This window comes from Lytechinus pictus, chromosome 13 (assembly GCF_037042905.1).
Source record: "Lytechinus pictus isolate F3 Inbred chromosome 13, Lp3.0, whole genome shotgun sequence".
Taxonomy (NCBI): Eukaryota; Metazoa; Echinodermata; class Echinoidea; order Temnopleuroida; family Toxopneustidae; genus Lytechinus; species Lytechinus pictus.
The window spans coordinates 20,506,123-20,573,836 of NC_087257.1; the positions used below are offsets into that span (position 1 = coordinate 20,506,123).

General features: G+C 35.8%; 1 protein-coding gene across 1 annotated transcript; it reads left to right on the top strand.

Moving 5' to 3' along the window:
- Positions 1 to 21,713: 21,713 nt before the first annotated feature.
- LOC129275132 (polypeptide N-acetylgalactosaminyltransferase 1-like) lies at positions 21,714 to 46,066 on the top strand. Its single transcript, XM_064108720.1, has 4 exons — positions 21,714 to 23,196; positions 26,455 to 26,659; positions 42,106 to 42,278; positions 44,905 to 46,066. The coding sequence occupies exons 1-4, from the start codon at positions 23,040 to 23,042 to the stop codon at positions 45,114 to 45,116; spliced, it is 747 nt and encodes a 248-aa protein (XP_063964790.1). The 5' UTR covers positions 21,714 to 23,039; the 3' UTR covers positions 45,117 to 46,066.
- The last annotated feature ends 21,648 nt before the right edge of the window (positions 46,067 to 67,714 follow it).

Genomic DNA, 67,714 nt, shown 5'->3' on the forward strand with positions numbered 1-67,714 from the left:
AAAAGGGGAGGGGTGACTTTCACAGCCCCCCCCCCCCCCAAGAGGGATAGGCTTCGATGTGCTACTTCTTTAGATGTAGCTGGTAGAACAAAGCCTACTCTTTTCTTCTCCAAGTGGTTTTAAAGTAATTAAAGTGGATGTACTGTATAACAGAAATGCCTTTTGCCTCAATGGGTGCTCCAAAAAACAGTTATTTTTCTAACAAATAGGCAATATACAACAATATGATATAGCAACGGGGGGGGGGGGGGACTTCGACACCCCACCCCCTGAAAATGTTAGGCTTCGATGTGCCAACATTTTGTTTTATGTAGCTGATAGAGAAAAGCCTACTCTTAAGTCTACAAGTGATTAACTACCCAGGACCAAAATCCAGTTAAAACCAATTAGGGCAAAACCAATTGAAACCAGTTGGCCAACTGGTTTCAATAGGGAAATTGGAACAACTGGTTCCAATTGAAAACCAGTTGCCAATTGGTTCCAGTTAAAACCAATTGGGCAACTGGAACCAGTTGGCAATTGGTGTCAATTGGTTCCAGTTGTTCCAATTTCCCTATTAAAACCAATTGGAGGCAACTGGTTTCAATTGGTTCCAGTTGAAACCAATTGGAGGCAACTGGTTTCAACTGGAACCAGTTGAAACCAATTGGTTTCCAACTGGATCCAATTGGAACTTCCAGTTGGAATGAACTTAATTAGTTACAAATTAATTAGCATTTGCACTAACTATTGCTCATGCCAACATAGAAGCAGTGTTATAATTCTATTAATACCAATGTAAAGGGCATTGATAAAATACAGACTTTCATATGTATATATTTATATGGAAGATCTTCAAATATATGTATTTTTATTTGATGTAATTTGGTAACAGTTAGTGGTGTACTCATTATCCTTTAATCTGTTTTAATTATAATCTATAACATTTATGAACATGGTTTTCACTGCTAAGTATTCTAAATACTTATCTTTAAAAAGTGTGGTACTTGAAATTGAAAAAAATTAAATAGATACATTGTTAATGATGATGAATCTCATAAAACATTAATCTGTGCACACTGGCAGATAATATGCAAATTAACTGGTTTCAATTGGATCCAGTTGGGTAACTGGAAAATTTCCAATTGGAAACCAATTGGAAATCATTTCCAGTTACCCAACTGGTTCCAATTAGAATTCATTTCCAGTTACCCATCTTTCCAGTTAGAAGTCATCTCCAGTTACCCAATTGGTACCAGTTAGGATTTCCAGTTACACAACTGCATGGTTCAAGTTAGGATTTCCAGTTACCCAACTGGTTCCAGTTAGAAATAATTTCCAGTTGGAAGTCATTTCCAGTTACCCAACTGGTTCCAGTTAGGATTTCAAGTTGCCCAACTGGTTCCAGTTGGGATTTCCAGTTGCCCAACTGGTTCCAGTTGGGATTTCCAGTTACTCAACTGGTTCCAGTTAGAAATTATTTCCAATTGGAAGTCATTTCCAGTTACCCAACTGGTTCCAGTTAGGATTTCCAGTTGCCCAACTGGTTTCAATTGGTTTCAACTGGAAATTGTTAAATTCCAGTTAAAACCAATTGAAACCAGTTAAAACCAATTGAAACCAATTGGAAATCCAACTGGTTTCAATTGGATTTTGGTCCTGGGTAGTGGAGATAAAAAATAGCATTTAAGTTTTAACTATACATTATACATACATGTATTATACATGTTATACGTATTAATCTATGGAAATGCATACAAAAAGCGACATTTCTGAAATTGAAGTATTCAAGTTTGATACCTTATAAATTTGCTAAAAAGAATGATACAGAGTTGGAATTTCATCCACATGATAATAATATATTAATAAAGTTTTCAGGAACATTTCAAGGTAATTGATTAATTTTTAATTGAATTATGTAAAATCATGTATTTGTAAAATTTTTAATTTTTGGGAAAAAATTACAAAAAATGCAGTTTTCTACTTAAAATCTCAGTCAAATAACCTACTTATCCCCTATAAATAGTACCAAATTGTAGGGAATTTATTTGGCTTTCATATGACACTAATTTTATGGCAATTATATGCTTATGTCAAAATCTATGTACGAAAATTCAAATTCTCGGAAAATATGGCGGCCATTTTGAAAAAAGCGCCCTCACAGGTTAATTTTCAGGATACAGCCTGTTTACCTCATATATTCATATTCAGCGTAAAAAACTGATCTAGAGGCACTATATGAAAATTTCTCCTTCTCCAAGTGGCACCTTGCTCAGTTATAACCCGGACTAATATATAAGTTGTTCAAACAGATAGCATGTCACAAAAATCCTCTGCCTTCTCGATATTTTGCTTTGAAAGTCTATGAAATTAGCCACCTGTCAGAGCCCGAGAGACGAGTGTACAGAAAAGTCACTCGGAGTGTGACGTCACCGGGGGGAATTTAGTATAAGAGGTGCCTGAATGTCATACAGAAATGCTATGCAGAGAGAGAAAGATATTTTACAATTTTTTTTCAAAGCAACTCAAATCAAACAAATAGGACTGATATGTACAAATCTTTACTTTCCCTGTATAAAAAACAGTATGAATAACCACCATGAACTCTTCAATCATGATGTAAGATAGCAAACAGTGAGTTATTGAATGATATTTTCACTATTTCTCATTTATTTTATCACGATGTTCAATCAAGTGAGTAGCTGGAAAGTAATTCCGGCGGCTAGCTCAGCGCGCGCTGTACGCATAATACTATAGTACACACAACACCCAGGCATTGAGTGTACTGTTATGGTCTGGTATGTCGACTTAGTTCATGGCCGTGCAGCTATCCCCTGGCGTTTTTTCTTCTTTTCTTTTGTCTTTGACTCCACTTTTATATCCTCTGGATCATTTCCACTCATAGCTCATTCCACAGAACAATCTTGAACCAAACGTATAGTATTCTTTCTCGGCCTTCTGAGTTGTTTTCTATATTTAATTACGCTAGGGGTCACCGTCACACATACAAACGCAATTGGCAAGTGAGTTGAAGACAGAAAGATATATAGTAATATATACATCTCTATGGTTGAATACAACAAGAACGGTACGGTAGCTCGACAGCTAGCTGCGCCGGAGCGGGCGGCCGGTCGGCACAAAGCAATTCCGCAACCAACTGTGTTTTTTTGCAAGAGCCGCGTCACACGCGGATAAATATGTCATAATAACACGTCTGCTACGTTATCGACTGGTGAGAAGATCTCGATCAAATTTCATATTATTCACCTTGAAATTATTCCTTTAGGGTCTATGGTATCATTCTGAGGGAATTCACATATTTGGAATAATAGTACGGCCACAAATATTTTAATCATTTCCTCTTTGCAAGTTCTATGGCTCGCAGATACAACTTCAACTGCAGTTATTCCATATGAAGGAGTACGTGCATAGTACACAAAACGGCACTGCCTTGTTTACTACACCGGGACCGAATACCCCCCGGTGACGTCACACTCAAAGAACACCCGTCTCGGTAGGCATTGCAGGAGCGAACTCAGGGAAAATGGGTAGGGATAAATCGTTCAAATTCACTATTTTGAAAAAAGAAAATGGGGGGTCGAATCACCTATTAGTGTTTGGGGGGTTGTAAGGTTGCTATTAATGTAAATATCTCAATATTTGGAATCGTCTTCTTAATTCAACTTTAAGACTCCTCGAAGCAGACGGCTACCAGGGGTGGTATTCTGAAAACGTTCTTATCTTTGTTCTTATCTCATTGAGATAAGAAGACGCTAAAATCATTGCAAATCGGTATTCTGAAAATCTTCTTAACGCGTTCTTATCTCTGTAAGGACTGCCTCCTTCTTATCTTCAACACGCCCATTTTTAGGATATAACCAATCAAAATGCGCTTTATATTGTCAGTTTAACCAATAGAAGCGTTACTTATGTCAAGAGAATATCATGGACACTGCGCGTACACTGATTCTGGCGCATTGCGCGAAATAGGCATTTTATACGCAACAACGACTGATTATTATTTCGAGACACGTGCACAAAATAAAGAAAGAAAGTAAAGAAAAAGGTAAAGAAAGCAATTACGAATAAAGAATAAAACAGGAAGAAAGACAGTAAGTAGGTAAGTAAGAAGACAGAAAAGGGTCAGAATGAAGCAGAAATTAAAAAAATAAAAGGAACAAAGCGGAAAAATAAAGAAGGAAAAGGAAAGAAACTTGAAGAATAAAGAAAAAGATTTTTAAAACTTAATAGAAAAAAGAGTAAAGAACAAACGAAATAAGAATGAGCGAAAAATAGAATAAAGAAAGAAATAAAGAAAAAAGAAAGTACGCCTAAATGAGGCACACATTTAGTGTGATAAAGCAGAAATTAAAAAAAAAATGAAAGAAAGAGCAAACGAACGAGCGAATAAAAAGAACCAAAAAATAAAATGAAAGAAATTAGAAGAGAAAGAAAACAGAAAAGAATGAGTGTAAAATTAAAAAAAATTGAGTGAAAGAGGAAAGAAAGAAAAAAAGGAACAAAGAAAATGAACAAAAAATATATAAAAACGAAAGAATGAAAGAAAGAAAAAGAATGAAGAAATAAAAAGATTGCAAAAAATAAAGTGAAGGGAGAAAGGAAAAGAAAGAAAGAGAGAAAAGGAAAAGAAAGAAAGAGAGAAAAGGGGAAAGAAAAAAAAAAAGGAAAAAATCTAAAAGGGAAAATAAAAAAGGAAGAAAAGTAAAGAATAAATAAAATAACGCAAAAAATAAGGAAGAAGTTAAAAGATTTAAATGAAGAATGAAAGAAAGGAAGAAAGACAAACAGATAAAAATAAAGAAAAAGAGAAAATAAATAAATGAAATAAAGAAAGACAGAACGAAAGGAAGAATGAAGAAAGAAACAAAGAAACAAAGAAACAAAGAAAGAAAGAAAGAAAGAAAGAAAGAAAGAAAGAAAGAAAGAAAGAAAGACAAAAAAGAAAGAAAGAAAAAAGGGATAGAAAAAAGAGATGGGCAAAATAAAGGGTGAATGAAAGAAAGGGTGGGAGGAATACTTGTTACTACCAGTGGCCATCGATTTTTAGCAAGAAAGAATGCGGACATCGTAAGATGTGATAACCCTCTAGCTATCTTAAATATTATCATAAATATCGTAAAAAGATAAGAAAGATAAAAGATAAGAACGTTTTCAGAATACCACTTATCTTTATTTTGTTCTTATCTTTTAGCGCGCTTTTGTATCATATGCGCGAATTATAAATTTACGCGCTCAGCATCGATGGAAAGCAAGATAAGAAAAAGATAAGAACAAAAGATAAGAAAAAGATAAGAACGTATTCTTCTGAATACCAATTTGAGAACGTGACGTAGATAAGAACAAAATTAAGATAAGAACGTTTTCAGAATACCGCCCCAGCTGTCTAGATTGGCAGGTACTACACCAATTTTAGCTCCTCCTTCTCTTCCTACTGTTTCTCTCACTTCTCCTGAAAAATCCGTCTCTCAGTCTCAGACTCAGACGCGCAGCATCTGATCTATGCAGACTAGCTCGCTTCGCATATCTGCGCCGCGCCTTCGCATTACACGTAGGGACTTTTTATACACGAACGCTAACGGGTGGGGCTAAAATAAACAACTTTACACAGACGACGGGCAAGTCGCCTACAAAAATCGACACAGTTTCCCTCTACCCTCATCTGAAAATTTGCAATACCTATAACCTAATTGCTTCTACGTCATAATTACTTGCTTGCTTGCAGAAATCATATTCTTTAATTCCTTCGGATTTCGTGTTCCTGAGGCTGTCATTTCGGATCAATTCTGAATACTTCTCAGAAATTGTTTACATTCAACCATGGCACCCAGCTAGGCTGTTTTCCAGACGCTAGATCGAAGTGCGCGGATTTTTTTTTCTTTCTTTTCTTTCTTTTAATTTCTTTTCATTTCTTTTCGTTTCGTTTCTTTTCTTTCTTTCTTTCTTTCTTTTCTTTCTTTCTTTCTTTCTTTCTTTCTTTATTTATTTCTTTTCTTCCTTCTTTCTTTCAGCTATCTGTCTTTCTTCCTTCCTTTCTTTAATTCTTTCTTTCATTCTCTTTAATAAACAAAAGTTTTTAAATAAAACAAAAGTAGTCAGGGGCGGATCCATGATTTTCCAAAGGGGGGGGGGGGGCAAATTTTTGGGAGGAAAATTTTGACAAGCCAAAAAAAAATTCAACCACAAATTAAGGATATTCGTACCCGAAAAAATTTGACAAGCAAAAAAAAAAAAAGTCTTCAATTTCAAAAGAGTGGGCACACCTCGGTTTTAATGGCATTTTTCATTACAAATTTTAATTTTGCTTCTCAAAAGGGGGGCATGTGCCCCCTCTGCCCCCCCCCCCCTGAATCCGCGCCTGAAAGTAGTCAATGTTCGCTGGTGATAATTGAATATTCGAATTTTATTGCTGTATACTAGGAATAAAAACACCAGATGTAAAGGAGTTGGGGCCCGGTCTCTATAACTTGAAACAGAATAATGTTGATTATAAGCAGTATAAGCAATACTGACCAAAACTGGGTAGCAGTTTAAATTAATTCTGATAGTATTACATGCGTCATCTTAGGTCAAATCCAGCCCGGGATCCAGCCCAACACCTGCAGGTTGATTTTAAAAAAAATTTTAATGAAGTAAGGATGTCAAAACTGAACCAGAATTTAAACTTGTATCTTATATAAATATCATAAGAAACTTTCTGAAATGTTACAATTACTTATACCAATCAACTTTTTTCATATTAGGATGCTCCTTTCAGCTTTTAAAGGTAACTTTCATAATTTCATTTGAAAAATACATCTTACGTTTACTTTGGGGACAATCTAATGACTGAAAAGTATAGCCTTTGATTGTTCAACCATAATAATGTTATTATATAGCTGCTGGTTGATATTTCTTTTTTATCTAAAGGTGAAATTAAGGCATTTTTTCGGGGGAATACGGTGCACCAACCCCGTCATAGGGTCTGACTCAATCATCACCGATATCTCTATGAACATCATCATCTCCATAGCCTTAATTTTCACCAATGTCGCCATTATCCCCATCCTTATCATCTTCGTCTTTATTATCATGGACCTATTTTTTTTAATTAAAAGTATACCCATTCTGATTTATAGATGTAGGCCTATTATATAATAAACTGTAATAAGCTTGGATCTGGCATTGCCATTTTTTCAAGCAGTCTGCTTATAATGATAATTCTTTCCCTGCAAATTGTGAGAAAAAAATGATAGTAATTAATTTTTGTTTTGAATTTTGTCTTGATAAACTTTATCTTTGATATATATCAAAAACAGTAATCAATTATTATGTTTGTTAAAAAATGCATTTTACAAATGATAATGAATGCATGCAAAGAGAACAATAAAATCAATCAATCAATATCAACCAATCAATAATATTAATCAAAATATTCTATCTTGAATTTGCACTATTGTGTGTGGGTGTGTGTGTATTTGAGTTTCGTCAGACGTGTATCAATCAAATATGATTATTTACGTCTGGGACCGACCTTTAACGTCACCATCCGAAAGACGTGACCAGGGCTCGAACCTCTGCATCAATTTGTAACTTCCCCACAGCTTGGATTACAGGCGCACGCCACAACGCCCAGTTGGAATCCTGTAATGTTGTTTATAAAAGAGGGCAGCAAACAGTATATCGCAAGGCCCTATCATATCGCAAGATATTTGACCACTGATATTGTATTAATGATAAGTCCAGTGAATTTTTTGTGATAATCCCCTGATTGTTATATCTCTGTGGTCAATATACAGAACAGTACGGTTTTAGATGGGGGGGGGGTGTAGTTTGAGGCTCCTTTAAAAGTTCCACGACCAAGAAAAAGTGGAAAGGAGGAGAAAAAGAAAGAAGAAGAAAGGAAATGTAAAAATATATTACAAAATTAGATTTTTTAATTAAAAAAAAGAATCACTCGATCGTGACATTTTAGTGATTTTCCACCCAATGAACGAGTATTTTGTAATGTTAATATAGCAGCTTGAAAATTTGTGAAAAAATTAGGAATATAAGGAAACAAATAACCTCTATAAAGGGCTGCAGCTGGACCAACGGACTATCATTAAAAAGAAGAAGAATAGGCCTATATAAATGTACAAAAATAATGAATGGATAGCATAAAAAATGTAAATGTTAACATTTGATATAGATACTCATTATAAGATCGCAGGAAATCATCTGATAAGAACACGAATCATAATTTCATTATTTTACAGATCGAGGAAATTCAATTAAATCAATGAAAAGATATGAACAATGGAAATTGATATGTTAATACATCACAAAAAACTAACAAACAAAACAAAACACGGGGGTGGGTGGGGGAAGCCTCTCCAACCATGGAGTTATGACTAACTTGGAATTATATGATTCTATATGGGCAGGATCGGGGGGGGGGCTACAGGGGCACCCCATAAAATGGCGTATCACTTAAAATTGATTAAATTTTTTTTTTTTTAAACAAAAATAAAATTTTGTGATAGATTTTTACACAATTTTCAGAAAATAGTATCATATTTCACCCTTTTCTCTTTTTTTCTCGGTCGTGAAAAATGGGGGGGGGGGGGGGGAGGCCCCCTATCTGTAAGCCAGTGCCTTATTTATTAATTTTTCCCTAAGCACTTTGCTTATAATATTCTTATACATTTATTTGGCAACTTTTTAAATATTGAATAATGCAGGATGCAGGAAACATTAGAAAATAGTGTTTTTTAACTTGCAGAAACTACTAACTGCATAATCCTTGCCTCTGGTCAGATTGGCTGAGAAAACAAACTGGTCAGTGAAAATCACTGACAAAACTTTTTCAAGCCCCCACTGCCCCCCCCCCCCCCCCGTTGTACGATTTAAACAAAAAAGTGATTCATGAAAAAAATACAAACTAAACAAGGAAGGTCTGTCTGTCTACCTATCAGATATTGTTATTAGCTAAAATAGGGTAAGGATTCTGTAGTGGGGGATCCAATATGGGGCTCAGCTCACCGCTCCTAATGAAGACTAGGGCCCTTATATATCCTTTTTTTTTTTGGGGGGGGGGGGAGGAAGATGTCGACTGATTCTGGAGTCGCTTTTTTTTTTGGGGGGGGGGCTTGTATGGTTTACCGTTTCTTATCATTTTTTATGAGCCCTAGCTTTCAAAGATAGGCTGTGGAGCTGGCAGCTGGAGATGGAGTTTCTGTTTTTACTCCACACTTATGGTGTTCCATAGAAAAATGCGGAAACTATTTCGTGCACGCGCGCGCGCACATCATCATCATATCATTGATCATCATCACCGAATGATCCGACAATATTCACAGCCAGAGCCAAAGCAAAGCCGGAGCCTTTTTACTCTTGAAACAGGTGAGTTCCTATGAGTATTCGGTTGAAACTGAAGTTGAGTAGCATGAGTCTTTATTTTAGGTTAATTTGGAAAGTGTGGTAAGGTAACAAGTTTCGAATATCCTACGACAATCGACTATAGTTGCGACTGACTCGCTGCGTGTGCTGCTGCGGTCGCTCTGCAGCTCTGATTACACCGTGTACATGTACACGGTACGGGTACGGAACAGAAACTCAAGCCAAGGGAACTCCGCCCCGTGGTCCCCTCCTCGTTGCGGCCTAATTCGCCACACGAACTCGGTTCTACTTCTAAAAGTTCTAGGCCTAACTAGTTTAATTTAGTTAGTAAAAAACTAGCACTGCCGTACCTCATTCGTGCAGGCTCCACTCACTCCACTTCACTACCGCTACACTACGCTCCACCTACCCGAACATCAAGGTCAAGGACAAGGTCCAATACTCGCTCTGATCAGCTGATAGTGGCAAAGGTGGGGAAAAAATGCATATTTATTCATTGTATTATAAATATAAATTATGAATATGATTATAATAATATAAGTACGGTATGTCGAAACAGCATAAAAAAAGAATCAAAGCTTAATTTCTTACTTTTTTACACCCTAATTTCATTTTCACTCCATATCCATCATCCGGTTTGGGTTAGCGGTTAGCCTCAGAATTGGTGATTTCGAGGCAACATCAAGTTCCTCACGCGTATAGATAATTTGCTGCCGATTTAACCACATCGGTCATCGCATGCGTGGGTGAGGGTCTGAGCTCGTGCGCATGCGGCAGCAAATTATTTATACACGTGTGAGGAACTCGATGTTGGCTCTAATTTATTGAATTACCATCATAACTCTGAATTGTATTGGTCTAGTTCATATAACTTGGACAGATACATTTGTAAGTGTAATCAAGTATCACTTAACATCCTGTGCGATTTTCAGGTCACATGACGAAAATCAAAGGTCATGAAGATCCATGAACTTTTGGAGGTAAAAAAAAATTGCTGTCATAACTTTCAAAGTTTATGGATATAGTTTTAATTGTGGACATAGGGCCTAATCAAGTATCACTGACAAGTCCTACTCCTAGATCACATGATCAAGGTCAAATGTCATTTAGGGTCAATAAACGTATCATTATATGAATGGTGATTTTTGTGAATAATTATTTTAGGCCAAGCAGGGCTCGACACTAGCGCCGGTCCGACGGTCCCAGACCGGTAAAAATCACTGTCGGGCCAGTAGATTTTCAGAAATAGCAAGACTTACTGGTCCGACATGACCAGTAAAAAATATCATTGTCGGGCCAGTAATTTTTCCAAAAATAGCAAGATTTATGGGTCCGACATAAACAGTAATAAAAACTATTGTTGGGCCAGTAACTTTTTCAGAAATGGTCAAATTCGCTAGTCCAACATAAACATGAAAAATATTCCATGACTCAAATTGTGAACCATTTTCCTCCCGTTAAATTCTGGCATTCACACACAGAACACACACAGAATGAATCGCATGCAATTTTTAATAGGGTAACATACAGTGTACACATGGCTAGCCAGCCACACAGCCCACATGGTAAATTTCCTACTGGCTGCACGAACGAAGCTTGGCTAACCTCTGGCAGAAATCTCTCACAGAACTGTCAAAATTCACATTTCACACTAATGAAAAGCTCTTATAATGTCCATATTTCCTAAAAATTTGCCAAAATTGGGGTAACTCTGTCATTTGTAAGCAGTAAAAGGAGAAATTTTCACTTCTGTTTTAGTTCAAAGAGATTGGGTTTCGAGTGATATCGTCTGAATACATGATAGCCCCACATATGGGCATTTTCACCACAGATGGACACAGAGGCAAAAAAATCAAATTGATATTCATGTCAAATGCTTTATGTTTTTTAATAAAACAAGACCTGAAGTTTCTGAGACAAAAATTTTTCCGACTCTGGCAGCCATTTTTTATTTCAAAATGGCTGCCAAAGTATGGATGCAAATTAGTGTTGAAAATAGTATATTGATACATATTTTGTTTTGACAGATTTTTAAAGAACAGGTTTGATCATGATGTTTTTGTCTGTGATTTAGCTTGCTATTATAACACTTTTTAAAATCCCACAGAAAGAAACACCAGTAATTCATTCATCTGATAAAAAAACATTGATGAAGTATGTGATATGGTATGTGTTGTCAGTTACCGAAAACATTAACTTTTTTTTCTCATTTCCTGGAAAAGAGGATATATTATATGAAACTTGGTAGATTTCCTCTCTAGGTAACACCCCTCCCTTCTACACCAAAATTAAAGATTACCAATTAACAATGAAGCCATAGGGTAACATTAAATATATGTAATGTCAGTTACCAAGTGGAAAATGTAATGTCAGTTACCGAGATGTAATGTCAGTTACCATGATAAAACGTTGGTTACCAATATTGAAATGCAAATATGTGGTCAATTTTATGGTGAAGAAATATTGTATACTTGTTATTTAAGTCTTTTACTTTAAAAGTCACACCAGAAGGAGCTTGCTATTGACTTTTAAAAGGTATAGTTCACAAGGAATACTATATGAAATTATGAAGGAAGTTGCATTCCCATCGTGCAAAAAAAATTACTATGAAATTGTTTTGTACATGAACTTACCAAGTACCTAATTGTTTGTATCAGACAATTTTTTTTTTTTTTTTTTGGGGGGGGGAAGGGGGTACTTTTCCCAACCTATTGCCTAAATCTGCAACATTTTTTAAGCTTAACATTGTGATGAAGGGGATTTCCAGGGTCCCTTTTTTAGTTTCTAGGATTCTTTTGAGCATTGCCTCGCTAAAAGTAAATTCCTAGTTTTTATACCTGTTAGTAGTGTGGATGTGTGATACAATTTTGTTTTTGGTTTACAAGTATAGATGAAAAGTGAAATTCGACAGTTCTGATCAATGTTGCATGGATCTACTAAAACTGGTTTTTTTCTAATTTACAAATAGTTCAGTTTCAGTTTAGAAGCTGGAGTTTATTTTTTGTTGACAGCTTAAAAAAGAAATTAGCAAAGAAAATGATTAAACAAATTATGAAGAGAATTGAAATCCGACAGATATGAACAAGCATTGCTTGCACTGACCAGAATAGAAATCAATAAAACTACATGGCTGCATGAGATTCGGGGGAGGGGTGCGTGTAGCCTAGGGGAGGAGAACCTTATTCATTTTGCCTTTTTTGAGGGGAGGGGGAAGTTGGAGAAGGAAAAGGTTTAAAAAGTCAATATAAAACTGATGAATATATTATGGGTGTATAGTCAGAAAAATCCATGTGTACAGTCAATGCAATGTTAAATTACTATAGGAAAACATGTAGCAGCTATTACCCCACCCCCCCCCCAAGTAAGTAAAACATACATTTCTTATCTTTCGATAATTAAAAATGTTAAGTATTATGAAACTTTTATGATTTTAAAAAGCCTTACATATAAGTACCAAGAAAATTATGCCTTTGAAAACTATACAGCACTGGTAAATGTTAATGTGTATTGTCAGTTACCGACAAGTAATTATAAAAATGTTCAAATCAAAGAAAGGAATTAAGAAAAAGAAAAAAAATTTTCATTGAAATGTTCCTAGATACTCGGGTATACTTCCACATCAAGCTCACTTTCATGTGAAGCCCTGCACAGAAGATACAATGCAATGATTCCACACATTTGACTTCCATGTGTTATCTCTATGGCAAATTAAGTGTAATGTCAGTTACCGTAATGTCAGTTACCAGCATGGTTGTGGAAAAATTATCATAGCCCCCAAAAGACAAAAACAAATTGTTTAATATTTTGACACATCTTAACCTAGTAACGGAGGTATATTTACATATTCAAATTATTTCGCTATCTACTCAGGGACATGAGATATTTCAATTTTAATGAACACCCTGAAATTACATGTCCTTTTGCGTAATGTCAGTTACCGACACATTTTTGCTTGCTGATGCGTAAAAAAATAATGTTACATAAGAAAACTTAGTATCAGAGTATACAGCAAGGTTCACTTTATTAACTCTATCAAAAGCAAACTCCCATCATTTGTTGTTTTAGAGATACACACAATAAAAGGTGTGAAAACATTGTGCCGTGTAATGTCAGTTACCGTGAAAATGCCCATATGCATTTGTGTGTGTGTTGATACACTTGGTTTCTTTCGTAGCTAGTACTAGTATATTTTAATTGAGCCAAAAAGAAACTGATAATTTATTTATGATGATAGTTTTAGCTTTCTTCCTTTGTTTTCTTTCAATCTTTCTTTCCTTCTTTCTTTTCAATCTTTCTTTGTTTCTTCCCTCTCTTCTTTTACTGTCTTTCTTTTTTAATTTTCCCTTTTTCTTTGTCTTTCGTTCTTTCATTCTTTCTGTCCTGTTAATATTTTTCTCTATTTCTAATGCTCTTTCTTTTTCTTTCTTTTTTGATTTCCTTCTTTCTTTAATTCTTGAGTCCATCCATCCTATATTTATCTCTTCTTTCTTTCTTCATTTCCTTCCTTCTTTTCCCCTTTCTTTCCTTCATTCTTTGTTACGTACTTTCTTTCTTTCCTCATTCCATCCATCCTTTCTTTACCCTTTCTTGTTTTTATTTCTTCTTTCAGCCCTTTCTCTCTTTCATTCCTTCCTTTCTTCTTTGTCTTTTGTTCTTTCATTTTCCCCTTTGTTCCAACTATCCTTTTACCTTTTCTTTCTTCCTTTTATTTACTGCTTGCTTCCTTTCCTTTCTTTCTTTGAAGTTTGGTCATTCTTTTTTGTTCTTCCTTTCATTTATTCTTTTACATTTTCTTTTCTTTTTTTTATATTGCTTGCTTGCTTCCTTCCTTCTTTATTCCTTCCCAACATTCTTTTTTTCTTCTATCATTTTCCCTTTTCTTGATTTCTTCCTTCTTCAATCCTTTCTTTCTGTTTTCCTTCTTTCCATCTCTCCTTTTACCCTTTCTTTCTTTTTTTATTCCTTCTTTCCTTCTTTCTTTCATTACTTTGTCTTTTGTTCTTTCTTTCTATATTGCTTTTTTCATTTCTTTCCTTCTTTCCTTCATTCTTTTTTTCTTTTGTTCTTTCTTTCCTTCCTTTCCTTCTTTGGTTTTTTTTTCCTTCCTTCACATTTTTTCTTTACTTTTTTCTTCCTTCGTTTCTTTTATTCTTTCTTTTTTCCTTCTTTCCATCTCTCCTTTTACCCTTTCTTTCTTGTTTTATTGCTTCTTTCCTTCTTTCTTTTTCTTTTTTCATTACTTTCTGTCTTTTGTTTTTTCTTTCTTTATTGCTTGCATCATTTCTTTCCTTCTTTTTTTTTTTTTCTTTCTTTCTTTCTTTCTTTCTTTCTTTCCTTCCTTTTTTCTTTTGTTCTTTCTTTCTTATTTTTGTTCTTTCTTTCCTTCCTTTCTTTCTTTCTTTCTTTAGTTCTTTCTTTTTTTCCTTCCTTCACATCTATCCTTTCTTTACCTTTGCTTTTTTCTTCCTTCCTTCCTTTCTTTTATTCTTTCTTCCTTTATTTCTTTTTGTCTTTCATTCATTCATTCCTTCATTTTTTTTTGGGGGGGGGGGGTAACAAGAAAGGACAGCAAAATAAACTCACGCCTTTTTTTAATGTTTTCTTTATTTTTGGGGACCAGTAGATTTTAGGTTCGGACCAGTAAAAAATTGAAAAACTGGGTATCTACTGGTCCGACATGAATAGGTTGGACCAGTAGAAAAAAAGGGTTAGTGTGGAGCCCTGGGCCAAGTAAAAAAAGAAAGTAGTTGATCGTCCTCGCGCGCAGCTATTTTGGCTGCCGCATGAAATTTTTTACTCTACATTTTCAAAAATTGGGTAAAAAATATCAAAACGTGATGTTTCTTGTCCGCTTCCCTTTTTGATTGCCGCATAAATTTTCTTGATATTTACTATTTCTATGGCTGCTGAAAAGCGAAAAAATACACAGAATTGGCAAGCGATTTTCTCCCATTTGCTTTGGAAATATGGCGCAGATAAATCAATTTGAATAACGTTATTTGTATTTTAGGGGTGGTTTTCGGTGAGTGATAGGGCCTATACTTCGGTGTGTGTTGCGGTGATCGACTGTGCTGGCACGACATGTGAATTTGTGAAATGAATAATTTTCTGGCGAGTTTAAAAAAACTTTTATAACGTTAGCTATCCAGCGGCAATGTATTGAATATTCAAAAAATATTTCCAAGTGAGTTATTTATTATCAAGAAATTGAAAATTATGAAAAGGATTCCGGCAAGTACCAATTCTGTTCAAATTTGATAAACTTCATCCTTCCTTGATTCAATTTGATGGGCAATTATAAGTTAGTAAATAGAGTCTACTGTAGATTTAACAGTAACAGTTACACATATTGTAATAATAAACATTGAACAATTAACAAAGAATTCAATAATCATTTAACAATTGATATCAATAAAGAAAAATGAATAGCAATTGAATAAACAATATTATTTTTAAACATTATTTAAACGAATATACAAGCAGGACAAACTGCTATGCCAAAACCATGCCCCGAGCTGAAAAAGAGATTCACTCACTGGAAAACTGAACATGTCTCCATGGTAATAAAAATGGTTCTCATTTTTTTTTCTGAATGCCCCCTCCCCAAGCCCCCAAGTATTTTTTACCCTTACATAATATAGAATAATGTTTAAATCACTATTGCATATTACATTTTCTATAGATTTCCAATTAATTGAATATAGATCTATTTATTTGCATATGCATATATATGTTTCTACTCATTTATTATTAATATTGAGCATGCATTGATCACCTAAATCGAGCCTGACATGGCCTGACAATCATTTGATTAAAAAATAGCAAAAAAATAGTAAATAATAAGGACCTCCCTCATCAAAAAACGGGCCGAGAAAATGTCTCCTTGTTTAAAAAAAAAAAGATACATGTAAGATAGCAAATTGTAAGGACCTCCCTCATCACTGCTCTCGAAAACCCCAGACGATCAACTACTTTCTTTTTTTACTTGGCCTTATAGTAGTTTTCAAAGTCAGCACTGCTGCTATATTGAATCGCATAATGCAGGTGAGGCGCTCCACTTGTATTACTTGATGGTGTTACTTTTACAATGATGAGCTGAGCCCTTCTGCCAAGTTTATACTGGGAAAAACTTTACATAAGCTTCAAAGTGATTAGGAATTTTAGTGATTTTATTAGTAGCAAAGCAATACTGACATAGAAGTCTTGAATATGACAGTTACATAATTTGGTAAGCAAGTTTAAACCTGTAATAATCTCTGGATATCTTTTACTTTTGTTGGTTCAGAGGGCAAGGGGGGGGGGGGCATTGGAGTCAGTTGTAGGGAGCACAACTGGCAAAAATTAAGAAAATGATGAAATCTACGTATCTCCTTAACTTTCATTGAATTCTTATATTTTATTTCATATTCATGAATTAATTATGCTGTATTATGGATGAAATACGAATTTGGCTGTAAATCAATAATTTTGCATGATTTTGTAACCGTATACAACGGCATCATATTGAAAATACACTAGTCATGAAACAATGTAGTGTGAACCTCTAACGTTGAAAATTTATCTCAAAAAATGTATTATATTCTCCTGTAAAGAGAAGAATTATGTATATCTTTGAGTGATTACATGTAGGAATTTGAACCCCTTATACATTTCCATATATGAGTTTTAACCCAAAATTTTGATCAGAAATTGAATTAGAGCCAATATAATATTTTGGAAAATATAAACCAATATATTTGTGCTTGGAGTTGGAATAGCATGCATGCACATATTTGTATGACAATGCTACACAGACTATTGAGTTCCCCAATGCCTTTTGAGGAAGTCATCCTTGGTCTTCTTTAGGTCTCATTTCCTCTTAAAAATTTGAAACTGTAAATCAATGAAACATGTTAATATTTTCCCAGATGTTGGGTTCATGAACTTATTTTATAGCCTGCATGGCTGAACCTTTGTTTCAAATGTTATTGGTAAAACTTCCTTTTAAATAAAAGGATAAATCAACTTATGGGAAAAGTGAAAACAATTTTAATAATAAACTTTCAAACTTGAGTGTAGTTTATGCAGTGTACAGTGACATAATCTCATAGCGCCCTCCCTCAGAGGATATAGGATTACATGTAAATAGAGTTGTCAGAGATGCGCCAGCTGCAGATCACCAACTCACGCAAGGCAATTGCGCTGACCTCTATAAAGATAATGCAATGCAGTCAATGCACAAAATCTATTGTACATTTGTACAGGCTGTATGGTCCAATGCAAGATACATACGTACTATCAAATGTCAAGCAAAGGGCTGAAAGTTTTATCTAAAATGTTATAGCTAGTAAGATTCATCGAGCAAACGCTGAAAATTTCATTAAAATCTGATAAGAAATAACTAGGTCATTGAATTTTTAAGTTTAGCATTAAAACATTGCAGGGTGTCATGAACACGCATTACGCTGGCTGATGATGTCACGTCCCCCACTTTCCTTTCTCTGTTATTTACATGAAATAATATTTCATATTTTAATTTTTGTACAAGTGTGTACATGTACATTCAATTTATGTCTCTCTCTATTAATATAAAGACAAAACAAGTATACAGCAGTGATTGTCTTGCACATTAAATCAGTAGTTCGATTGTTTTCATTTTTGGAGGACAAAATCTGAATAAAATGAAAATAAAATACAAATCAGAAATCACAATTCATTTCATATTGATTTAAAGACTTGCACACATTGTAGAACTGTTTCACCGAAATAATGAAAAACTTTTTTGTCAAATTTTGATGAAATTGTCAGTGTTTTGCTGTCTGTTCAATCTATATCAGTAGACTTTTCTTTTCTCTCTTTCTTGTATTGTATCAATTAATGAAACTATGCAGCAAGTAAGCTATTCCTTATGCTTTCACAGTGGCAAAACACCTTTCTTTTTTTTACTGAAAGGGGAGGTATGAGACCGGTTTTTAGAGAGAAGAGATCATCAAATAGATTATTCGCTTTTCAAACAAAAAAAGAACCATTTTAATTATTGACAATTTGGCATGTCAATGGAAGTTGCCATCCCATGCATTCAATTGATTAATGTAAATCCCATTAAATTAATTGCATTTTTATTAATCCTTAGCATGACAGATTACTGGTGCTGGTGTTTCTAGGACTGAAAGTTAGTGTTCAATCTTGTTTTTGGCTAAAAGCATTCTGTCGATGGAATATTAAGCAGGTCAATATTGATCGTACTCGACTTGCAACTTTAACTCCTGCTCCAAACAAACATGAAGTTGGTTTTGAATGAAAAGAGTGCTAAATGACATTCAGGTTTTCAGTATGTACCACTTTGCTCAAAACCCACATTATCAAAGCCATTATGGTTTTAATAATGGCCATTTTATAGCCAAGAGACAGATTTGTGGGCTTTGAGAATATGAAAATATTGGAAAGAGTATTACACGTAATGTACATTTTAAATGCACACTACATTATCCTTGTACTATCAAAATGTAAAGTAGTATTTCTTAAAGGTCAAGTCTACCCCAGCAAAATATTGATTTAAATTAATAGAAACAAATAAAACAAGTACAACACTGAAAATTTCATCAAAATCAGATGTAAAATAATAAAGTTGTGACATAAAAATTTTCCCTTATTTTTCACAAAACAGTTTAATACAGTGTACATATGCACACATCAGTGATATATATGCAATTGAGTCGATGATGTCACTCACTGTTTCTTTTGTTTTTTATTGCTTGAATAATACAATATTTCAGATTTGACAATAATGACAAACTTGACTGAACCAAAACTTGTTAAAACAATGGTAATTCCACATGTTCAGTTCATGGAGGAATAAATCTTTGTTTCACATGACAATGGGGAGAAAATTAAAACATTTATGAAATAAATAAGAATTGAGTGGGTGACATCATCAGTCTTCTTATTTGCATACCAACCAGAATGTGCAGTTCTGTTTTGTGAAATTTTCAGTGTTATGCTCGTTGGCTTTTTCTCCTTTTATTCAAATCACCTTTAAGTTGGGGTGGACTTGCCCCTTAAGGCAAAGCCAAGAGTTACTCTTATTTATTAATTTGTTTATGTTTGTTTGTTCATTCATTCTTTTATTCATCCTTTGTTTATTTATTCAGATCTATTCTTTCATTATTTATTTATTCATTTATTTGTTTATTTATTTATTTATATATTTATTCATTTAGTTATATATTTATTTATTTACTTATTTACTTATTTATTTGTATAATTATTCATTTATTATTGGCTGTTTTGTTTGAGTCAACATCGAACTCTAGACCTGGGGGGCGTTTCATGAAAGGACTTGTCGGACGTTTTATCCGACAAGTCCCATTTTATCCGACAGTTACCATAGGAACAGTGCCTCTCAGCCAATCAAAATCATGGAAAGATGTCAGATCTGACAACTTGTCGGATGAAAATATTGATGTCGGATAAAATGGGACTTGTTGGATAAAACGTCTGACAAGTCCTTTCATGAAATGCCCCCCTGGTTTTTCTCCATAAATTTTATGAGTGACTTCCTATTAGGATTCTCCTCATTCATTCACATTGTTATAATTTCATCAATTTCTTTCATTTTTAAAATGAAAGAAACTTTTACGTTTAATCCACATACATAGGCTTTATTGTGAGCTTAAACTTTGATTAGTTGAATAGTGCCCTACAAAACCTTGGGGATCAAGTGTAAAGCCATTTGACTACTGATATGATGCAGGTCATGTTTACTAATTATGAAATGTACACCGATTTGGATTTCTGTTGAATAATATAGGCTTACACTGTACATGGAACTATTAGCTGCTATGCTTGTTATGATATTGATCCTTGGTTGATTGCAGTCACTCAGCATGTACAGCATGTATGGTGTGTCTTTCGAACTTTGGTCCTTGTTAAAGCTGATTTGTTGTCAGAACAAACACCCTTCAATTCTTTGAAATGCAGACTTCAGTACAAGTTTCCATGTTACTTTTGGACCTTGATAATAACCATGTTCAGGTTTCAGTTTTACTTCTTTTTTTTTGTCCAGCATTCATGTACATGTACAACTAAGATTTGTCAAGATTTGATGAAGAAAGAGAAGAAAAATTTGTACTTTTAATGTGTAGCAGTCCAAGTTCATTGTGTGTACTTACAGATGCTGATGGTAGAAAATAGAATCTTGATTTATACACATTATGGGGAGGGGCAAAATGAAAGGACCCATCATTTTTTTTCAGCATTTTTGAACACTCAAGAAAACAAAAACCTTCAGAGGTTCCTCTTTTCTTTTTCCACAAATACATGTAGTTCATAGAGAAAGTAAAATATATATATTTGAAGGGGAAATTAAAATTGAATAGTGTGTATGTGAGAAAAGAGGAAGAGAGAGAGAGTAAAGGCGGTGCTGCACCAGCCCGAGTTCTCTCAATCTCTAGATTTTAGCTTGATCAGCCCTCTTCGCGAATAAACTCAAGATCGAAGAAACCCTGTCTGCACTGTCGCAAGAAGAGCGATTCGTGCTCAAGCGAGGCATGGATGCATTATGATGTGACGTCTTGAATAAGTAGCCTAATCCTGATTGCGTCTGCACCCGCGAATTAGCGGGATAATTTGTAAAATAGCGCGCTAGTTTGCAAATAATCCCAAGTTGACTTTGGATTGCAATCTCGAGATTAATCCAGTGAACTAGCGTGATAATTGCGTCTCCATTACAAATATTCTTAAGATTGTTCAGATCTGGATAATTTGCCAGATCAGAAATTTATAGCACTGCGCTAATTTGAAAACTGGGGCTGGTGCAGACGGCCCTGAAGTGTTAGGGATAAAGAAAGAGCATAATACTAATAGCAACAGAGATATGCAGGAAAAGAGAGGGGGAGGCAGAGAAGTAAAGATTAAAAACAAATTAACAGAGAAGTTTGAGGGAGGAGTCAAGAGCTACTGTAGGAAAACTAAAAATTTTATTTAAAAAAAAATGAATAAAAGTATCAGTCAACAATGGAAAATCTATTTCATGTCATGTACATGAAAGAATGTGATGGGTGTGCACAGACAGGGAATTTGTTCATTGCTATCCCAAGACAAAAGGAAGCATCTCTTTGGAATGAGTTTTTTGAGTAAAGAGGAAAATGTGTCATTTTGTGTGGAAATACATAGAGAGTTAAATCCTTGCTTTTGAGATGTTTGGGGCTATGTGACTCCAATTTTGTACCAGCACGAAGAGCATACTGAGAATATCCAAAGTCAAGAAAAAGGTAATTAAAAAAAAAAAAATCAGAAAAAACACCCCAACAAGGCTCTAGTACATAGCATCTCATTTGATGTCAAAATTCTCTCTTGTCTCCTCTTCCCCTTCAAACACAGGTGCAGCCGACCAATTCCCCCGAGTCTGGAAAGAAAGTGAAGAGCAAAGTATCACGTCGGAGGGTTGATAGGAGAAACATGACTCTACTCTGCGGAGGATTCCCCTGATCATGTGACCAGCATCCAGCCAATGAGAGACAATGACCCTGTCCCACCTCGTGTAGAGGGAGCCCCAGCAGTACTCTAACTATCCCTTTCTCAAGTTCATCGTCTCTGTCAATACCATTACTCCAGATATAAAGCACTTGTCTGTAGCCAGCGTGCATGCAGCAGCAGCAGCTCCCAAACAAGCAAAGGTGCTAGCAGGATTAATGCGAAGCGCGGCGCCGCAATTAGCGTGAGTCACGTCAAGCACATTTCCTCATTCATCAGCTACCGCCTGAAGAGAACACTTCCTCACACTAAATGACTTTTCTAAAGCAGTATAGACAGCTCTGCGGGATACCAAGTACTATCAAAATTCAAAAGTACTAGCTTTTTTCACGGACTTCTAACATCAGATTTGATTGATTATCCAATTGTTTCAATTTTAATATCATATATTTTTCCATGCAAAAAAGCACTTCATTTTAATGCTTTGCACACAGACAGGAATATTTGGAGGTATTATTAGTCTAGTACCGGGAGATCGGCTTAGTGATATTAGGTATAAAGCTCCAACCTATTTCCTGTTGAATAAAAGATAGGGGAAAGGAAAGGGAAAGCCTGGATATGATAACTGCCAACGTGCGGATGAAGTGATTGATGGTTACAGTGCAAATCCCCTTTGGATATTAAGGAATACATCCTCGTGTATGCAAAGCTTTGTGGATTCCTTAAGCACTTCTCTCCTCTCCCGCAAGAAGAACATCCAATATCCAAGGTGTTGTTAGCACTTTAATTGAAGGTGTAGAGTTTGTAACAACCAATATCTTGGAATCCTCCTCCGTCAAATACAGCTGGGCAATAAATCTCACTGGATCTGTTTGTTGCTTCCTCCTGTGCAAGGAACATCCTGAATCGTGCCATTCTAGCGACTTACATGTATGCGTCATTTACTCAAAAGCCTCGAAAGTGTTTCCTAAACAAGGAAATTGATAAAATTTCAGAGAAACCGGATCCCGAACAAAATTTTACTTCCCTTAAAGTGTACATGTACCTGTACTCATAAAAAATATATGCATGTACGGAGTGGAATTCTGAAGAAATCCAATAGAACACTGTCCTCCGCTGCAAACACCATCCTGGAATATGCGAACCTTGTGACATTCTTGGATCCTCTAGGAAGTGTCTCCAGGAGCCGTAGCAACATCCCGTCAGTAGGATTGTGTGTTTGAGGAAACATGGCCAGGAGACTGGTGTATTGCAAGGTGGTTCTAGCCACCTCCATGGTCTGGTTTCTCTTGGATGTTATGTTGATTATGTACTACAGCGAATGCAACAGCGATTCCAGGTGTAACAATCAAGCCTTAGACCATGGTGTGCCAAGAGAATTAGAGGGTGAGTAAACCCCCCCCCCCCCCCGCCCAAACTTTGTTCTGTTTTTCAAGCTAGTATGCCTCCTGCCATTATTCACCAAATTCTGATAAGGGTGAGTAAAAACACCCCAAACTTTGTTCTGTTTTTCAAGCTTGTATACCAGTACTGCCATTATTCACCAATTTCTGATAAGGGTGAGTAAAAAAACACCCCAAACTTTGTTCTGTTTCTCAAGCTAGTATACATGTACCAGTACTGCCATTATTCACCAAATTCTGATATTAAATGGTGAGTAAAAAAAAACCTTAACTTTGTTCTGCTTTTCAAGCTAATATACAATGTATGTAAAAGGTACTGCCATTATTCACCAAATGCTGTAACCTCTCTCTATTATACAATGAGGTGAAATGACAAACACCATTCATTTGTTGACAAACAGCGTACGTATACGTGTCTTACCTGCCAAGTAAATACCTGTAGGCCTATTCCTAAAATATTCCTAAATGTTCCAAAAATATTCCTTAATATTCCTATAAAAGTATCTTTAATATATTCTTTAACATTCCTATTACGAAAAAAGGAAAATTACAATTTTTACAAATTTGTTCATATTTCTGTCAAAAATGTTAAATTCAAGAACATTCCTATTTCTGGAATTTCTATAGTTAATTTGTTCCTACAGTATATGTATATCTTGGCTGTTTAGTGTTGTCATGTATTCAGTGGTGTTCAAAGTTTAGTGGACCCCACCAGATAATGAACATACATGTATTTCAAGTTCTGCCATGTTTAAGTTTTAATTGTGAAGTCAGGTGATAAAATATTTACATGTTCATTCAATAAAAGTTTGTTTCTCTGTGCTTGTTGAACATTTGTGGTAGGGTTCACAAACTTTTGAGCACAACTGTATATACCTGTACATGTAAACTAAGAGGCCGTTCTCATTACGCTTTCTAAAACTAGTTTACTGGAAACTGATTCAGGAAACCGCTTTGGGAGATCGCTTTGCTAGCGTTCCCACTTGATCACACGAAAGTGGTTTTCAAAATCACTTCAGGTAAAGCGCTCTTTTTGCTATGGAAACGCTCTCAGTGGGGTGACACGTTTCGCGCGAAATTCGAAACCGCAGCATAGGCATTCTACACCTGTCGTGTGGAGTAGCGCGCTCAAAATGTGCGAAGATAGCTTCCCGAAGAACGGTTGTGTCCTCACGCTAAAACCAGTTTAACGAGGCAAAGCTATCTTTAAAACTACATCGCGAGGTGGTTTTCCAAACTGGTTTGGAAGATCGCTTCCAAGACCGCTTCGATCGTTCTCACTACGCGTTAAACTAGTTTCCACTATTACTGAAAACTAGTTTCCAGTAAACTAGTTTTAGGAAAGTAGTGAGAACAGCCTCATACAGTACTGTTACTACTGTACATGCAAGCATCCAACATCCCACTCTTCATTTTCATGAAAGTTCTGAGAACTGATGATGCTACATGTACATGTATGTACCGTACAGAAAATGAAATTGACTACAGACTGCACTGTAGTCTGTATTGTCTGAATGCAATCCGGAACACATAAATACTGCACATGCTCACATCACATCCTAGTCAAACATTGTTTACTTCGAAGAAAAGTGCAGAACACAAAGTATGCAGACGATCATATTCCTTTCAACCTCCCTCATTGTCTTGTCGAACAGCTGACATTCCGGGACTTTTTACTGTGTACATGTAGGTTACTTATATACATGTACATGTAGGTCTGCATTGTGTGCACTTCACATCTGTGCAAATTATTAACCCGACAAATATTGTCAGTCCAATTTGCTAAGTGCTTTGTCATCTTCCCACGTGTGTTGAAAATTGGTCATGAATGATCAATATTGTTGAAAATGAAAGCCAGACATTGTGGGTTATTGGGTTACTTTTTTTTTATCAGAAGTGTCCTCCAATTTTGGGAAGTGAAATTGAAAACTGATAAAAGCCTGAACAGTGTCGTACAGTACATGGCGTATGGTGAAAGGTAATAGATTTTGTTGTACATGTACATACAAAAAGAGTGAAAAGCTGAAATACAGTGTTTTATAGACCTTTATGTTCAAGTATACTGTAGAGTGTACATGTACAGGTAGACCCAATTTATTTTGAGTTAAAGGGGAATGAAACCTTTGGAATAAGTAGGCTTGTGTCAAAACAGAATAATCAAAGAAACAGATCAACGAAAGTTTGAGAAAAATCGGACAAACAATGAGAAAGTTATGAGCATTTGAATATTGCAATCTCTAATGCTATGGAAATCCTCCCATTGGCAATGCGACAAGGATGTGTGATGTCACATGTGAACAACTTTCCCTTTGATGGACTATGAAATACCCCCAAAATGTCTCTTTTTGCTTTTTCTCTTTATCCATGATGTATTCTTTAAAAATCTGTATTACATGCCCTCCTATAGAAAGAACACATGATCTACTGATAGATGTGATAAAAGAGGCAATTTAAGTGAAATATATACTAGAGTAATGGGGAGAGTTGTTCATAAGTGACATCACACATCTTTGTCGCATTGCCAATTTGAGGATCTCCATCGCATTAGTGATTACAATATTCAAATGCTCATAACCTTCTCATTATTAGTCTGATTTTTCTCAAACTTTCGTTGATCTGTTTCTTTGATTTTTCTGTTTTCACACAAGCTATCTTGTTCTAAAGGTTTCATTCTCCTTTAAGTTTGGGAGGAGATGTACTGTACATGTACATGTAGCAAAAATTTAGAATTCTAATTTCAAGACCCTTTTCTGTTCATGTTACAAGTTCCTTTATAATTTTGTTTTCTGAAAAATATTAATAATGACGGGTGATGATGCTGGGTGTTTATAAATGATAGTGGTGTTATTGGCGGTGATGATGATGACGATGATGACGATGATGGTGATGATGATGATGATGATGGTGGTGGTGATGATGATGATGATGGTGATGATGATGATGATGATGGTGATGATACTGATGATGCGGTAATAATGAAGATCGTGTGGTGGTGGCGCCCCTGCTGAGCACTGCCTCTGCTGACAACCATGATGTTGGTGGTGATAAAACAATTCATATTTCTAATCTTTTGTCTGGGTAATCATGATAAAAATTACCTTTGTTATTACTTGCTCTTGATGCCAACTGATCAATGAGTAATACTGATGCTAATCTACATGTAGGCCTACACTTGATTTGCTCTGCACTCTACAGCAACAACAATCACCATCTTTGTTCTCATTTTCTCTCTCTCATCCAGGAGGGCATGAACACGCCCCTCCCAGGCACCAGCCCGCCAGACCCCGGCACGATCCCAACGGGCCGGGCGAGATGGGTAAAGCGGTCATCATACCGCAGGATAAGGAGTCCCTAAAAAACGAGATGTTTAGGATTAACCAGTTCAACTTGTTAGCTAGCGATATGATTTCAGTCAACCGAACGCTGCCTGATGTACGAATGGATGGGTGAGTGATCTCTGATAAATGTACATGTAGGTCTCATTATCTCATAATACATGTTCATGTATGTACATGTACCTCTCAAACAATATTCCTTTCTTTTATCCTCTTAATCATGGCATTTATTCACATTTATTCACAAAAAATGTACATATATATACAAAAAATAATTATTCAATGATGCAATAATTTTTTGAATATCACATGTTTTCAAAATTCCAAACTTGCTTTTTTGTTTACATATTAACTTTCACCTCTCACACAATATGCATGTAGGCCTGCAACTGAATTATAGTTTGTTGGAGGTATATGTATAATTTCTTAATCCTTTTTTAAAGATTTGATATAATAATAATGTCATATTTTACCCAGGGTAGCCACTTTAGTTCCGAAAACTGTTCCACCAGCGGGCCCTGCTTAACATGATAATGTTATTAATTACCCGGCTTTAGCACAGCTACCTTGATCAGGCGCTCGAGTTTTTACAATTACTGTACCATCAACAATAATGTTGATTTTTTTGTTGAAAAGTGAAATCACATTAACTTTTGGGAGGGAGAATTAATTTTTGTAAAGATTTATACACACAAAAAAAAATACAAAAGTAACATCGAGTTAGTGATGGAGGTTTTCATTTGCATGCTGAACATTATTATTTCAATCTTATTTGGATCAAGAAGTTGTGATTGTTCTTCATAATATGTAGATGTTCAGGGTTATGCATACATCTTTTAATTTAAACCTAATTTTAGATTGAACATCTATAGCCTTTTTGAAGTCTAGGCCATGAAGGGATACATTTATAAAAATAATTCCATATCATACATGTATGCAATGAGTCATTTTGACACCAGTCTCCACCCAAGGTGGAGGATAATAATGCTGGATTTCAGTATTATATTACTCTCTGCGTTGACAAACACAGTCCCACTGATTGATATTAATGTCGGGATAATCTTCTTGTATTAAAATGTAGTAGGTAGTTCCCACTGTGCAGTGCATAGCTCGTACATAATCCCTTTCCATTAGTTCTTAAGGGCAATATATTTTCAGTGGTATTCAGTCTGCTCATTGTCTGGGACTATTCAAATGGATATGCAGTATATTTGGAAGGATGGAAAAGTGCTGTCAGTTGATTCAGTCCATTGCCTTTTGAAGTAGGGATTTACCCCTCTCCACCCTTACATTTTTTAGAGTGTCTATTCATAATTCTCCAGGGATGTACATTACTCGCATTGCAATTTGCTACAAATATTTTTAAAGACTATTTGTACCATATTTTTACTTACAACTTGGTTAAGAGCTTTTCTCTTATGACCGAATACATTGTACAGTACATGTATGTACAATAATCAAATATGGTAAAACTGATTGTGCTCATGATTGATATTTTGAAGCTCTTGAAAGCAAATGACGGGGGGAGGGTGTTCATGAAGCTTCTTGTCAACGGCTTTCACTGGTAAATTGCCAATTCGTCCACTGCCAACTCGTCCACTCACCACATGGTCTACCTTCATTTAGTCTAATGCCATTCCGTCCATCAATATTTCGTCTAACAACCATTTGGTCCAATAACCATTTTGTCCTGGAATCATCACTTCGTCTACATGTAATCACCATTTTGTCTAATATCATTTCGTCTAATAACCAGTTGGTCTTATACCCATTTTCTTTTTATTCATTTTGCACAATTAACACTTAAGTTTAAGTTTAATTAGACCAAATGGTATGGACTAATGGCTATTGGACCAACTGGTTATTAGACGGAATAGCATTAGACTAAAATGAAAGTAGACCATGTGGTGAGTAGACGAACTGATGATAGACCAAGTGGTAGTAGATGAGTTGGCAATTGGACGAATTGGCATAATTGACGAATTGGAAATAAACCCTTTCACTGACAAATTTCCTCTGAGCCAAATGGATGCAATGATTTTAGTAGCTTATAACAACAATCAGTGAACTCACTGACTATTGTTTTTCCGAACTGCTTCTCTGTTGGAAGTTTGTTTTTAAGGGGATGAGGGTGTAGGATTAATAAAAAAGTATCTTAAAAGATTAAATGATAATCTGAATTATAGAAGGTTTCACAGTATACCATGGAAATGTATTTTTAACATTTGCCTGAGAAAGATACTGTACATGTTAGGCCTACATGGTGTACCGTGAAACCAAAGATATTAAAAGGGAAAGATCGGACACTTCGGGGATTTTTTTTAAACGCTCCAAAACCCCCGAAAAATGTTCCTGGGGAAGGACGCCCACTAGCGTTGAGTAAGTAAACCATCGCATGTCGGCACACAGCTGTGAATAAAACATATGGGGGAAATGAGAGAGGGGACTTTGGATAGGGCTCAAGGGTGGTGCATGGGAAAAATTCCACCTTCTATTACCCAGAAACCTCTGAAATATATTCATCTCTAATTAAAGAAAAAAAAATTGAATAAAAGATATTTTAAAGTGTAAAAGTCTCCTATTCCATTTCTCTCATATGTTTTGTACACAACCATCTCGCGATACGCAAAGGTAGAAAAAGGTTGTTACTTACTCAACGCTGTAGGGCGCTCTTCCCGAGCGTTTCATTACGCGGTTTATGTACTGTCCGATCTTTCCCAACGTTGTAGTATTTTGGTGAAACCTACTATTCTTCTTCGCCATGGAAACCTTCAGAAGTAAACCTGAATTAATATTTTTTTTTCATCCTGTATGTTTTAAATTTCTGTATCATTACCTCTTTTATACTTTGAAACAAAAATAAACAAAAAATCTATCCATAAGAAAGCCTACATATACATGTACATGTACAATATAGATCTTTAATGACATTAATGATATTGTTTAATGACATTACTGACATTACATAATGACATTACTGTACCTTGTATTAAATAATTCAGTATCAGTATTGGGATCCAATCAATTTGTAACCAGTGGTCTTTGCCATATTCCGTCATTATTTCTATCCAACTGAATGCTTCGTTTCCCTTTTTATGCAATTAATACCAAGTACAGTGTACATTTACCATCACAAGTGGGATCGGAATTCCATTCCATCAATCAAATGATATCAAAAATGTAATTTACTTTAATGTAAATTTCCTCCTCGCTCATTTCAAGGACTTGTGTACAGAATTTTGCTTCAATGAATTTGGCTGACTTTGATGTACCTGTACATGTGATGTACAGTATAGTAGATTGTGATTTGATGTTTAACTGTTAGAGTGGTTGTGAGTGATTTGCTGACACCTGATCCCACATGATCAATATAAAAGGCCATCGCCCCACCCCAAGATTGATTTGGACCAGTAAACCAGTGAAGCCATATATTCATTCTCAGTTGGCTGATATAGCTTTTTTTTTTCGGGGGGGGGGGGGGGGAATGGGGTGGACAGGGCATTGAGCTTATAAAGATTGTCCTGTCATTTACATGTACTTGACAGATATTTCCCATTTTCAGTCCCTCATCATTTTTTATACTTGTAAATGACCAAAAAAAGGGACATCATACATGTACATGTAAATTTCAAGTATTCCTCTGGCACTTTGCCAGTAATCAGCATTCAACAAAATGCCGGGGAAGGGGTTGGTCATCTACAGTATGTACTAGTACATGTCATATTGGAAAACTTGAAGATCATTATTTCCTTCTCGATATTGTAGCGAATGTCAATTAGAGCCAATTCCTTAGCAACTAAAAGTATTTCATAGCAACAAATGGATTCTGTCGTCAATTATGATGACTGCAAATACATTTCTGTGTTTGTGTAGGAGTTAATATTGAGCATTTGTTCTTCTGATTACGCTTCACGACATTGAGCCATAGACACACAGTAGCGTTTCTGATTGGCTAAATAAACAATACAACTGTACAGTACATGTAGGTTGCTCTTGCGTAGTGGGCACCATGTCATTAAAAAAAGTCAGATATTAAAATGGCTTTTATTAATCTAAACATCAAAGATTTATTACAAGAGAAAAAAATCCAATATACCAGAAGCAAAAAAGAGAAATGATGAAATAAATTACCAGCAATAATTGCAGCAAATGTCAGTTGAATTGATGCATTTTTATGAATACCAGCTGAGTATATTTGGTGTTTTTTTTAATAGAAAAAGCTTGAATTTGTGAGCCTTGAGGATACATTGTACGTCTTCTCAACACACTATTCAATATCTTGATAATGGGAACGGATTGTAATTGAAACATGACTTTTCTGGTACCATATAAACTTACGTTTCAAATAATTTTTGCCATTTTCAGCAGATAGTAATATTAATATACATGTATATTGTTGCTGAAATGAATGGAAACATGTTCCATTTCTTTGTTAAATTCCTCTTTTCACTTGCATTATGCTCATTTTTCATGTCAATCAAATACTAAAAAATTGCCATTAGCTGCTGCCATGGCATTTTTGTTGTAAATTACAATATGTGTACGTTTCTGTTCCAGAGTTTTTTGCAAAAAGGGATGATTTTTGTACATGTACATGTCCATGTAGCTCTGGCTATAAAAAAAAAAAAAAATCTGGATTGAACTATGAAGGATGAGATGGATGTGGTACCTGGTTAGGATGAAAAAAAGATGACAGGATCTACTCATAAATCTGTGATGATGAATGGGTCATTGGTCTCTGGTGACATTTCTTGCTGGCACCCTGTACAGGGTGTGACAATAAAAAGGACACACATTTTCCATTGCCATTTGTGAGAAAAGTGTCTTGTGCATGTAAATTACATGTACCGTACAGTAAATCAACTTTAAAGGTAAAAGACAGTACATGTAGTTGCAGCAAACAATTATTTCACGAGAAAGTCTCTAAAATCAAGGTTAATTGCCACAATATTATCATAGATCTACGTGCACATTGTAGATCTGGTGCATTGAAATGAACTTTTTTTTAAAATCATGAAATTTTAGCTGAAAAACCAATAATTCTGATGATCACTAACACAGGAAAACATATGTGGGACAGTGTATTAATATTGTTGGGAAAAATACCCCAAATTTGATGGAATTCCATGCTTATTTTGCTAATTTCTCAGCAATTATGCATTTTCTTCCCGAGCCACTTGGCACATATTTTTCATTCATACATACACCATATGTATACATGTAAATGTACAAACACTTGGGTGGTAATTTTATAGCACTCTGTTCGAACTCATTTTGAGATCTTTACTATAAAACTGGTATTTATCTTTTAATGTTGACATTCCAAAGAAGGCAAATGTACATGTACATTATTTTTGCATAAGCCTCGGTTCTTACATTATCACAATATTTCAAATCCTGGTAAATTTAACCCATCATCATCACAATATCAAGATTATTTGTCATGAAGAGATATTAACTTAAGCCAACTTTGTGGGCTTCATCTTAATTCTTGAGATTACAAGTGAACTTGCGATATTTTTCATCCATGAAGCGGAATATTCTGGTTTTGGGGGAAATCACCTGTGTTTGAGCAAGATTAAGGAAGAGAATGCAGCTGTTAAAAGGGAGAGAGATTCTGCTTTGTGGGCTACATTTAGATCTCCCTATTATTTCTGAAGAGCGCTTGTTTGGGCTTCAAAATCTCGAGATGAACAAATTTGGCTGGTGGAGAACAAGCCGCATTTATTCCCAGGGATGGTTGTGAAAGTTTCATTCTAGAATGCTTCAACCTTTCCCAGATTTTCTCAAGCAGGCACTCTGTAAAACTTGCATGTAGTCAGTGCATGCCTGGCTGCAAGTGACCGCTAAATATTTTATGTGCAAGGGCACATCTTTTCATAAATCTATAATGTCAATGAGTTATTGGTGTCATGGCCTAGGCTGACACAGGTTGTTCCTTGAGACTACATGTATATAAAAAGTCTTGTTAACTTTCAAAATTATCAGGTCTACTACTTGTACATGAAGGTTTTGGAGGTATCATAGTGATTCTTTAAAGGTAAACTGAGCTGCAACACCCATCATGTAAAAGAAACACATACATGTACATGTTGGCCTGCAGTAATTATGTAATGGGCAATTCCATAGGTTGGTGGACATGAGCTCAATGTGTCTTTGTACATATATAGCCCATCTGAACCGTAACGTGAGTAACCACTTTATCTGCACCCCTAGTAAAAACCATGTGTTCTTTATTTTTTTAATTATATTCAAATTTGTCTCCCTAATATACTTCTTTGAAATGGATATAATCAACTTTCATAAAAGCCTTGCATGAGGACACTTTTCACTTACCGGTATGTCCACTTTTCATTTTATGCATGTCCAAATCATGTAACATGAGTAACCGACACATTTCAAAGATTTGCCAGGAGCATAATGAAATTTCCCAAGTTTTGTTTTTATACAATTTAGGATAGTCAGACTGCGTACTATGTTGTGATAAAGAGATGTTTAGTTCCTATCAATAATAATGGAGTTACAGCTCCAAGTATGAGTCAAGGTGTCTCCAAATGTAACGTGAGTAACCGTGGAATAGCCCTAATGATGAAGCCTTGAAAAGTCCACATGAAAAGTTTGATTATCACAGAACTGCTGTATTAAAGCCTGTATCATATATGTACTGTACCGGCTACCAGCATTATGTTTATATTTTTGATTTATGGTAGATTGGCTAGACAGTCATTATCATTGTTGATAAGTAATAAGTGGCCACTGAGGAAAGAAATTGTCTGTGAAATGCTGGCTGTTCTCTGTACATGTGGTAAATTGCCATTTTGTCTATTGCCAACTCGTCCACTCATCACATGGTCTTCCTTCATTTTAGTCTAATGCCATTCAGTCCATCAACATTTCGCCTAAAAGCCATTTGGACCTATAGCCATTTGGTCCAATCATCACTTCATCTAATCACCAGTTAATCCATGACCATTTCGTCTCATAACCAGTTGGTCTAATATCCATTTTATTTTCACTCATTTCACCCAAAGTCCAATTAGACCAAATATTATATCCATGGACTATTACTGGCTATTGGACCAACTGGTTATGAGACGAAATGGCGAGTGGACGAAATGGCAATTAGACCATCAGGATAGTGGAGAACTAATGGTAGATCAAATGATACACTGTAGTTAGACGAGTTGGTTATTAGACGGATTGGTATTAGACCAATAGAAAATAAACCAGTATGTGATTGACAAACATTTCATTGGCAGAGGCAAGGCTATAAAACAATATATGCACCAGGCAAAAATAAAGTATTTTTAAATATATTTTCCAGTGCTACTTTTCACAACTTCATACTGCTTATAAAATCTGCAACATTTATACCCCCGTCACACTTATTCGGAATCAGCAGGAATCGAGCAGAACCAGCCGGAATGAAGAACTTTCAGAATTTGTGCCACATTCGGGAGTTAATTTGAAATTTTCACTACTTTTGCAAAAATGTCGTTCGAATACTTAGAACGTCCTCTGATCCCGCCTCGAATGATTCTTGCACATTCCGGGTGTATTGACTGTCGAATACAGTCGGAACACAGGAAGAATATTAAGAATGCTGTTAGAATGCAGCAAGAATATTTAGAATGCAGTCAGAGAGCAGTCAGAATGCACTTCGAATGTCGTTCGATATTTCTCCACTTCGAATGCACTTCGAAAGTTTCGAACATGAGCAAAACATTCGGGCCGGTCACAAGAATGGACCCGAATGTCTGGAATGCACTCAGAATGCAGTCAGAATTTTTAGAATGCGCTTCGAATATCCAGGAATGTACCAAGAATTTTCATTCCGACGGCATGCCGGCTCATTCCGCCTCTGTGTGACGGGGGTTTTAGCGTTGACATTGCGATGAATGGGGATTTCCAGGATCAGTTTTTAGTTTCCAAGGCTCTTTTTTTAATATTTCCGGGGCTAAATTGCCCCCAGCTCTGTAATTTTTCCCCTGGTATCCATGGTTAATTTTCTTGAAACATTGAAAGTTGTATTAGAGACCTGTAGAGACCATGTATCACCATGGCATGGGAACAGGTTTTCACCATCTACATGTACTACATCAGAGGGGTACATATACATGTACACTGTATGGAAGCAAAATCTAGTACATGTAATGTATACTGTACATGTACATGTACATGTATGTTGGAAAGAGTGCATAAAGAAAGAGAGAGACACTTTTACCAAAGTTCTTTGTAAATCAATAATTTAAAATCTATTTTAGAATACTACAGTACACGTATCTTTCTAGAAGGTCAGTCTCAACACTCATTTTGTGTGTCTACATGTATACCGGTACATGTATCTCAAAATTTAGCTTTTTATCCCCAAATTATTCTTTTTTATTGTTTTTTTCAACTTCTTTAATAGCTCCCCACTTTAATCCCATTCCTTCTCCCATTGATCATATTCAGTTTATGAGGAATTATTTCTTGTGCTCTGAAAGGCAATTTCTGTCTTTTCTACTATGATTGATAACTAGAAATATGCAATTTGTTTGACATCTAATTTCTGTCCTCGATGATTTATGAAAGCCCAGAACAAGGGTGAACTGGAGGAAAAAATATGTACATGTACTGTATCAAATTATTTTTCTTAAAGGCAGCCTTTATCTTGCCATACGTGTACTTAAGTTCAATTCATTGGCAGAACATATTCGCACAGTACCAAATCTTGATTTATTTGAATCTGAAGTTGGTAAAGTCCTGAAATCTGTATTATCCATTTTAAAACATATTTTTGTTACTAATATGTTTTTGTTTCTGTTTTGATCTTGTTTCATCACTCCCTTTATTTGGTTTTTGTATGTAGGTTTTTGTTTGACTTTTGTTTACTTTATTATGATTTATTATACTTTGTTTTGTATTACATGTACATGTATGCATGGCCTCTCTTGAAATAAGCCATTGACATATAGTAGTTTCATCCTATAAAGTTTGGTGATATCAGCATCAATATTGTTTACCTTAATCTAAATTTGACTTACCTTAATTACTTTGAATATTTACATTTGATGAGCATAATAATGAACCATTGTTATGAATTGACCATGGATGTAAATAAAGCAGTATAGACCTACGTGTATTTTGTAAGAGTGATTTATAACAGGCCAGCAATGATATTGAGTGAGTATGCATTCAATGTATTACAAGCACAATGAGTGGGAGAGGCAAGCAGGATCTGACAAATATGAGATGAAATAGAAGTAGAAATTTACACCAAATTGGATCATGAAAAAACTTTTTTTTTGAAACATTAGAACTTGTTGAGGCCTCAAAATACATACAATGTGTGTATGTGATGATATTGAACAATCTACCTGAACCAGATAATTTTTTTAAATTTTCGAACCAGCAGAAGCTTTTTTCATTTATTCTTTTTTATGAGGGATGGCCATTGTGCTTGCATAATATTTAAATTTTCCCTATTTTATTTTCACTTGCTAAATATTGCCAGGACCTTGGAAATTTCCTGCTAATTCTTTTTTTTCATAAAGTGCAGTTTCTTCATAAACAGTACAAGTACATGTACTTCTACACAATAATTTTCTGTTGTCATTCCATTTGTTTCGATTGGGATCTCTCTCCTGCATGTACACAGAGACAGAAAATTATGTATGAATATGCAGCTTGCATGAAGTGGTTCTCATCGCATTTAAAAATGCGCTAAAAATGTAGGGAGAAAAAGCAAACTCTTGAGCAAATCAGAGCATAAATGAAAGACATGACTTTAAACACAATTTTGTTGATTTCTTTCTTTCTTCAACAGTTACATGTTCATGTAATATCCAGTTTTAAAATCAAGCATTTTAAAAAATAAATACATGTAAGAACTGTGGCCATGTAGCTCTGCCAACAACGTTGCAGGGTGCGCTTCTGGAGTTTGTGTGCAAGGCTTTACCTGTAGTAGCTGAATGCGCTGCCTTTCTCTCTTTGTGTAGAAGTGAGATCGCGATTAAAACAACAGAGCAGACAGAAAATTTTGGTATGCAGTACTTTCTTTTGCACAGGCAAAAACAGCTGACATTTTATTATTGGATTGTCTATCAGAAAATGTCAGGTATTTTATAAATTTGGCAGGTGTGAAAGGTACCTACATTTAGGTGCCTGGCTATTAAAGGACAAGTCCACCCCAACAAAAAGTTGATTTGAATAAAAAGAGAAAAATCCATCCTGCATAACACTAAAATTTCATCAAAATCGGTTGTAAAATAAGAAAGTTATGACATTTTATAGTTTCGCTTAATTTCACAAAACAGTTATATGTACATCCTGGTTGGTATGCAAATGAGGAAACGGATGACATCGTCCACTCACTATTTCTTTCGTATTTTATTATATGGAATATGAAATATTATAATTTTCTCTTCATTGTCAAGTGAAAAAACAATTTCTCCCTGAACATGTGGAATTAGCACTGTTTGATACTATATGGTTCAGTCAAGTTGGTCCTTATTGTCAAATCTGTAAAAAAATGAAATAATGTACATGGATAATTCAAACAATATAAAACAAAAGAAATAGTTAGTAAGGGACATCATCGACTGTCTCATTTGCATGTCACTCAGTTGTGCATTTCACTGTTTTGTGAAAAATAAGCGAAACTTTGAAATGTCATAACTTTCTTATTTTACAACCGATTTTGATGAAATTTTCAGCATTACCCTAGTTTGATTTTTCTCTATTTATTCAAATCAACATTTTTCTGGGGTGGACTTGACCTTTAAAAGCTCCAGAATCCAGCAAAGTGTGGACAGTGGTGATGGTGTCTGGTCCAATTACATACTGTACATATCTGTGTCCCTGTTTCATGCAGAATGTGAGGCTGTCATAAAACTCATTTTAGAAACATCGTCACTTTATCAGTCATCACAGGAGAGCTGTTTCTTGTCTGCAAAATGCACTACCTTTTGATTTTTTTGTATGTTGATTCATTCTATCTTTCATGATGGTTTGTTTTATATTCATTCATGTGAATATTAATATATTGCTTGTGAATCAGATTTTATCTTTTTTCCAACTTTCTGAGAGTGCTTTATATAAAAATATTTACAATATTTTGAAGCTGTCTCTCACATTGCTAGAAATAATATTTGATCATTAATGTCAAATGAGTAACAGGGATTGATATCAATCCCGCAAGTCTGTGTGCCCTTTCACATTAAACTTTGACTTGCCTTTTAGCATCTCAGTTTTAAGGTACTGATGGGAAAAAGTGGTATCGAATTCGCTGCTGAGCCTCTGATAACCTATACACTCATGTACATGTACATATCACTATAAAATGAATATGAATTGATCAGCAGTGTTTTTCACCCTGAAGAAATTGATTCAAATATCATTCAATAGGGTACTCTTAAAAAATTGTGGTCATGGAAAGTCAGGGATTGAGGGAAATTGGAAAATTTGTGAAAAGTCATTGAAAAGTCATGGCATTGCATTTACATGTACCTCTTGGCTGTGGCAGCTTTCCAGTTTGTTGTGTCTCGCAACTCTCATACTCTGTGATCATATTCTGCTATTATAATTTGTGTTCACGATTTCCATTTTCCCAGTTTTGTGACATAACTACATGTACATACATGTAACTCCCTGGATGTCATGGGAAGTCATGGAAAGCAGCAATAGTCATGGAAGAGTCATGGAAAAGTCATGGAATTCTGTTTTCAAATTTATGTGGGAACCCTGGAACTGATACATGTAGTGATTGGATGTACCCTAAATACTTTAAAAATTCATTTCTAAAAAGTGCAAAATGTGCTTGTTCAAAATGAAAACAAATGTGTCATTAATTTCCTGTGCTGTACAGAATACCATCAATTACATACAGGTCTGTCTTTTGTACACCTGTATACATGTATTTCACAAATTTAACCATTGTTAGTCTCCCAATGGGTCAGATGCATAAAAAGTAGCAATTTCTTTTGAAAGGGTTTTGCTTGGCTTTTGCTTGATTCCGTACACTGTATGCATAAAAATGAGTGATCAAATGCTTTTGCTAACTGCCTAGTAGCATTTGCTTGATGACTATTTGTTGCTAAAAAGCGTATGCATAAAGTGAACAGTTTGCTTTAATACCGCGTTTTAGCATTCGCTTGGGTTTTTTCAAGCACTGTCAGAGCAGCTTTCATGAGCGTTTGCTTGATCAGGGCGTTTGCGCTTTATAGTCATGTAAATGCACCTGAGAGAGAACCCAACGATGTACCATGACCTACATAACATGTTTTCTTCCTTGTAAGTACAAACCGAAAGCAAACTATAAATTTATTAATTAGAAACTATTTAAAGGAAAAGATGTTACATGAGAGAAGCGGTATTTGCGCTACTACATCTCTGCATACTAGTCCAGCTTTTATTCTGTGAGTCATATTCACACCAGCTTGAGCTGTGTGACATCGCTATTGTTAAAACCCAAGCTTTCTGAAGGCAAGAAATTAGGGTTTTAATATAAAGCACAAGCAACGGGTTATGAAATAAACAATCGCTTTTTTTTTTATATTCAGCATGATCTTTTGCTTGGCTAGCAATTGTTTTTGCTTGTAGCAATGGCTTTCCAGCAACTGCTTCTTTTTATGCATCTGACCCAATTGATGTATTTACATAGATCATGGTTCCATTTTATAAAAGAAGACTTTTTGTAATAACAAATTATTTATATAATAAATCTGCTATCAGCCAATCAGATTGAAGGATTTCAGTATCTTTTAACTGTTCTTGCAAATTCTTATTATGAAAGTTTTAATGAAACAGCCCCTATTGGGAGTTGGGATACAAGCTTCACACCAGGGAGTACACTTTGCCCGTGATCGGCAATCATACATTTGGTACAAATTAAAACAAATTGATCAGCAATGCTCCTTTGCCTTTGGGAATAACATCAATCATTTTAATACATGTATGAGAGCATGTTCAATTCACATTGTTCTCCAAGCTTATTTTTGAGCATTTTATGGACTGATTGTACATACAACATCTTCCAAGAATGGAAATGAACGATCAGTGAGTTGCCTTCACTCTTAAAAAAAAAAAGATTGTAGAACCTTTCTTTTTGTAGTGTTTGTGTGTATTACATGTAGTCAGAAAGAGGGGCAGTCTTTGAAACATTATTCCACTATTCCACTGAGCATTGTAGCATACATTTATATCTACACTACCGAAATCACTGCCCCCTTAATTTTTGTGGTGCCAAAATGGCCCACTTTAATAGAGATACATGTACATTTAAATCTGTTCTAATCCTGGTTTTGTGGTAAAAATAAGGCTCAGGAGTAGGGGATGAATAATTGATTTTTTTTTGTTCTTGGGAAAATAGAAATTGTTTGTGATATCTTTTACAATTCCTTTCTTTAAAAATGTCTGCTTTGGAAGTACTCCATCCTCATCGACTTTCATATTGCTTTATAGTACTTAATGAATAAAACATCCTTTTAGAGGGATCTCATGAAAAAAACAAAGATTTGCATCTCATATCATTTTGTAGAATTGATATTTCATGAATTGAAATACATGTAGGCCTATATATTTCTTTTATTAGACTCTCATGAAATGTATTGAATAAATTTTGCAAGTGAAGTATTCAAATAGTTTTTGTCGTGTACATGAGTATGCCGGAACTGCAAGTTTGATTGTGTGTGTTTATCTCTTCAAGAGTACTCAGGCAAAAGTAGACTGCATTTTAATACAACTGTTTGATTTGACAACTCCACCCTGATATTAAATTTGTCTTTAAATTGAATTTGTTTTTGAAGCAGAGGAATGAATGTGTACTGTACATGTAGCTCACTGTGAAATTTTGTGTCAGTTTGAGGATAGATTTTCCATAGAATAATCTTGTACTGTTGGGTACATACACATTGTATATCTAATAGATATTTTTACACATGTATGTTTGGGGATCGTTTTTTTTCTCTCTAGAGTGTAAACAACTCATTAATGTACTCATATCATTTTGATTACAATGTTGTATGGTATTTTATTGGTGATTGAAACTTTGGTAGTTGGGACATTTTGATAATCATACTTTTACGAGTGAGTTCACAAACATGGGAGGGCCCGAGAGTGATTAGTTGGACTTAATTCTTTTCTTCATAAAAAGTCACAATTTAACTTATGTTTGAAACATTTTTTGGTACTGTGCATGAACTGCAGTAGATGCGATATTAGAGACAATGTTCTGTAACACTACAAAACAATTCTCCTTTTTTGTACATCAATTTTTTTAATAACATTATGACAAGGATTACAGATTTAACGTTTCAGTTTCAACAGGTTGAATTGCTATATAGGTGACTGCCCTACACAGATATAAGAAAAGGTTGGTTTTACCACACCATCTATTAGACACCGTTCTCACTTCCGTCCTAAAACTTGGAAGCGATCTTCCATATCGGTTCAGAAAACCACCTCCTGATGTAGTTTTGAAGATCGATTTGCCTCGTTAAACTGGTTTTAGTGTAAGCGATCTTCACACATTTTGAGCGCACTACTCCACACACTGTATGTGGAATGCCTACGCTGCGGTTTCAAATTTCGTGCAAAACATGTCACCCCACTGAGAGTGTTCCCATAGCAACAAGACCGCTTTACGTGAAGTGGTTTTTGAAATCCACTTTTGGGTGAGCGAATGGGAAAGCTAGCAAAGCCATCTTCCAAACTGGTTTTCTGAACTGATTTCCAGTAAACTAGTTTTAGAAAGTATAATGAGAACGGTGTCTTAGGGAAGTCAGCTACATTAAAACGACCACACTATTCAAGAATATACATTTGCATGTGCCGGCAGGCCTGTGCAATCTGATATGTATCTCATCACTCAGTCTCCGGATAGAGAACTTTCACCCCTTTTTTAATGCCACAAAGTTCAAGTGGCATATTGGTTTATAGAGAAGAGGATTCGTCTCCTCCTCAAATAGCAACACTAGTCATATTAAAATGTTTTTGACCATATAGAATTCTGTATTATTGGCTTTTTGCATACTGTATATTAGATACCCCACCCCTGTTAAGCAGTTACACTATAGATGAATTTCCAATCAGGGGGGAGGGGGGCACTCATTGGAATGAATGAACCACCGTTTCTGTCCCCACCCCGCCCCCCACATACTTTTTGAAAAATAGAGTGCTATGTTGAAATTAGACAGCTTGCATATCGGCCGCCAGTTCGTCACTTTGAAAAAAAAAAACTGTTTCTCTCCTCTTTCCCCAAAAACATATATATATGTTTGTTTGTTTGACTTAATTAAAAAAACATAACATACTGTAGGCCTACGTTTAATATTTGCCCGCAATCAGCATATAGCTCAGGCAAAAAAAAGCTTTATTTTGCAATGAATGGGGATTTTCCATGGCGCCTTCATGAGTTTCCAGGACTCTTCTGTGCATTTGGGGGGCTAAATCGCCCCCAGCCCCCATGTAATATAGCTGTTTTTCAGCAAGGCCTATAAAGAAAGTTCAAGAAACATATTGTATCAATCCATACTGAAGATTCCCTTTTTCTACCCTCTTCTTTTTAAAATGTGTAGATGTAAAAGAAAGCGCTATCCACCGGCCTCTGAACTCCCGAGCACCAGTATCGTCATCGTCTTTCACAACGAAGCGTGGAGCACGCTGTTACGCAGCATCCACAGTATCATCAATCGCTCACCACGGGAACTCCTCACTGAGATAATACTTGTTGACGACGCCAGCGAAAGAGGTGCGTACGAAACCCGAGTCGGCGATCAAAGTCGTCATCGGATGATAAAAAAAGTGGTTGAGGGTGATGATGGCACTCTGTGGCGGGCTAAGGATCGAGATCTCCCATGGGTGGATGGGAGTGGGACCGAGTATCATACCTTGTTAGGCAATCATGGGATGTATTTATTTTAGGAACCATCAGGGATCTAACCCATTAGTGAAAGTGATTTGTGTAAGAATGCCTGGTAGTGTTGGAAGAGGCTAGATAGAGTATTCATTTGGATGGTGCTTTAAGGAGTCTTGTGATAAACCCTTGATGCCATATATTAGAAAGAAAGTTGCTAAGTGGCAATTGAGAAAACATTCCCTCATTCATGTTAACGGCCAAAAGTTTTCTTTTGCTTGTTTTAGTTGGTCTTCCTCTCATTCTCTCTCTTCCACCCTCTTCTACTCTTTATCTTTTAGCTTTCAATGGAAAATTGATACAAACATAACTGTCACAAGATTCCTATCATTCTAAAGTGCAAACAAGGTAAACAAGATATAGGATTTGTTTTGAAATTGTTAGTTATACAAAGCCTGTTTGTAATTGATAGTATGAATATCAAATCAAATGTGCTTACTTTTGAATGAAAATGATACTGAAGAAAAATAAAGGGCAGTTCCAAGCAAAAGTGGACATTTTCCAAAAATTTATATTGGCTCTATTTCATATCTGGATCAAATTTTTCTATCAAAACTCAAATGGAATTTCATAGATACAAAAGGGGAACATAAATAGCCACAATTTTTTTTCTTACGCATCTCCTTATAGGAGAATCCAAACCATACAAGAAATTCTATACATGGGACTACATATATTATATTTTTACTTAATTTCAATTTAACAGAAAACTATTGCTAGGTTTGTAAAATTTTCTGTTGGATAATCTGAATGTCATCATTTTACATCATATCAAACACAAATTTTAAAATATAAATTCATTTTACGTTGCCCATGAGTGGATACTTCTGATGTCACTCCGTAACTGTCACTCCGTAACCGGGTATAGGTTTACGTTTTAAGTCGTAATCAATGAAATAATACACACATTTTTTAATGTAATGCAGCATATTAAAGCTAGAACAAAATAGAATCCAATCAATAAATAAAAATTATGATAGCAATTGAAAATTCAGAGTTTGAGCAATGTGTTTTCTCCTCAAATATGCATGTCCATTTTGCGTCACTCCGTAACCATGTTTATGAATATTCATACCTCATTAATTCAGTGGATCAAAATAACAAATGTTATTTTTAAAAGTGGGTTTCAGCAACTACCGTCAGGTACCATTTCTTTGAAAATAACTATTCAAATATGGGTGATATCTTTGTTTGAATGCAAAAAAGTTGTTTCTGAATGTCACTCCGTAACCGTGGAACTGCCCTAAACAAAGTATGTGGGAGAGGAAGAAGGAGAGGGGATGAAGAGGAGGGGGAGAAGTAGAAGGAGAAGAATTTGATTGGTCCCTAAAACCCAATTGATCTAAATTTATTTCAAATCCATTAAATTCACATATAGAATGTAACTTTAAACAAGGTATCAAAAGATAGATTACAAGAAAAAAAAGAGAAAATCTCTATTAAAAGAAATAGAGCTTTTACAGAAGAAGGATAGGATTTTAAGTTATATCGAAGGAATAAACTAGGAAAGGAAACTCAATTATTCAATAGGGCATGCATAAAAAGAAGGAAGCTGAAATTAATTAAAAATTCATGAAGGATATAAGAAAATAATTGAAATAAAAAAGGCAGAGCAATACATAAAGAATTGAAACTGCACACGGTTTTGGGTAGTGAAAGCTCATTCTACATTCAGTATTATGCGTCATTGTGGTTTATACAATGAATAATTGAATAAGCATAAAACCAGAAAGTGATTCAAGCACGATTCTGTATCAATTAGCAAAGACAAGCTATCTTGTACGTGAAAAGCCTGATGGGAAAAAAAAAACATCTTGCCTTGGTTTACAGAAGTACATGTATGCTAATTTGAATTTTTGCATGGTTTAAACAGCGAACAGAAAGTGTGATTATGTAGACGTTTCTTGGTACAAATGGTTTCATAGAAAGAGAATGAAAGAAAAGCATTTTAATGTTACAAATTTGAATTGTGCCTCTCAAAGGGGGGGGGGGGGGATGGGCCGGCTGTGCCCCCCCTCCCTCCCTCCCTCCCTGGATCCACCAGTGTGTATCATACATGGGTACAGTTTTAATTGATGGAAACAATGATGTACAATAAAATAAATCCAGTTTAGCTGTGAATAGTGACCAGCAGATTATTGGATATTTAAACCTTATGGATTTGAATAAATGTAAAGCAAAAGGTTTGAATTTCAATCATTTGAGATTGAAAAGTTAATCTCAATGATTAAAAAATAAACCCAATATTCGGTTTGTCGTTATTCACAGCCGATCTTGATTGATTTTATATCATTAAAATTTATAGAGTGTAGGCCTTCAAACAGAATGATTAGTGGTGAAATTGGCATTAAAGAACCTCACCCACTCAATGTATTCATATCCTCCACACTTCGTTATCTCCATTATTTAACATTTTCAACCAGATTATAGCTTTATCTTTTACAATGTCTCACCTATGCAGACTTTCTCGGACAGCAGCTAGAGGATTATGTTAGAAAATTATCGGTCCCCGTTCATGTGGAACGGATGGGTACAAGGAGCGGTCTGATAAGGGCACGGCTGAGAGGGGCTTCGGTCGCTAAGGGTCAAGTGTTAACTTTCCTTGATGCTCATATAGAGTGCACGGAGGGTTGGTTAGAACCGCTGATGACAAGGATTAAAGATGATAAGTAAGTGGAATCTTTTATTCTATTTCATGAATTTTGACTAGATAAGGAAAGGGGAGGGGCAAGGGTGGGATGGGGAGAGGTGGGACGGGGAAGGGGACAAAACTATCATTCCCACCCTTCAAAATCAAATTCTTGAAACATTATAACCACTATACATGTACATTGTAGTTTTTGTTAATGTTCTGACTTCTGAGTGTTTTGTTTATTTTCTTTAATTTTGATTATTGATTTTTTTTTTTTTTTTTTTGGGGGGGGGGGATGCTATGTACAATCCAAGATTGCCAGTTCCCACACTGAAATACTTGAAACATAATGTAATGGGTATAATTTTTTTTTCTTGGATGCACTGTACAATGCATGGTTCCCACACTACAGTTCTTAAAACATTACAAGACTATATACACATAGCTTTACACACTTGAACATGGGTTTGTTTTCTGTATGTTTTTTCTTTCTTGGATGCCATCTACATGTAATTCCGTGCTATGGGAAGTTCTTAAACATCATTTGAATGGTAGTTTGTGGTTAAACAACACATTTTTATTGGCATCATTTTTTTCTTGAATACCCTGTACATTGCATAGTTCTCACCCTATGGGAAGCTCTGAATTTGTAGGTAATACTTCAATGAAAAAAAATTAATGAAAATCCATATTTTATTGTTCGAAATAGACATGAAATGAAATACTCCGAAAATTTGCTTTGCCCAATTGATCGTGGGCCCGGCAGCCGCTGTGCAGCGCCAGATAGCGTACCCCCTCTCATTTTTTTTTCTCGGATACCCTGTAAAGTGCATAGTTCCCACACTATTAGAAGCTCTGGAACATTATTAGACTGATAGTTTGTGGTGAAATATGAGAGCATGTTTGTGTGCCTCTTGCGTGAATCCTTATTTTGCGGTCTTACAGTCGAGAGTTCTCATGGTGGAGAGCTTACCTCTCATCCCAGAGTTACAAAAACGATAGAAAATAGAAATATCCTGCATCGAACTCATGTTTCAGCTGCACTGCAATTCTACTGGTATTGGGGAAAATGGTTTTGTGTAAACATGTTTGTATCTGTGAAAACAGTTTCGATTTTGCAAGCAGGCCCTTCGGTTATTATAAAACGATCATTAATTTGCATTCAGGGAGATCTCTCATTCATTTAAAAATAGCAAAATTATGGCATCACATTTCGGTTATTGTGCATTTACATTTTGGGAATGAATGACCGATGATGATCTTTTAAGATCATACACCTTTCAGTTTCAAACCTGAATACATGTAGTTCATCTCTGTCTAAATTCTAGATTCATAATGATACATGAATACAGAGAGGTTTTGTTTTAATAAAGTAGGGATATTGGGATTTTCCCCTGAGAATCAATTTAATTATATACAATATAAGACTTTTTTACTGGATCATTATCATTTGCATTAATATTGAAGGCTCTTGTATCGTAGTTTTGTTTTTGTCTAGGGTCTGTACGGTATTTTGTTTTCTTAATTTTTAGTATAATTGTGTTATTTCAATTTATTTCATTAAGTATCTTGGGTTGGCGTTTATAAGGCTCGTCCTTTTTTGCCAAGTCTGCCCTCACTCATGTTAACTGGATTTTATTGTATATTCGTGTCATCTATCTTATCTGTTTATATGTTTGTACTTTGTTGATTTCTTTTTATGAGTGAAAAATAAATACGAATTGAATTGAATTGAATTGAATTGAATTAACTTATTGAAAAGCTGCAGGCTAAATGGATCCTGTTACATGGATCGTGTAAAAGAGAAAAGGTTTGTAAGATATTTACATACTAGGTGGTTTCAAACCGCCTCGATCACAAGAATCCCCGTTAAATTACAAGAACATTTTTAGGCTAAAAAATACCCATTAATTATTCCTGCATTCAGACCGCCCCGAAACATACACTTCGGGATAAATTCCTGAAGTTAGGAGCATGCGCAGTATGGTCTAATAAGCAGGCAAGGCGCGAGATTCAAAACTACTAGCCCAGCAGCCACCCACGGCGCCGCACCCAACGACACGCTGGGCTAAAAGTTCCCGTAATTTGCTTTCACATCGCCAAAATACCTGCGACCTTGGAAAAATCCCCGCGAAAGTTCTCGTAATTTCGCCAAGTACCTACTATTTAGCGGGTATTTTCTTTCGGGGAAATTACGCGTAGTTTGCTTTCACATTACCAAAATACCTGGTATTTTCTGATCGGGGTAAATTTCCCGATCAGAGAATACCTGGAACTGACGAACTTCGAGGCGGTCTGAAACCACCTACTGTCGGCCTATTACTCTGAATGAATATACCAGAGTTGCCAATTCCAGGATTTTTATTAAGGGAAAATGACCCTGGGTGAGATTTTTCAAGTTGAAGTAGGATTTCTGAAACTTGTGTGACTGTGTTTTTTTTATAATGTTTTTTTTTAATTTGAAACAAAATAGTATTCTAGGCTTGAAAATGTGCATAATGGGAATAGCGCAGAATAAGTAATAAATAACGTAAAGGATTTTTTTTTCTTTCAAAATTGTGGTTGGCAGCTTTGTTGTATGGTATTACATGGAAAAAGAGAAATATTTTCACTTTCACTTCAATATATATAATACTTTCCATTCCTTCACTCAGCGTCTTGAACGACATGACAAATAGTTTCAGATTTCCAGGATTCTCATTGGAATAGTATTTCAGGATAGTATTCATGTTTTTTTTCAAGTACATATTAAAATACTTTCCCTTTTAAAAGGTACATAATTATTCAATAAAGTAATAAAATGAAGAGCTGAAATGGGGTTGGAATGGGGGGGGGGGGAGGGATATGGGTGTCATTCGCTTGTGAGATGAAGTCTAAGTGTTGGCAGCTGAAAACAAGTTGCCAGAAATTTACATTCGTTTGTTGTTTTTTTTTACAGTAAAATTGTGTTGCACAAATTTCGACCATAATTTGTGAGCTACTCAGGAAACAAAAACTTAGGTTTTTTAATGGGATTTTCACTTTAAAAATTGGCCAAACGTGAACATTGCATAAAAATAAGCATGCTTATTTTCATAATCATGATTATATTTGGGTTAAATATGCTGTAATTCGTTATTATATGAATAGACCTGCTCTTTGCCAGAAAATATGCTCTCATTATACAGTATGATTTGAATATATATTCCTATTTACCAAATTAATAAACCCCTTCAGTTGTGATTACTGGGAATGACTAGTGATAAATTCATTCAATATGCCTGACCTATCAACATAGCTATTAATTAAACTGATTTGGGACAGTGGGTGACAGTAGCTGAAGATTAAGTAGCCGAGATTTCAAATTGCCTTATCAAGTAAATAGATTTTGTGCCGTATACACAATCAATGGAGTATCTATGGAAATAATGCAATTCATCATAATTTGGAGTGCCCTTTAGTGTAATCTTTTCATCTTGGCATATTGACTAAAGGCCTATTACTCTTCATTGAGAGCATATTAGTTTTTGTTTTGGTATCTGTTTCTCCCCCCCCCCCCCCATTTGTCTCTGTCTGCTTCCTCTGGTGTCTTTTTCTCTGTTTGTTCTTTCGTTCGTTTGTTCAATCAATCGTTCATTCATGCATTCATTCATTCATTTATTCAATCATTCACGTAAAAGATAAAACCAACTCTCCCCACATGTGTCTGTGTGTGTGTCTGTCTTCATTTATCTCTCGCTCTCTTTCTCTTGCTCACCCCCTAAATATTTTTCTTTGGCTGTGTTTTCAACTTTTCATCATACATGAAATTTCATACGAAATAGGGGGGGGGGGTACAAACCTCTTCCTTTCTCTTTTCTAAACTTCCCCTCTCTTCACACATGTCTCTCTGTTCTTTTTATTCTTTTGATTTTCTATCAACATCCACCTTTTTTAAAATTATCCTTCTCTTTATTCTTCTCTCCAAATTTACAATTCAACCCCACATTTGGTATTTTGCTGCCCCTTTTTCTGCCCCCTTCATCTCCCCTACCTCTCTATTACTCCTTCTCTCTGTGTTCTTTATCGTTTTTCTCCATGATTTCCAGGGAATAATATTGCTTCTTGAAGCATTTCTGGTTGTAAGATAAATGTCATATGTTAAAATAAAAGAAAAAAGATGCTACAGAAGGGAAGTTTGTTTAGCAGTAAATAAAAAAATATGGCCCAAATTGCGATGTGAAACCAGGAAAATTATTCCCTGATCTCACTTCCCTCTCCCTTGATACCCCTCCCCCTCCATAATCTCCCCTCCGTCTCCACCCCACCCCGCCCCTACCTGATCCCCTCTCCGTTCCTCTTCTACCCCTTAAGTATTATTTTTCAATTTAGATGCCCTGAAGTAATTAATGTGGGCCAGGAAGATAATTAACCTGCTCAAGAAATATCCCAGTCCGTTTTGGGAAGATGAAATTAGATCGGCTGCATTCACACTTCGTATTTTAAACGAAGAAGAAGGATGGTATCTGTTATTTTTTAAAACATATTTCTCTCTTTCTACAAGAAGGCATATAGTCCTATCATAATTTTGCTCTCAGTCAGAAAAACAATGGACGAAGAATATACTTTTGACCTTTTAGCCAAGCATTTGACACCAAATGCTGCAAATCAATAGATTTCTCATGCAATCCGGCAGACACTAGGCTACACACTATTATTTCTTTAGAAAAGTTGGGTTTCAAGTATTTTCTTCAACCATAATATAATCAGTGTGTATATTGCATATATGGTCATGTCTCCACTACTACTACCACACTGCATCTTGAGAAGTCTAATCATGATTCTTAAATGAAACAGAAATCACTCATATTAGACATTTTTGTGGAGATAATAGACATATCTTCCATTTTAATTCTAACATGTCATGCAGTCAGTGCAATGCATGCTGTGTGTGCTGTATCTCGGTTTTTCTTTTTCACATCACACGTTTTGTCTTTCACCTTCCATCAATACTAATAAAGGAAACCAAAACCCAAGAAGAGAAGCAATTTTATTGGAAAGAGTAAAATGAGAGGAACAAATGAAAAAATAAGCAAGTTATGGACGTTTAAGAATTATTTTTTTACTTTCTATGGGGATCCTCAAATTGGCAAATGTGCTTCAAAATGGCTGATTTGTGGACAACTCTCCATTTGTTTTGTACACAAATTTTCAGATTTTCCTCATTATCTTTCAAATTGTATCTTGCCTCCTTCTGAGCACAACATATGTCATGGGAAAATATAATTCACATCACATATTACAAGGTCAGGAGGAGATAACGTGGAATATGTAAAATAAAGGGGATAATCTTTGGGGTTTTGGTTTCCTTTAACCGGTTGTTCAAACATGTTAAGACGGGCTCACCTGCGCACTTGGGCAGTCCCCAGTGCCTTGATGCCGGCAAGTGGAAACTGGCTCCTCAAGGTGTGTAATTGGAGCTCCTTGCCGACTGAGTAGCAATTGCATGGACAGTTAACTCAATTTCAGCCGCGGCATAAAGTGGGTAAATTGGATCACTTTGTGCCTGACTGAAGGGATGCGTTCTAAATCGCATCCGATGTGGCGGTGAAATGCTTTCCTCCTAGTTGTTTCCAGGAGTGGAGTCTGACATGTACAGGGTGTATTTTTAAAGGTCTGAATGGTATTTGCTGAAGACTACATGTACCGGTACTGCATTGGTACGAAGTATGGACTAAGAGTCGATACTTGAGAAGTGCATGGTAAAATGTACAGTGCCACATTTGATTACATAGTTTTTAAACATATTGTGATAAGAATATATGAGAATGATTTTCAGCAGAAAATCAAAATGTTTTTATAGATTTGATTCCCACGTTGTTACTGTATTTGATAGTGCATTTGCCTTGTTCAGTACAGATGTGGTGGAACACCAGGGAAAGCATTTTATGAATTAATTAGTCACTAACTAGTTGTTATAAGCTACTGAGATCCTTACCATTGATTGGCTCAGAGGGAATTTGTCAGTTAGAAATCACTGGCAAGATGCTTTATGAAATGCTCTCCTGGCTTGGACAATGGTTGATTCAGTTCACAGGGATGATGCAAATAACTTATATTGAATGGGAACGTTACAGATATTAAGGACCCAGGCATGATTCGTACAAGAATGCGGAGATTATCCAGTGTATAGTGGGCCACTCGAATGATCATACCCCCAGTAATTATGAGGACTGACCAGGGGGTGCTCCTAAAAGGTATTATTGTGACTGAAATTAAAAATCACACTTTTGTGTGTGGGACAATATAAGACATCACCACCTTGGTCAGATCATCATCATGGGATGTGCTCTATCGCATATCATTTGTACATTGACACTTAAGCATATAAAGTCAGACAGTAACTCTTTGGAAACTCTCATGGAAGTTTTGGTAGTTTTATCACTACATATAAATGTATTAGAAACAGACAAGTGAAGTAATGGTTCAGAACTTTGTTAAAGGTGTTGTCTGGCAGTTCAGTGATATATATGTGTTGGAAACCACTTTGTCAAAATGTTATTATCCTATTTGGTATTTATAATCTTCATAACCAGGTTCCTCCTCAGATAGGACTTGCAGCTGTCAGTTATTTGATTGCTAACTTACAAATATCTATGTTTTTATAGCAGTCAATTAAAATCACCCAACCACCAAGCAAAAATATTTTTGGAAATTAAAAAATAATGAATAGCAGAGTTTAGAATAAAGTGCCAATTCGTATTCAGCATGGACAAGTTTTTGAGTGTTGAATACTGTATCACCCCACTTGTGGTCGCTCGAAGGCCATTTCTTTTGAAACATTCATTGATTTCTAGCCCATACGGAGCCGAAAATATGAAGTTTGAAGTGCCTCCCACCTCAATCGATCCACCTGACATTTCTATCTCCCATCTCATAATGGTTATCACGTATCCTTTTAAAAGATTATCAATTCTGCATATGGGAATAACATGAGACAGAATAAGTTCTCTCATTTCCTCGGGGTATGGTCTCTCTTTTTGACGCACCAGAACGGTGGCATTGCCCCCCCCCCCCATGAGGAGACAATTAATTTTAATTGCCACTTTAATAGAGCATAATACCATTTTATCTAATTCCAGAGAAGATACAGGGTATGCCCATTTTGTCTCCATACTTTTTTTTTTTTTTTTTTTTTTTTTGCTGCTTCTTTTTATTCAAAATCATCTTTTTGTTTTGAACCGAAAGATAATTTGGGTTGCTATTTTGCTGGTCACATTTTTTATATTTCTGGGGCGACAGCTATATTCATTTCTTTTTTAAATTTTTTGGGGGGGCCAATAAAGCCAAGTTGATTGAAAAAAACAAAACAAATAATCTTGTCAACCCATAGTTTTGGAAGGTGATTTGGAAATTTGACCAAGTGGCAGTTGGCCAAATGGCTGTAAACCAGTTGGTAGGGTGTGTTCATATCTTCAGTAGAAAGCTCAAGACAAGTACAGTAGGGGAGTGTCTCATGAAACTCCTTTGTAGGAATTTTCACTGAGAAATGCCTTCTTAGCCAATCATATGCAAGTATTTCAGTAGCTTGTAACAGTCCCCTATAGGAGCATCACTGACAATTCCTTTCAATTTTTCATACTGTATTATAAATTTTCCTAAATATGCCTCATGAAGTTGAGGTTTCTTTTTTTTTAATTAGTGTTTATTTATCTCTTTCATATATTTCCATTTATTTTTCTTTTAAATTGTGACCCAATCCCCCCGCGAATAAATTATTTTCGTTTTATGAGATAAGCAGAAGCATCAAAATTCGATAAAAGTGTGTGTGGGGGGCCAGAGGGGCAATATTTGTAATTTTTCCAACTTTCTAAACAATATTAAAATCTTGCTCGTGGCACATATCTTTCCTTGTGTTTAATACATGCACAGTCTGTCTGTTTTCATCAATTGACATGGTGTCCCTCTGCACACAACATTCCAGGAAATTAGTGAAAAACTATAACTTTCCTATCGAGTTGGCTTTTAGTGGATATCATAAATGAAATGAAAAGATGACAACCTGACAAGAAACCATCAGGATAATATATCAAGGAAATCAGTGCAAATCCTCTCTAAGTCTATCCTCCCACCATGGGATTAACATCAGGCTTCAATCCTGGAATATTCGCTCCTCTGGAGACAAGATGAAAAAGCAACATGAATCACCACTGGGCTCTGCCCCCCCCCCCCCCCCCCCGAGACAATGGACATGGCATCCACACTGCCATAACACCTCGCTGGTTTTTCTCATTACCACCATGCCGCATGCAGCCGAGCAAGAAACGAGCTTGAAGCAGCTCATTAACGATCCCTGATTGCTACGGGCCGCGGATGTGACGGATATAACAGGAATGGGGCTAAACAAATTGTGGACACTCTCTGTCTGTATTCATTCGTCCATGTGTGAACCCCTTTTTATTTGCCCGGCAGAAGGGCATGAATACAAATTTGTTGCAATGAAACAATATATTGGAATGATTAAGCAAGGTGTTGGCCATTGCTGTGTCCATTTATTTGCCAGCACATGAACTTTTTATTTACCCGGCAGAAGGGCATGAATACAAATTTCTTGCAATGAAACAATATTATATTGGAATGATTAAGCAAGGTGTTGGCCATTGCTGTGTCCATTAATTTGCCAGCACATGAACTTTATATTTACCAAGCAGAAGGGCATGAATACAAATTTCTTGCAATGAAAAAATATTATTTTGGAATATCTTAGCAAGGTGTTGGCCTCTGCTGTGTCCATTAAGTTGTCAGCACATGAACTTTTTATCTGCCAAGCAGAAGGGGGTGAATACAAATTTGTCCTAATGAAACAAAATCTTTGAATAGCTAACAAGGTGTCGGCACATGCTACATGTATCTCCATTATTTTGACCACACATGAACTTGTTATTTGCCACGCAGAAAGGAGTGAATACAAAATTTGATGCCAGCGAAAGACAAAGATCACTCTGGAAGGGCTTTTAAGAGAGGTTGATACACCGTCTGATAACATGCTAGACAAAACAGAAGATGTACAAGTTTGTTCTATTTGAAAAAAAATAGGCAAAGAAGTCTTGTGAAACAGGCAGGTAGAAGACATTTTGATGCTTAATGGCGCAGTCAAATTACCCCTACGGCGGCCGTACAGTGTACGCCGAGTCGAAAACAGTTATTTTGTAACATTTTTTTTACCAGCTACATATAGGTGGTTTGAATGAAAATGAATAAAGCGGCTGTTTTCGACTTGCCGTACCGCCTCCATAGGGGAAATGTGACTGCAGTATTACCAATTATGTTGAAGCATCACAATTTATTTTCTTACGTTAGGAATTATCCAATGATCTCTAGAGCTGATTAAAAATTGCCGTGTAGTGCAGTTCTTTATTAATGCACTTGTTGAAGGTACTGATATTATGATGGTAAATACATGTATGCCCTTGATATCATTGATGGGCTGTAGACTGGACTTTGTGGCAAATTTAAAAGTAGTCCTGGGTTTCTAGTTTTTGAGACAGATCTTCTCTCATCAAATTAAATGCTATGGTTTCAGAAGCATATAAATGCAAGTTTGTATGAAGACTTTTGCTGGAGATCTCTATTTTCATATTTTCCTCAGATAAGCATCTGACTATGCATTTATTTAATATGGAATCATTTCCAGCTAAAGTACCTGCAAACAACTTTCTCTTGCACTTGGCCTTCATTTATTGGGAGCTTACATAAAGTCTGTCCGAGCACCTCCAACCCTCTTCTTCCCTCACCTATTTCCGGATTGTCATGTTTTATTCTTCCCACAAAGCATTCAGAGTTCTGTATCGTGTATACAGCTCTGATAAAGTGATATCTATGCACACAAACTGTATTCATAATATCAAACAAATGGAGTCATTTTGTCAAAAGAGATTCATCTTTTTGTAGAAGAAGAGTTTTGTTGATGTACAATGTACATGTTGATAAAGGTCTTGAATTATTTAATGTATTCCCTAGATATACAGTTAAATTTTAAACAATGCTGTTCACTATATGAACCTTACAAATAGTTGTTAATAACATTTTAAACAACCATGCTTGATTTTTTAGTATTAAATATAAATAAATTAAACTTTGTTATTAAAGATTTTAAAAACTTGTGTAAACTTTTTTATATACATGAAGTAAATTTGTAATGCAGGCGAGTCTGCCAGAGGTGCTCCACTTGTATTTTGATATTGTGTACATGTGTACATGACTTCACTTTCTCTTTCGGCAATCATCTATGCCCCTTTCTTCGGGTTGCCCCTATCCTAACCCCATCAATGGATGAAAGGTCTTCTGCCCTCAGGAAAACATTCAAACTATTGTGATAGATTTCGCTCTGTGGGGAAAAGATTCATTTCTGCTTTGATATCCTCCAGGCCATATGATCCATGTCTGCCTGTCAATATTTGATTTCTATTTATTTTTAATGTTTTGGTTTGGCATCCTGTTTTGGACTTTTTCTTTTTTTTGACATAATAATTTCAATTCTTTCTTTTCTTAAATCCTCTTTTAAAAGTCCTCCATAAAATCAGAAGAGCATGTTGAACATCTTCATACTTGTAAAATTCAATTTTAGAGGTCAAGTTAGAAATATTTAATCGGCAATCAACATTCACCCTGTAATGGAACCAATGTGGAAACAATTGACATTCTTCCTTCCAATAATGTGGCCAATTTTTGTGGGCAGTACCTCCAATATAATAGAACATTCAACCCATTATCATTTTATTGTTTCCAATATCTGCATCAGTGATTGTTTGTTATGTAATCAGTATGTCCTCATTACTTCCTGTTCTTCCCTGCTCTTTTTAAAAATAATTCCAAAACAATTCTTTTTCAGCTGTAAAAGGAGAAGACAACCCTAAGAGTGACTTTAAGAACGACTGGTGAACCTTTCTTATGAGCTAAAATAATCGCCAATAAACATTTAATGGTGAATATCATTTACCATAAGAAAGGTTAACCAGTCGTTCTTAAAGTCGCTCTTAACTAGAAAATTGCATTTTGTAGAAATGTTATGACATAAATGTATGGGGGAACTGCATGCATGTGACATCACCAAATCAAAACTTTTTATATCAATAGCTCTTCAGTGGAATTAGTTATACCTTCATGCCTTTATCTCATTTTTATATTCTTTACTATTAGAACCCTTTAATGGCAGGTCACTGGCTGATCCAGGGGGGGGGCACAGCCAGCTCCTGCCCCCCCCCCCCCCCCCTTTGAGAAGCAAAATTAAAATTTGTAATGTGAAAATGCCGTCAAAACAGAAGTGTGCCCCCCCCCCCCCCTTTTTAAAGTGAAGAACTTTTTTTTTTTGCTTGTCAATTTTTTTTTCGACGGAAATAATCCATAATTTTTTGTTGAAAACCTTTCCTTTTTTTCTTAAATTTTTTGCTTGTCAAATTTTTCCTCAGAAAAATGTGCCCCCCCTTTTGGAAAATCCTGGATCCGCACCTGTGACGGTGAATTTCCCCTTTAATATCGAGTCTAAATGTTCTCCACCTGCTTGCTTCCTGTATAGAGTTCCGTAAAAATACATACTAAAATCTATTTCATGGACTTAAAGGTAAATACTAGTAGTGGTAATGATCTAAAAATGAGTTTGATCAGAATTCAATGAAATTACCACTAAAGTATTTGTATGTATATATATAAAAAAGATGTGCCAAAAGGCTCTGGATGAAATTCCATCAAATGTTGGGTATTTTTCAAAGCAAAATTAATACGTTGTCCCTCATATGCTTTTCTGTGTTATTGATCATCAGAATTATCAATTTCGAGCTAAGATTTCATGATTTTACAAAGATAATGTACCAGATCTAGATGTATGATAATATTTTGACAACTAACCTTGATTTATTAAAAAGACTCTCATGAAATAATTGTTTGCTGCAACTACTGTCTTTTACCTTTAACATCAATCTAGACAGGCAGTGAATAGTGGCCTGCAGAACATTGGATTTTATGTATTGGAATTAAAAGCTTTTTTATTTAAATCTTTTGAGATTTCATGAATCGAAATGAATTGAGAATTCATCTGGTCAGTATTCACAGTTTGCTGGGATCTCTTTTGAATTCATGAAATTTGGAGAGTACAGTAAAAAAAAATAACCTTGGTTGAGAATGCATGTATGATTTTCCACCAAATTTCTGGAAAGTGAAATTAGCCCAACTAAATTCTGTCTTATGGTGTAAGCTAGATCCCATATAAACTAGATCCCTGGCAAGCTTTTTCAGCTTTTCATACACTTATCAAATGAACAGAAGTCCTTCTGATATGTGGTGTAAGTGTGTGGACCTTTACCTTTGACCAAAGAGGTTGAAAAAAATTTACTTATAAAAGACCAGTAATGATACTTTGGCAAGGCTCGACATTAGCGGTGGCCCAGGGCCACCAGAAATTCACCTCAGGCAACCATTATTGAAAAAATGTTAAGTTTTGGTGGCCCGAATCGGGCAACCAATAATTTTCAAAGTAGCGCAATTTTTCTCCCGATTTTGCACGCATTTATCAACTTTCTACAGTTCAAATTGCAAGCCAATTCGTCATGCGCCCTTTTTGTTAATCTACACACACACACAAAGATTGCATAGACATGACAGTATGTAGGCCTACCGCTATAGCATATACAGTAATTATTATCCAGCCGGCCGTCTGGCGTGAGCTTTGCATGCATGAAACCACTGCAGCTAGCTGTGCGCTAGCAGACTATTCAGACTTAGGGAGCTGCGATACGAAATGTTGCTGCTAAGAAATCATCCACATAACTTTGAAAATCTACGTCAAAGTCACATTTTGCACCAATGAAATGCCCTTCTACAGTCCATATTACTAAAATCTGGTGTAACCTGTTTATTTGCATGCATTAAAAAGAAGAATTATGACCTCTCTTTCGACTCAAAAAGACCGATTTCCAAATGAATTAATACACATAAAACACATAGGTGAGTATATCAGTCCCACGTGTGCATTTGTATGCATGTTGATACTTGGTTTCTTTCGAAGCTGTGTCTTTTCTAGCCAAAAATAACAGACAGTTTCTTTCTTTCATGTTTATAAATGACTTCTTGAACCACTCTTGAGGAAGTAAATACTTTGGGAAGGCATTTCATTGATATGAAATGTGAATTTTTCCAGCATTTTGGCAAATATAGGGAAGGACTTTTCTCACTGTTTTTTTCAGATATGAATTTTGCCGTTTTCTTTTTTTTTTCTTTCACTTTTTTAAAGTGGTTAAACCATTTATACCCCTTCCCATTGAATATGCCTGATTAAAGAATATATTTCTACTGAAAAATAATAGTAATAATAATAATAATTTTCCCCATTTTTATTAATTTTGTTTTATTCATTTTTCTTTCATTTTCTTTTGTTTTTGTTTTTCTCTAAATATTTTCATTTCTTTTTTCCCCTGTTCTTTGTTTTTTCTGTCTCCATTTCTTTTCTTTTCTTTTGTTTTATTTCATTATTTATTTTATTATTTTTGTTTTCTTTTTTTAATATACTATTCTAAAAATTATTATTTTTTGTTTCCCCCTTTTATGCATTGATCTAATTTTGCAGCATATTTTTCTGTGATTTTTCTCCTGCTATAATATACTGGAAAAGAGACAATGAATTGGATTTGGGGCCTGCATAATCTACATGTAGGTTTTAAGATTTTAAAAAGAAGGGAAAAATCATTGTTTTGTACATCTATCTGAGTTTGCTATGCACTATTAACTTTACTATTATGAGTGTGTGTCTATACGGAGATTTACTAAAAAGTCCATACAACCTGGGAACAATACAATTCTTTTATTCTCTTTCAATCATTTCATATTTACAATGATAGAACAATTTATATATTACCACAAATCAATTAGCAAAGTAAAATAACAGCAAACAAGATTTACATACAAGATGTACAAAGTGAAAGTAACTTAGTGATAGTGGCTGCAGAATTAATATTTCAGAAGTTTGTTTTATTCAATATTAATTAATTTTTTTTCTTTATATTTTTCGGGCCACCAAACTTTAATATCGGGCCAAAAAAAATTATTTGAAGGTTTTGGTGGCCCGAATGGGCCACCACCAATTTCCCCTTTATTTTTTATATGAATCATATATAGGCTCATTAATTAATGTCAATCAGATAAAGAGCTGATAATGTATAAGGCAGGGATTCTACTTTTCTGATAAAATTAAGAATTACCACTTTCTAACATATTTTGTATCCTTGAAAAAATGGGTTTTTTTACGATTCAGAAAGCATTTTTTGTAGTGAAAAATTGCCCATCCAGATGATATTCCCACTCAGGAAGGTACAATGAGATGTATTTAACTGAAATTCTTTTAAAATGAGCTGCATGACAGATTCTCTCAATCCAAGATGAGGGTCGTGTGCAGCCCCCCTCTTCTGCCCCTCCACTCGTTCCTTGTTGAGCCGACTGGAGTGGATGCTCCGAGGGGAGTTTTTAGAATTATTGACGGAAGCAAAACAAGGTCCTTCTCTCGTCCTCGTGTGTGTTTGTCTGTTTCCTTTTCCTCCTTGGAAGAACGCATTTCTCAGCCGCCCCCTCGGGGTTCGATGGAAAGTGAGAAGATGCAGATTGGCCGGGTGGGTTAGTGGACGTGGGTGCTGTGAGGGACATCGGAGATGAAAGTTAGCACGGTCGACATTGCTGCTTGCATTTTTTTCCTTTCGACATTCGTCATTTTGAAAAATTGGATATTAATTGATTCTTGCCTTTGCTTGTGAATTTTTTATACTTTAAAATCCTACCCCATACAGACTCAAATATGAAACAAATTGAAAGTGGTGCTTGTTTCATCTAGCCATGTCCATTAGCAACAAGCTGTATTATGGAATTGTCATTTGTCTTTAAATCCTATAAATATTTAATAGTGCTTCCTATATATACTGACCTTGTTTAAAGGACAAGTCCACCCCCAACAAAAAGTTGATTTGAATGAAAAGAAAAAATCCAACAAGCCTAACACTGAAAATTTCATCAAAATCGGATGTCAAATAAGAAAGTTATGACATTTTAAAGTTTTGCTTAATTTTACAAAACAGTCCTTAAGCACATCCTGGTGGGTATGCAAATGAGGAGACCGATGATGTCATCCACTCACTATTTCTTTTTTATTTTATTATATGAAATAAAGAATATTCTATTTTTCTCCTGAACATTTCAAATGCTCAGCTATTTCCCGGGTGTGTAGAACTCTTCTAAAGGTACACGTATGTCATTCCTTTAATTCTTGTTAATTTCCTCAGTGATATGTAGTTTTTGTTAAGTATCATAAAATTGAAAAAAAAATTAGTACACACACACACAAATTCCAAGTTATTCCTTTGTTACTAGGTATAAATTGTAGATAATGACATTACTACAAAAGAAGTTAATTCAAGTTCAGTTAATACTGCTATTGAGGAGAAAAGAAGAATTTAACCAGGAATACTTCTAATGCAAAAGGAATACAGACTGAGTACACATTTTTTGTGGTTTTTAATGCCTTATTTATTCTTTTAAATTCAATTTTGCCAAGTCAAGTGTGGAAGAAGGCGCAGTGATGTTTGCAGTATACCCAGCTTTTTGTGTCCCCGTTCCCATGACAACTTGCATTCGCATCACAAAATAACTGCTTGCCTGGTTGCGGGTAGGTCGACATCTACCTTAGATTATGTAAAGCCGTATCATGATGCTTGTACTGAGATGAAATTGCACCATGGTTCGTATTGTTCATGATTGCACATATGCCTTGACAATTGAATTTATGAGGAATGTATGAGCTAGTGCTTTGGTTGGAATCCCAGCGTACAAATCCCTGGGAGTTCATGAATATCTTATAAAACACCGAGCGACAAAGATGATGACGAAAATCCTGCTTTATTGTTAATATCGCTGTGATGTAAATGGATTGGCAGAAAGATATTGATGAAAGATGTTTACACGGTGTTTTGTCGTGTGATGGGAAATATGAATATTGCATACTGAGAGAGAGGGGGGGGGGGGGAAGAGAAATAGAGATTTAACAATAAAGTATGAGAGAAAGAGACAGAAGGGTGAGATAGAGACAGAAATATAGAGGCAGGGAGATAGAGAGACAGAGGTAGTAGGGAGAGAGAGAAAAAGAGATGAGAAAGAGATGAAGAGAGATAGAGCAAGAGATGGAGGAGATATGTACGTAGAGAGAGAGAGAGCTTAAGAGAGATGGGCAAGAGATAGACAGAGAAACAGAGGTAGGAGAGAAAGAGAAACAGATGAAGAGAGAGGAGCAAGAAAAGAAAAGACTGGTAGGAAAGAGATGAAAAAGAAGAGGGAGTGAGATAGAGAGAGCGAAAGTATCTGACACAGGCACCAACAATAAGAACACTCTTTAAATTGTATCTAGAAATGATGTAGTATGAGCTTTTGAAATGAGAAATTGATTGTGTTATCAAAGGCATTCACGTGAGAGATTGAAGGCAAAGAAGAAAACAACTTTCTGCAATATGCTTGATATCAAACATTCTATAGTTGATTTTTATTGCAAATAGGATGTAGAGGGATTTCAATAGTCAAGTTTATGATAATATCCATTTAAAAGCTGACTTGTAATGAGGGATTAGCTGGATCAAATTCCCCATTAGCAATTGACAAGACACCCACATCAAGAAACTTAGATATCTTGGATATTTTTTTTTCAAATGAAAGAAAACATGGTTTGACTTGACAGTTTCCAAAACAGTTATAACTCCATTAGTGCTGTTGTTGGTAAGAAAATTCTCTGTTGATATATTGCTAAAATATCTTACCGATATTGACAACTATCGACAAAAGAACAGACAATTCCGTTTATTACATGAAAATTAATACGCATTTCATTAGCGATGTCACAATACTAGTGCTGGTCAAAATTTGTATCTGCCACTGTACCAACAACGCTTTAAAATCCGCATTCATCGAATCTAAACGAACTTTGTGAGAAACATATTTAGCATGAATACATCCTAACCTTGCAGGTTATTAGCATTATTTTAGGATTGGATGAAATTTATTTATTGATGATTTGGGGGCTTTTTGGACATCGTTCTTAGCAGTCAACGACTTTCGCCTATCCGCCATTTTGGATTTCGTGCTGTTACATCTTCAAACGTAGAGGGCAGCAACTCACGGCTGTGTTGCTTCTACGTTATTTGGTACTTGTTTTGGTCGCTAAATTGAGCTTGCGCTTATGAAGTTTTTGATGCCATCGAGTGATGGAGTCGAGGGCAGTCACGATGTGTGGATTGTCATGATTGTAGCGAAGTGAGATTGTGTTTTGTGGCTAGTAAGTATTTGTATTTTGTTGAGATTGTGGAGTGGTTTCTGTTTTGTTCTGTGCATTTTGAGGAAAAATACATTTTCTGTGATTTCCGTTTGAAAAGCCACTTTCGCCTTCAAAAGGCTGATACTGCAATTTTGTCCGTTTTCCGTGATCACAGAAATCACTGTCCCTACATAATAGCAGCTATTATCGACATCGAGAGAGAGGTTATCGATAATCGCTATTAAAGTGGCAAAAAAAGCGATTATGACAGGACTAGCAATAATGTACATCATGGTTTTTTTTATTTTCAGGAATCTTAACAATCTATATTTATATTGATTTTGATTTCTTTAATCCTGAAGGGGGTATGACTATATTGATAAGGGTATGAAAATGTACAATTAGTATGGAAAAAAAGGATTACTATTAACAAGCCCGAAGAACCGAATATTCGAATAAGCCCAATTTACTAGTATTCATACATGTATATTGAATGAAATTCTTTCGTTATAATTCAATATTTCCATATTTCGATGAGATAACTTTCTTTATGATGCTTCAGCTACACTACCAAAATGGACAGATGGTCTGACATTGTAAATACTGTTTAGCTTTGGAGTCTGTTCCTTCAGTGTGACTATAGAAGGTCAACTTGCACAGTTCATCATTGTTTCATGAGTCTGTACTATGCTGTGCCATGGCATTGACATTTTAGCATGCTCCTGAGTGTTTTGTTCAAATAAGACCACTCTCTTCTCTGGGAAAGAGCAGAATATTTAATGAAAAAATTGACAAGTAATGCAAGGTTTCTCTACCAAATTCATCCTCCATTCCCCCATGATCTCAATCGATACTCTTTTTTTTCTTGACTGTCTTCTTGAAGAATGACCATCAATCTTTTAAAATGCTAAGACATTTGTGAACATATGAATACATCCTAGATGTAAAATGCTCTGCCGTGCCCCCTCTTTTGTCATGGGCTCCTTGATTGAAATAATATGAATTCCGAATGCCAGAATGCAGTTTTATCACAGCCTTCACAGGGAATTCCAACCTTTTAAATTCATGTAATTTTCAAAGATATTTCCTTTATCAGCATTCACCTCTCAATTTCCGAATCCAGCAATTCATAGGAATTCATTCATTACTCCTTAATAGTAGTGAGGAAATTTGATGTAGAAATGAAATGGAGAAACCACGTGTTCTTCTCTTATCAATATTATCAGCTCATTACGTTAACCATACAGTATAAACATAATGTACAAAATTGTATAAAACATAATTGTCAGTTATTTTCATTTGGTTTGAAATGATGAGAAAAGAAATTATACCTTGATATAAATTATATATTATATATAATTTATATACTATTATATACAAATCTGATTTTTGAAATTCAATCATTAATCACTTCTCAATGAATTTAAAAGAGAATGAGTGATTATCCTTTCAGTAATTAAAGAAAAATATCAAAGACTCAGGGTCCATTTTCCTAATATTTCCCTATGCTTAAATCATCTAAAATGTCAGTGTTACATTATCTCAACTTCAATTTAGATTCTCTCAGAAAGCTCTGAATGCTCAAAACTGCAATAAAGCAAGATCAGACTATATGAAGGTGTTCCACAAAAAGCCCTTTCGATTAATCGAGCCTGAGATATGGCAAGGCATATTGGTTTTGGCCAGAATTTGTGGGTTCTCCAAATATCAGCGATGAGCACGCGACCCAGTAATGCTGCATTTTTGAATTGTTAACGCTCGGCAGCTTGGAGTTTCAACTTACCTTCTGTGTGCTGCTCGTATTTCAAATTGATTTTCACAGTGAGCCTTATCCATCAAACAATCACTCCCTGGTGAATTTCAGATTCAAGTTTGGAGGACATTCATGAAGTCTGTGGAATTCTTCACTATACTAATGCTTCCTTAGCCCTGATTTACAAACCATCTCAAACTGTATTCACATTCACAGTGTTATCATTCCCAAAATCTTCCCTTCCCAATGATGATATCATGATATTCTGCTTTTCCAAATATGACAAAGAGATCTTTGAATATCATTAACTTGGTCATGGGTTTCTTGCTTGCCTGCACAAAATGCATGCACATTCTCCACTTCCTGGGGAGCATTCCACCAAGAATGCATTGTCTTTCAAATTTTGAATCTATTCAAATTTATAGCCCGTCTTTTCCTTGACCTTTTCATACTCTGACAAGGAATTCTGCTTTATTCTTGATAAAAATATATTACATTCACTGTATTACATAACTGTCACTTTGAATCTAAAGCATCTCTGTAAGACAAACAGTTGCTTTTTCTTAGTTTCAAACAAGTTGTCGATGTTACCACAAACTGGCAGAAAAAGGAAATATGATTTTTTTTCACTAATGAGTTTCTTGCAATGAAAAAAATGGTGTATGACTGAACATCCTGTCTGAGTTTTGTGTCACATTACCGAGGTCAAAGATCATTTAGGGTTAAAAAACTTTGGTCATGTTGGGGGTAATTGTTGAATTGCCATCATAAGCTTGAAAGTTTGGATCTAGTTCATAAAACACAGAGATGCCAACCCTCCCGATTTCATCGGGAGGCTCCCGAAAATTCATCCCAACTCCCGCCCTTACGATTACCATCCTTATCCTCCCGAAATTACGATTTTTTTTGCATTGATCAAATTGGATTGGAAGTACATGTATCGTCTGCTGACTTTAGCATGTAGTAACTCCATTACGTTTCGCTGCTACTAAATTCTGTGTGAAAGGCAGACAAATAAGGAGCAGCGAAAAGCTGGTGCATGTGATATGCCCAACGGGAATCCACTGTGCACCAGGCCGGTAGGCCTGGCTAGCTTCGCGAGGAGTGTGCGCTCGCGGCCGCTGGATTTGTCGAGTCGTGCGATGGAATATCGGTGTGTGATTTCGGCGTATTGATGGGTTGATATTGACACGAAATGGCGGAAAATCAACAAAAAAAGACCAAGAAATGGTCTCAGAAGTATAAGACTGAATAGAGTCTCCAGTACCCGTGTATTCAGAAAGAGGAATCTACCATGCATTTTGCACAATTTGCAGCGTGGACATTAAAGTTGAGCACGGAGGTCGTGATGATATTCGGAAGCACGTAGGGAGCAAACGGCATACGGACATTGCGAAGACGAGATCTTCGAGCTCCACTAGTAGTAGTACCCTGTTGACTTATTTCACCAAGCAAGGGACCAGCGAGGAGGAAGACGTTACCCGCGCTTTAATAATAATAAAGAGGATAATTCCTCATTATTATAGTTGAACAGGTACTTTTCTTCTATTGTCCCCTCATTTTTTTTTACATGTAAAAATGCATATTTGATATTTTTATTTTTATGTCAAAAAAGTGGGAACAATGTTTTTTTAAAAACATGTGAAATGCTCCAAAATAAGGGTCAGATTGCACCAGAGAGCATCTAGAAACCCAGAGCTTCCAGGGCCCTAAGGCGGGCCCTCGACCCCGGCCGCAAGGGTCGAGCGCTCCGCGCTCGAGATGTGCGCTACGCGCACATAATTTGGTGTCGGTTGCAAATCCTCCCTAATTCTGATTTCCAAAAGTTGGCATCTCTGTAAAACATGAACATAAGGGTAATCAAGTATCATTGAACATCCTGCATGAGTTTTTGGTCACATGACCAAGATCAAAGGTAATTTAAGGTCAATGAACTTTGGCCATGTTGGGGTATTGTTGAATTGCCATCATAACTTTAAAAGTTTATGGATCTCGTTCATGAAACAAAGATGAATGTGTAATCAAGTATCACTTATTGTTTTGCATGAGTCTTAGGTCACATGAGCAAGGTCAAAGGTAATTTAGGGTAAATGCATATAGTGTTTTATTATCATATGAATGATGTTTCTTGTGAATAATTATTCAATAGTCCTTTTCTTAAGTTAGCACTGCTGCTATATTTAATCACGTAATGCAGGTGAGACTGTCAGAGTCGTTCCACTTGTTAAGACTTATAGGCACAGTAGTCCCAGGGAAGTGTTATAGAAGGAAATGAAACTCGAAAAGTTCCCTTTGTAGCATGCGCGGAGCCGTTGTTATTCTCCATAATTGGCTTAATCCCACTCTATCAGGCAAGCTCGTAAAATGATCCCCTGCGGTCGGTCGTAAAGTCCGCTCACGGTCGCGACAGTGCGGAAGTACAGGACTCGCGCAGTGCAATATGGGATACGCTTATCTGCTATTAAACACAGTGACATTGACGATATTCTTCGAAACACAATTCTTGGTTTCAAGATAAATAATTGAATTCAAATATCTTTAAAACTTAACAAGTTAGTCTCCTGTCATTGTCATTGCAATGAGACTTCGTCTTCGGGGACTGTATACACCTCGTAAGCCTGCGCTCCGGGCCTACGCTATCCCGGTAGATGCGCAGCCTGAGCCGCACGCAAAATCGTTCCCATCGAAACTGAACTTAAAATGAAACTTCCCAAAGCCCACCAAACACAGCATTTAATGATTTAATAATGGAACATAAACTGAAATAAATAAATCATGGTCATTGCCATGCAATCTTATACCATTATTCAGCTGCACGAAAGTCGCTTTCCATGCACGCGTGGCGCTCGAATCGAGTCGATCAACGGCCAAACTGGAAATTTCGGTGAAAATCAACCAACTTTGAAGTACCATAACTTTTAGGCACGCGAGAACACGCCAATGAGACAACTACCATCATAAAGATATTTTATTCCTCTTCACTTACATATAACAGAAGAATAGCCAAGATTAGCGGGTCATACAATGAAATCTATATATCATATCATATACAAAAATGTAAACAAATAGATAACAAACCTTGTTACTCCGGTTTACGAAAAGTGAATTTGATGAATGAGATATCGGCTGAATCGTTAGACTACACTGGGTGCGAATGTGATAACTACGCATGTCTCCAGCAATCAACAGAGTAGTGCGCAGCCAAAACGTGTACATATAACTTTTCACTCTGAACTCAGCTATTGAGAAATCATGTAAATGACGTCATGTTATCGGCTCCGAGGTAGTGAGATCAAAAGACGAAGTCGTTTGGCTAGGAGAGCGGAGATTAGGAGCGAGGCAGGGAAAGCGATAAAAGTAAGCCTTGGTTGCGTAATCATTGCGGCCTGCAGGGGTATTTTGGGGGCTGGTGAGAGACTTATCAGCAGTTATCAGCAGGGTGTCCCCTCTCAATTTCACTTCGGATTTGCCTAAAGGGGGCAATAAAATCTTACTTTTCGAGTTTCATTTCCTTCTATAACACTTCCCTGGTAGTCCTAAGGCACAATATGAATGCATGATAAGAGATAATTTGTGAACAACATGTCATATTTTGT

Bases quoted from the DNA above. Each gene is read 5' to 3' on its own strand.
- LOC129275132 (XM_064108720.1), top strand. From the start codon at position 23,040: ATGGCCAGGAGACTGGTGTATTGCAAGGTGGTTCTAGCCACCTCCATG. The intron at 23,197-26,454 runs GTGAGTAAACCC...TCTCTCATCCAG, and splicing joins TGTGCCAAGAGAATTAGAGG to GAGGGCATGAACACGCCCCT. The intron at 42,279-44,904 runs GTGCGTACGAAA...TCACCTATGCAG, and splicing joins TGACGACGCCAGCGAAAGAG to ACTTTCTCGGACAGCAGCTA.